At 44.0% G+C, this 72,089-nt stretch overlaps 1 protein-coding gene and 1 long non-coding RNA gene across 2 annotated transcripts; both read left to right on the top strand.

The window, feature by feature from the left end:
- The first annotated feature begins 43,209 nt into the window (after positions 1-43,209).
- Positions 43,210-60,871, top strand: LOC112563918 (zinc finger CCCH domain-containing protein 10-like). Its single transcript, XM_025238391.1, is given in 5 exon segments — positions 43,210-43,518; positions 46,658-47,225; positions 47,227-47,709; positions 47,711-48,576; positions 53,933-60,871. Coding segments are annotated over 3 exon segments (1,419 nt in total). The 5' UTR covers positions 43,210-43,518; positions 46,658-47,120; the 3' UTR covers positions 48,542-48,576; positions 53,933-60,871.
- Positions 60,872-63,193: 2,322 nt separating this feature from the next.
- On the top strand, positions 63,194-71,738 carry LOC112565262. The gene is made up of 3 exons (XR_003099378.1): positions 63,194-66,089; positions 68,121-68,283; positions 70,902-71,738. It is a non-coding gene; the product is annotated as an uncharacterized LOC112565262 (long non-coding RNA).
- Positions 71,739-72,089: the final 351 nt, after the last annotated feature.

The following is a 72,089-nucleotide window of genomic DNA, read 5'->3' as shown; positions in this document are numbered from 1 at the left end:
TGGTTCCGGATACCGGATATGCTCAACTCCGCCAGCATTTCCTCCGAACAAATCAGTGGAACACACTCCACATGCATCTTGTGTTGAGCCACAGGAAGCTCAAGGGAACAGTTCAGCCAAGAAGATTGTTATTCGATACATAGATTGAAGGTAGCCTCCGATCCGAAAAATTTTAAGCACCAGCTTTATCCGGTTGTGTTTTCCCCTCTGAGAGGTGACAGCTGCTGCTGAATACAAACGCAATCAATCTGTTCTTTTTACCCAACCGTAATCTTCTTTCTTCACGTTAGAAGCACTTTTCCAGAGCAAAGAACATTAATAAATTCTGCCTCTTAGTCGTTTTCGAGCAATATTTTATACAATTTAAATGCTAATTTTTTCTCTTTTTACGCTTTGCTCGTGTTTTCGCTTTTATTTTCCTCCTCTTTTTTTCTGACTCTCTCTTTCACACACCCATACACACTATATATATATATCTTACACAAACGCACATGCACACACCCACATCGTATTTTTACGTGTCTAGTCAAACCGTCTCTCATTCCCCACCCCCTACTACCGTTGTGCCCCCTCTTCTGACCCCATCGTAACTCACACCTCACTGTTCGCGAGATGCAAATGGTCAGACAGAGCATTTCCAGATCTCGAGTTGCCATGCAGCTTAGTCCAAATTCTTTTAAATTATTCCTGAACAAATTGCAGTTGTGGGATACTTTGGCCATTTGTCACTGGACCTTATTAGATGAGTCTGTGGGAAGACCAGGTCTTCGCTGTAGCTTTGCGAGACGATGGTACTTAGCCACAGGGCGGAGGCTGCTTGCAAGCTGGCAGAAATATTGCAACATAGCGACTCGTCGCCACCTCACAATCCAGTTGATGCTGATGAATACAGGGTTGGTGACAACTTTCCAGATGTGGCTTAGCCTTCTTCTTTCCTTTTTCGCTCGCTGAGTTTGATGCGTTCGAATTTTTCCCCGTAAAAGAGGAGAGCTTCAGACCATTGTCAGGATTCAGGGCTTTGCCTCGAGGTTAAAAATGTGCATTTTTAGTGATACAACTGATTTTAAAATTTTATATTTATTTCAATTTCTTTATGTCGTTTTTTTTTCGTATTTTTGTCTTTCATTCATTCATTCATTCATTCATTCTTTCTTTCTTTCTTTCTTTCTCAAGTCGCTACAATTGTTCATAGCTTCACAAAATTTATATGCATGCTGGATAAATTTCAATCTAAAGCAACCTAAATATTCTATACTTGCAGACTGATATATAGATAATAAGAAATGCATTCTCTTGCTCACTTGCTCAAACAATTCCAGATGATCGAAGCCTCCAGTATGTTTGCTCACACTCAGAAAATCAATGTCTGGGTTCGGTTTTTCTGTTTTCTTTGGTCTTTTTTCGTAATCAATACTTTATAATTTTTGCTATAGTCATTCTTCTCGAATAAATGCTGTTTTATATTCACTTGACTTAAGTGTCCTCCAGTGTTGTGCTGATCATCACTAAAAATAGATTTTGTAAATATGTTAAAGAATTTTTGCAAATGTGTTGTAAGAGAAAATGTAAAAAAAAATAAACAAATAAATAAAACAGGCTTTGTAAACAGTAGAAACAGATTGCTTCAAGTAATATTAATCGAAAGTTTCACTCCAATTTTCTTTTATCTGGAACAGTAAAATGAACGCTTGTGCTGGAAGTCGTAACAATTTTTCTATCTTGACGAAGCGAAGAATGACCAAAGAAAGAAGCGGAAATAAAAATAAACCCACCCACGAAATAATACTGTAAGCCTGATAGAAGGATTTGTCATTGTATTTTCGGAAGGCTGTCTTAGGGAAGCTTATAATTTTTGGTTAAATGTGATCACAGTTGAACCATTATTGACTCTTTTCTACTGTTAGTATCCAAAGCTATTGTTGGATATTTTCCTGTCTCAAAAATCAACACGACACGAAAGAGAAAGACAGAGAGAGGGAGTGAGGAAAACAGAGAGACCATAATAATCTTATTTTCACGTATAACTCAGGAAACTTTTTTCTTAAAATTTTTGTAAAAGGAAAAAGGTATCAGATAATGATATGGACTAAAACAAAGTGGATGTCGATTTGAGAGGCACTCGCGCACATATCCATCGTCCTTCATGGGCGACAGAGTTCTTCCAAACAATTAGATGATAACACGTTACTCAGTGCATTTTCTTCATGAGCCTGGCGTCAGGATCCACTAGGGACCTGGAAAAAAGTTCGATTTCAAGTTAAGCAACGAATTAATCACCTTGTTTAATCCCACTGGTAGGACAATTATACACATGATGAAGTCTCTAAAAGTTTATTCGTCTGGGTTTAGGGTTTTTAGAGTACATTTTGTCAAGTTGATGCATGGAGATTTTATTCCATTATGACTATGAATTCTTAATGCAGAAAATATAAAACCCTTCAAAACCTTTAGAACAAAACTATAAAAAAAGATTAAATTGAAATGATTGAGCCCGTTACATTGTTACGGCTGTTATACAATCGATGGTTTTCAACCCAACACGTGATGGATATTGAGGCACAGAGAGAATGATGGGTGACCTGCTCGGGTTAACCTGTGCGTAACTAATAACGGGCTATTTGTGTTGGACAATGCATCAATGCACTCACTTGTTGCCACGTCCGGCATCCCAATGTTTTCACGGAGATCTTGACAGTTGTGAGCATTGTTTTTTTTTTAAATTACTGTAACATTTCATTACACTCTTGCTTCATGTTACAATGACGTCACCTATAAAGCTAATAATAGTAATAAATAATAAATAATAAACGTGTGGTTTACATGGCGGATAATGCCACTCACTAAGGAGCTTACTCTCAGCGCTTAAATCAAGTAGGAGACATGGACAGAATACGAAGGAAGGAAGGAGAAATAACTATGCAGACAAGAAATAAAAGACAAATATAGCAAACACAAAGAGAAAGGAAACAAAACAAAAAAAAATGGAGTGGTGGCTTAAATTTTCAGCGAAAGACGAGCATATACATATACATTTGCCCAGGATGAAAGAACCAACAGTAATGACAGAGACAATGATTAAAAACGCTTATTCTCCCAAAGAGGAGGCACCTGGGGGCGCCTCCGATGCTGCTGCCTCGTTGTGACAGAGTCTTGGAGGACAGGACATGAAGATCCTCTCTCGATCGTTCTGTTGGCTCTTCCCTCGTTCATGTCCGTGTTGTCGTCGTCTCTTGGCCGACGGGCTGGAAGCATCCAATAGATTTGTTTAACACTTTGTAAGAATAGGGACTCAAGCGGAAATCAATAGTGCACTTGCGGTACGTTCCACCTCGCGTGATCCTCAAGGGCTGGATGAGCAAAATAGTGGAAACAGATTAAACGAATCGTCCTCCGGGGATAATGGAATCGCGCTGTAGCTTTTACCAAAGTATTTACCGCCCACCCCCCGAAGAAAGTCTTTTCGTACTTACTCTTAAGTGATCACGTGGCAGCTTTTGTGGCGCGTGAATGGATGAACATACAGTAAAGGGAAGTGAATACCTCGGATATATTATTCAGCTGGAAGGTCGACTTGGTCACATGGTTTATTTCTCTCCTACGTCGTTAATCTTCTTCTCTTCCCTTTTCTTCCAATTCCTTCTTTCTTTCCTTTATCGCCCTGTCCCCAACAGTTTCATCTCTTCTTGTTGTGTTTTCCTGCTTTTTTCCACATTTTCCAATAAATGCTATTTTTATATGGGTTTTTTCTTGAGCCCCCGGATCAACGCTGGGAAGTGGTTCTCAGCAGCTACTGCAGTAGGTCATCTAGAAGTGCTGTCCTGCATCGCCTGAGGAAAGTGCTTCGGTTACTCGCCGAGTCACCTGTCACAGTAAAAGCAAAATAAATAAAATTTTGTGGACCACCCACGTGCTACAATCTCTAGGCGAACTGCCGACTAAATTATTGTACTGTAAGACTTTTGGGACCCATCAATAAATACGAAATGGCTTTTGTTGTTGTTGTTGTTTTTTTCTAGAGCTCTTACTAATGATGATGATGATGAGGAGGAGGAGGAGGAGGCTTGAGACATCTTTACCGGCATGTCTTTTTAGTGTCTGATGCCTGCCTCGACAATGATGTGCCCCACCCACCACATCTTATCATCTTATCGTACAGAGAGAGAGAAGGAAAGAGCGCGATTTCGTATGTTTGCGATGGGTTTGTCCCAGTCTTTATTCAGAAAGGTCGGTCATCCCAAAGACTGATGTTGTCTCTTGATGTACTTGCTTACTATGCTAGAAGGTGCTATCTCTCTCATTATCTATTCCTCTGGTAGAGCCACGCATGTCTGGGGTGCGATGGACGTTGATAACACCTGTACATCAGACACGCTGTGTGAGTGTGCTGGAACATTACAAAATGTCGTAGTTTCTTAGTTGCAGGCATATCTTCAGGTTTATTTATTTATTTGCTCGTCAGTCAGGAGACGTAGGCTGCAGGAGATTAGATGAACTCTCCAACTCAGTAAAGAAAAGAGTTTTCTTCATAGTTAAAACGCACACGACAGTCCTGACTCCTAGGGTATGAACACACTTGACTTGTCCCTCTCTCCCCTCTTAACATATTTCCTGCACTGTATTATTCGAATATACTTATTTTCAAAAAATGTTTGTCTAAAGGGTGATGCTCATCTAAAATTAATATGCTCGATCTATGTTATTTTCCGCTCAGGCACCTCGTGGTGGGGTCGCCGAGTTTAGGTCCAAAGAAAAACCAATTTAGATAAAAGGGCTTTGTCAACAGAGCGCAGGATGGGTCACATGATATTCGATATTCTGTGAGCTGTCTTGCGTCAGTACGCTGAATTTTCATAAACAGACATTCTAGCTCATATTTGGACTCGATAATCGAAACGAGACAACGTCAGTTTGACAGAAATTTCGACCTTGTTTTCCTGGCAAACAGAACGAACAGCGGAGTTGAGGAGAGCAAACGAGCAGTGTTTGTCACGTGATGTGATCAACATGTGTAGGCCGTGACACCATTTTTAGCGACGGCATTTTCCTTTAAAAGTGAGAGAGCAAACCCAACTAATTCCATCGCTATTATGCGATCTTTGCCTTAGTTTTTCTCAAGAACGACTGTTGTGAAGGTTTGTATGACCCGGGCACGAGGGTAATTAGGTGATCAATAAGCCGTGATGAAACATTTGTTTTTGGCTCTTTGCTCCTTTTGGAACATTACACAAGAGCTTTTGGTAGACACAAACATTTCTTGCGAGTGGAACCTTATGAAACACTAACCAAGAATGACAGAAGAAAGTTGTTGTTGGTTCTTGCAGTCGTCTTTACAGACAATATTTCATGTATGCTAAACTGTGTTTCCTTTCACAAACATTTCACTCCTTTAATTAATTTTTTTTTAAATTAAGGGGTTATATATTATTTCTTGATGCTTAGTGATCATCAACATTCGTCCACCTTTGTTTTTCATTATAAAACACTTGCCCATTACCTGGACCGAATCATAACGGTGTGCTTATGCACTGGAAAATAATAATACTAACAGCCAAACTACTTGTTCATAGATATTATGTGCATTCCTAACAAATACTTTTTTTAAAATCATGATTCTGTGTTAAAAGAAGCGGTTCAAAACGTGTTGAAACAAACGATAACCTTTGAAATCTTTACAGAAAAGTTCTTAATTCTCCTCTATGGCTAGCTGCATTATGGATTCTTCGGTACTTTTCAGTCGTATCTCGATCAACTACTCTCTCAGAAACAGTTTTTTTTAATATCCAACTGATCCCTTTAATGATCTCAGGCCTCGAGCATTCCTGCTTTGAACTACTTGTCTTGAGTGGACCTGTTGCCGCGGCTTATCTCTTTTTTTTGGAAAATTGTGGAGCTGCTTTACTCGGCGAGGGGAAGACATTATGAAATTATATTGCGTAACAATCATATTTAGTAACAAAACAAAACAAAAGTTTTTAAAATTGTTAGTGTTTCAAGCCTAAAAGAGTATCTACAGAAGCGCGGAATTATCTCATCACTACATAAAAAGAAACATGGTAAAAGTGGCTGAGGTGCTGAAGACCCGATTCTACCCGTAGACTGGGACACCCAGCAGCAACACAGAGAAATTGATTTACGAAGCAAGCTTAAAAGAAATACATTTCCCAACAGACAATCCATTTTCACTTGACAGATTGATCTAATAATGCACCAAGGCTTGGGTTGTATGGCATTTTTAATTTCTTCATAGTAAATAAGAGAGATTGCGACAGGCAGGCGTATGGCACAGCTAAGTGACACAAAGGGACTGTTTTTGTTGGTGTTACAGAGTTCTAATGATCTGGCACATCCGCTTCACAGTGTCCTTGTGGTGCAAAGATAAACAAAAAATACTCTTTGCGTGATTCAGTCTTATTCAGTCTTCATTAAAATAGCCAGCTCTCAGTAAATAATGCAAAAGGGGTTTGCTCAAAATAGTTAAAAAAGCAAAATCTCCTGGACAAAATTTGCTGATAAACTATCTATATCGTCTGAAACATTACTAACATCGCTAAATAGGATGTTTTTTTTAACATTTCTTAGACCACAGAGTACTTCTAGTCCTTCTGTTATTCAATAAGACTCTGCTATACACGCGAGGTATTGAGATTCTAAATGGTCTTATGCCACAACTTCACCTTTGAATAGTTAGAAATATTTTGTAGGTATAAATTAACTTTTCATCCACAATTCCTTCGAAGCAGCGACTAGCCAACGCGTAGTCGTAATCGATGATTCGCAGTCCTCTTTACCAATCGACCAGGTCCAATGTCCAATGGACCAGTCATCATGGAGAGTCGTGACTTCTGCTTGCAGCAGCCAGCCATTTCTTTCACTGCCAAGTTCTGTGTCAAAGACATTGTCATGTTCTGTCACTCTGCCATTCGTTTTCTTCTCTTTCTATAAGCACTGTCTTACGCGCTTTCTAGTAACCTGAAAGGTCTCTGGTTTTACACCTTCCAAATCTCTTTGCTTTCTAAAGCACACATGCTGCTTTTCTGAGCATCCAGCAGGGACAGCTATATTATGCCTCATAGATCGCAGAATTGTTACTCGATTGCATCTCGTCAACGATCTCGCTATTGTTTGCTGCCGCTCTGGGAGCCCTCTTGAAATTTCCACCAGCTTCAGCAAACATCTCTTTCTCGGAATTTTCAAAGAATCTTGTCTGTTGGGAGCACGACAGAGAGACGATAGGAGAAATCCAATTAAAGGTTCCAGAATTACACGCTTTCGAAATACAGATCGATCCCCCGATAACCTTGAGAAATTCGTTTGTAGTTTTTTTCTCTCACAGTAATAGCCATGTAACACATTAGGTATTGTTGATTCAGACCAAACGGTGGGTTTCTGGGTGCTTCATATTCCTTATTTAACCTGTATATTCAAAAGGCAGACTCCCACCGATTGCGTATATACACATAGTTGCTGAGAAAAAACATCGGTGTTATTTATTAATACATTATTTAACCATATATCATACGTTACTTTCAGACCTGCACATTAATGGTGTATCATACATTAATATGTGTAATGCCATCTTCCTTTTAATATACACCACATCTGTAAAACGCTAAGGTTGCCTTTATAATTTTTGTTCTGAGAGATAAAAATCTAACCACAGCCTTTGGAATTGTCATCCGTATCCTTTCTGGTAAAAGTCATCATTGATTATTGCCTTGCACACATCTTCCACAAATTCTAGGGGAACCTAAAATAGACGAGGTTAACCCTTAGGCAATGTGACGATAGGGTCTCTGCCACACCCTCGATGCGTGGTCGTCCTCTTGTTCGGGTGCCAGAGGACCTTCAAGTAGGCTCTCAGTGCTGTCTGACGATTGGCAACCTAGTCAAGTGGCAGAACCATTAGAGTTTCTGGTGCTGAATGTGGAATGGTGTGTCCCAACCATCGCTGACTTTTGTTTTGATCATGTCCCTTCGTCATGCTTGCGGCCCATTTGAGACCTCTCATTTCACGTTTTTCTGTCCAGGTCTGGCACTAATATGCTGGTGGGTATGAATATATTATGTTGATCATCTGTGCCTTAGTCTTCGTTGGTATGGTATATTTTTTATTGGATATTTTACTTAACAAATTTCTGAAGGCCTGCCGACATCAACACAACATCAAAGAGTGTCTTTTTTTTTTTTACTCCATTAAGACGGCCGATTGAGCACAAACAATCACTAGTATATGGATCGAGGCGCTTTCTGTTGGCACCGAAGTCTGCGATTTGCCAAGGCGGCTATTTTATAAAGACGTTTGTATTAAGTTTGTGATCAAGAGCAGACGACGTTAAAGCTCTCATATTGACGGAGGTGCAAAATGTCTTCACAAATCTTTTCATCGACACCAGTATATTTCCCTTCCTTTATTTTGTGTGTCCAGTAATGATTAGAGAAGTAGAACAAAAAACGTATTTATATAGCTCACACAACTCCTCCATTTAAGCATGTATACAGTTGAATCAAAGAAATCAACAAACTATGCACCGCTTCGTTTCCTGTAACACATATCTAGTAAATGAAAGAACCGAATCACGTGCTGTCGAGCTCGATCCGGTTTTTGTGAAACTCGTTTCAGTTTGGATGGCTAGACAGAATCATGTGATCAATAATTTACACTTCCGGCTGCGCCTCCGTCTGTTGTTGTCCGAGCACGCCAGAAACTGTGAGAAACAGAGGATGCTGCGTGCCGATTCACTGGGGTTCGTCTGGTAACAGACTTAACAATTGGATGAAAGGTAATATTTTATTAATTTCATACGCTTTTTTGACCTGCAGGGGCGTGTGAGTATCATGATACAAGTGCGGTGACAGTGCACACACGACACACGACAATCTCAGTATGTACCAGCGAGTGTACGCGCGATTGCATCGACACACACGTACAGGGAGGGCGGAGCGCTATCGACAAGTCCCGAAGGTTTCCTGTTCTTGATTCTTGATTAAAGTATGCTTCTAGTAACATTGACAGGCATGATTACGTATAATTTGTTTTTTTTTTTTCTCTTGTTCAGCTACGTATGCGCCGAGCGATACACAAAGGCTACACGCCGAGGCACGCAATACAGAAGGTTTATTTTGTTTTGAAATGGAGATTGCAGGCGTAATACGTTTATGTGCAAACTTGGATAGCAAAATGCCAGCAGAAAATTTGTAAAAATATGGTAGTTTGTTTTTTTTTTTTTGCCAGTGACTTTCAAACTTTTTGGGTTGTTATGCTAGAATCTTATTCTGAAAAGGGTAGTTTGATTCAAGATTAAGATAGTTACTGGCGGTAAAATGCAATATTTTAAAATTAATATATATATAATCTACCTATTGATATGATCTTAATGACTTTATATGTTTAGTGTTGTTACTTACTGGACATTTCAGAAGGGCATCTATTAACACTATTTTTCATTTTAAACATATTTTCACATCACCCATTTATTCATGCTGCTTATTCCTTTTTATTTTGAAATGTAACTGTTCTAGCACAAGCACTCACATAGGTATATGTATTTTTATTTCCTCATGAACTTTCTTTACCTCAGTGATTTAACTAAGCTAATTAAAATGCTAGAAAAAAATTATTTAATTATTTGAAAGTTTTGCTATCCGGTAGTTGTTTCATCCAGTAGGCAATGCTTATAGTGTCTGATTTAAAGCATCTAAGTGGAATGTGTTTGCAGGAACAGAATATGAACTTGAGGCTCTTTGTATCTGTGTGTTTTGAATATTTACATGTGTTGTCTCATATTTGGAATGCTTATTTTCTGGGAGAATTTATAGACTGAGCTTACAGAATGAGAAATGTAGGAAAATGTGACATTTTGGTAACAAACTGCAAACAAGGTTAGAAGAGTAAAAAAAATTTGTGAAATGCTGTCAGATAACTAATCATAATCATAAATGCTTAAATTGTATTCATTTTTACTGCATTGATTGCACTATTTTCCATCCCTCACTGAAAACATATGCAGAACATGATTATGTTAACCAAATTTTGTGCAACAGTTATTTGTAAAATTTAGTTGTCTTTTTTTTTTTAGTAAACAGTTTGGTATGACCACAGTCAAGTAAGCACTTGAATTACAAATTTATTAGAAATGTGAAAGCTAAGTTTTGAGCTATGAATTCAAGAAAAACTCAGTGTGTCTTTGGTCCTTGCCTATAATCATTTTCAATAAGTAAATATTCTAGATAAAGGGGCTTGTTGGCAAGAGGATAGAGGAGGCAGAGAGCAATCACAGGATGAGATAGCACAGAAACCATGTAGTGAATTATTTCCCATGATTGATTAACTTCACAGATTTTCTTTGCTGGTGAAAGCAGCTGTAAGGTTTACAGTTATGCATTATTCACTGTGTTCATTCACTTTATTCCTTTTGTTTTCTTAAAGCTTGAGTTACGTTACTGACATCAAGTGAAATTATTTATAAAAAAAATAAACATCTTTGTACTAAGGCATCAGTAGACATAAAATAAGATGGTGTAAGTCTGCGGTAATTTAGTCCTGCCATAAAAAAAGTTCAAATACCATCTAAAGACAGCGTCAAATGAGGCTTCAAATCAAATCAACAAACTTTATTGTCTGTTCGAGAAGTCCAAGACAAAAATTGTTCTTTTGCTCACGAGCCCAACTACATATACAAACATAATATGAATACACACACACAACATAATGGCCAGACATACCCATACATGACATTCACCACGCACACCTACACCTTCTCTCATATATGTGAACTTCCTAAGGAGGATGCCAGGTAGTATGGCAGCTCTACAAGTCCTGCCTTTTATTTGGGATGGTGATAGCTACTGGCATGAAGGACCTCTGGTAGGCAGTTTTTCATGTATATGGGTCAACAGCTGAAATTTGGGATGGAGAGGTGTGTGATTGGTCTGAGGTGATGTTGTATGCCATCTTTCTGACTGCATGAGATACAAGTCAGAAAGTGGCAGCTATGGTGTACCAGTAATTTTATTTGCCTGATGGATGACTCTGGCCAGCCTTGCCTTGTCAATGATAAGGAGGTGACCATACTAGGAGGCAATGTTAAATTGATAATACATGTACTCTCAACAAGAGACCTGTAAACAGTCTCCAGCACTTCCAGAGCTGATTTTGAAGCTGCGGAGTTTTCTTAGAAGGTAGTCTTTGTTGTGCTTTTTTGTACACTTGGTTCACATGATCGCTAAAGGATAGCCTTCCGTCTATCACTTTACCAAGGCACTTAAAACTGGCAGTCCTTCTCCCTTCTGTCCTTTGATTTGAATTGGTGGAGAGAGAAGGGTACTGCCATCTCTTCCATCGTGTGCTCTCGCAAAGGCCATCTTCTCTGTTTTCTCAGTGTTCAGCTCCTGGAAACTACGGTCAAACCAGTCCTCCAGTTCCCCCATGCAGGCCAAGTACTGTGACAGGGACTGCTTGTCTTGTGTACATATTCAGCATATATGTCATATTTAACCTAGTCCTGTTGGTTTGTTTGGAGTTATTTTTGTTTAGTTGAATTCTGCACTGAAGAGCAGACAAGTGGTCTTTGAGGAAACCTAAAAGATTTGTATTATGTTAATTTTATATAGTGGAGTGAATGGAAAAGCAAGCATTATGGTTAAGTTGGGCTTAATGTTACGACTTTTGTGTTCTATTAACTTAAAAAGTATGTGCATTTGACTGAATGCATGTGCAAATAATTTTAAGTTAAATATATATTTTGTGCTTGCTTTTATAGAGCTTTTGGGACAATATAATCTCTGTGAAGTGCTGTGATCATGTCCAGAAATGGGTGATGAAGTACATCAGACTTTGTCCTAAGGGTGGTGACATGATCTGTGGAGGTTTTGTGATATTTTACTCACATTTTAGCACAGGCTTATTAGTCTCATCTGTCCCATATCCTTTTAATTGTGTATTACATAAAGAATAATGAGTTTGTACATATTTTGTACGTTGTAGAATCACTGACAAGCTAACTGGGTTTGAAATCCTCATTAAATTGCTGTAGCATATTTATTTTGGGTGTGTAATGTGTTTTTAAAGGTACTTGTAAAACTTATGGCTAAATGGGTGAATTCGCATTTGCCAAAACAAAATATCTAGGCATAAGAATTTTGTTTTTGTTGATTTCTTGTTGGGAGGATAAATTTTGTTGACAGGTGATGCTAATGATCATTTGATGCAGTTGCCAAACACTTGTCATAAGCATTGAGATTATGTGGAGATTTTGTGTGAGTTTTTGCAACTTTTTGCAATTAGTGAACAAGCCGTCAGGTTTTAACGGCACACTAGCTGGTTGGCTATGCGCTTGAGGGGTTTGTTAATAATAACGTATCTAAAACATCTTTGCAGCCACATGTCCTTCTCCTTGACTGTAGTCCAGCTGTCTTGCAGTTTGTGTACTACGTGCATTCATTTTCTCTTGTTCTTGTCCAGATAAATATGTACATTGCTACTACTGCTAGATAACATAAAAAGTCATGTCTGCCGCGCTAGAGTGTATGACCTTCATGATATCTGTCCTTTACCTTCCGGTTTTGTTTCTCTCCCTCTTTCCCTTAGGCGGGCGCGACATGATGTGCTCTGCCTTTTGTGCAGAAAAGTCAGTTTCTGGTTTCTCAGCATTTATGACCTGTGAACTGGTTATTGGATTTGACCCGGAGCTATTTATTGGTAGCGTTGGCAGACCTTTTCGTTTTTTTTCATGATGGTGAGGGGGTCCTGATAATTACAAAGAAAAGACGACCGTGTCACCAGGGGCGATCAACTGCTCTCATTGATTCACGATGAAAGGCCCCTAGGCCCAGTGCAAGCCTCCGCGCAGTCCAGCTGAGGCAATACAAAACATATTCAGATCGTGTGTTTGCGAAAGAAAATTCATTTCTGTTTGGCTATTGATTAAAATGGGAGTTATAGGCAAGTCTGGAGTTTGCTCTTTAACAAAAATCAACCTGTTATCTTCACATGTGTCAAAGACGTGGTACGAAAGTGTTGAATTTAAGGAAGCAGCAGAATTTTAAGGTCGAAGTGAAGCACTCTGTGTTTAACAATGGCTTTTGTAAAGAAATATCGTTCCACGGCAGTCATCAGTTCTGTGTTTCTACATTGTGTCTCATCAGGTTTCTTGTCTGTTATTAACAAGAATGATAGCAGACAAAATTACACTTGTGCTGCTTTTGACAGTTTTCTGCTTCCATTTTAAAACATCGTGGTTTTTTCATGTTTTGTTTTCCCGAAAGACTTTTATTTAGTGAGAAAGCTTTCTGGATGACAGTCGTTCTGAACACTTTGTTTTGGAAAGCCCATCGATCAACCATCCAATCTATCAGTTTCGTGCAGCGTGACGCCACATTGTTCGTTGTAATGTCAGAGAATTTGCAGGCACCGAAACACACACGGTTCTTTATTCACACAGGAAAAGCTATGTTAAAAATTATTTTGTATCGATGCTGTCTTCAAAGGTTTGGCTACCCCGTACAATGTGCCATATTACTGGTTGGGGACTCTCGCCGACTCTCTCGTTGTTTCCCTCTGTGTGTGCGAGAGAGAGAGGAAAGGATGGAGAGAAAAGCTCATCTGCCTGTGTGTTCAAGCGTGAGCAGTGATTGGCAGGTGGACATGCAATTCTGTAGCTGAAAGGAGGACCGACAAGGCCTAGGGATGTGGCCCACGATTATGTTTGAAAAGAATAAAGGGCTGGATGGAGTTGCAGGAGATCGGCACGTTAAAACGTCCTGCTGCTCTGCGTCTTCCATTCAGCGCGAGTCTTCGCTTGAAATGACACAACAGTGATCACGATGTATATTTTTCGATATCGATTTAAGACTTAAAAGACAAAGGATATTTTGTGGTGCCGTTTTTCCTTTTTCTTCCTCTCCATCTCTTGCTTTCACAGGTATGACAGAAACCAACATCGCCGATGTCTCGGTATTACTGCAGAGTTATTCCAAGATACAGTAGATGAAACTCGCTGGTAACACTGTTTGGCGAATGGCGTCTCCAGACGGAAGAATTCCTGTATCTCCTTGCTTTCTTTGCAGGACCCTTAGAAGGAATCATTTTGGTATCAGTTTGCTGTTGCTAAAAATAACATTAATCGTGATATTTGTCCTGCTAGCAAAGTCTGCTTAAATCAAATAGAGGCAAATTTACTAGGTTCCATTTTCATGGATCAATCAATCAATTGGCGTAGATTGACTACAATTGTGTGGGTTAAAAGTTGAGCAGTGTGGCTTTCCATAAATGACACTTGTCCCTGTTTCATTCGTTAGCACCAAAAAGCTCCCCGACAATCGGTAAAACGACTCCTACAGTTTCATTCAATAGTGCCACATTTGGAGTCTCATAGAAGTGTACTGAGTTCCCCACCCCAGCACCCTACTTTTCGCTGTGGGCTGTAGTAAAATTTTTGATAGCGGCCAAATAAATAAAACCGCATGTGGCACTTGTTATGCAGAGATGACTTTTGGCGCGATATGGCTTAGATACAATATCCTTCGCTCCTCGATTAAATATTAATCTACATTTTAATATCTGGGTTATTGGATTACTTATGTATTCGAAACGAGTACGTATGAGTGAACACGGTATTAAACATGTTAAAAACTTCTCATCATTGATTTTTTTTTTTCCTTTTCAGCAATGTCCGGGACACGGAATTTAGTATATTTCCAGTATCGGGATGTGGTGGGGAAAGCATTTGATAACAATGACTTCCAGCTCACTCTTGGCTGAACATAAGTCGTATCTTACTCATGTCATATTTTATGTGTTTTGTATTGTTTACAAAATATGCAAGGTTAATAGTTTTGGGTATACTTGTAGTCAATAACATCAGTTATTGTATAATACAAATTCCTCGTTTTAAAGATAATATAAACTGCAGATGTTTGGACAAAGCTTTGTGAATCGTTGGAAGATCTAATTCTGGAGCGTCTGTTTGCTGGGAAATGGAGATGGTGTAGACTGAGGTCTGCATTGTTTTACTGCTGTTAGACTTTGTGTGTTGTGCCTGCGCTGGCCCCGAAGGCAGTTGCCAAACAAACAAAAGAGCGCTGCCCAAGAATCTCACGCCGCTAAGGGATTGGCAGCGGACTTAGTCCTGATGTGGCAAGAAACTGTCCGCGCGACTTGCTGGCATGGATTTTCTCCCCCTACGTAGAAGTGATTGACCTTGTAATTGTTATCGATTCTCTTTTGTCTGAAGTGATAATGGCCGCGTGTGGAGAGGCAGAACTTCTCGTTGTCCGAGCTCTGCTGGCGTCCTCCGTAAGGTGCTGGCCTAGTGTTTGGTCTTGTGAGAGCCTGAGCAGACCCTCTCAGCTGATGATTGATGCCACGTTTTGAAGAGGACGGTTCTTTGGCAATAAGCCTCACTATATTGCTTGGAGTCCCCCCCCCCTTCTCGATCTCCCCTTCTTCCTCCCTGCCTTTCTTTCTCTCTCAACCACACTCTCTTTGTCTTTCTCGGCATATCTTGGAGTGGACTGCTACTGCCAGTTGACCGACGAATGCATATTCGCTTGTTTCGCTAGCTTATTGTATTGTGCATAACATATTCTTTCAAGCATCTCGTTTAGACGTTGAAGCATTGTTTAGGGAGTGAGAGAAGAATGATAGGAACACACAGGAACTGTAACGTTTAGTTCCTCCGTTGCCGCTGCCTCTCTCATTCAATTTTGGATTCTGAAAAATGCACGAGAAAGACTGTAATGGCCAGAGGAGAAAATAAAAGCTAATACCCTGTGACAATACAGAACGAAATGTGCTCTTGCAGGTTAGCAGAATACTCGGTATTTCCGCTCTCACGACAAAATACCTTGTGCTTAGATTCTGTACTCGGTGCATGTGTGCGGAGCCGAGAAACTTGCACACATGCGTCGATGTGAGGATTTCATTATAAATAGACCTGATGGTACTATGTATTAGTTTATTCTTTGTTATTCCTCGAGGAGCATAGGGCCGCAACAACACCTCGCCAGCAGACCCGGTTTTGGGCTCATGTGGTTCCGACGTCCTTTGCCTCTATGTACTATGTATACAACTGGTTATTGTCGAGAGGCTCCCCCACTGAAAACTGTATGTGTTTTGTGGGCTTGGCGAGAGGACGGGTTTATTCCGCAATACTGAGGTTATGGTTATTTTAAAGTTTGCAATATGCAAAGATAGTTTTTGTTTGTTTTTTTTGTTTGTTTTTTTTTTTGCCTTCAGTAAGGCATAGACGCAGATTCACGCGTTGTGTATGTGAGATGGGGAGGGGGAGTGAGCGAGATACGCGAGATTCACAAAATTATTCCAGCAGCGGTTAAAAGCCCTCACTCGTTATAAAGTCTTGACTTTTGTTTGGCCGTAAGATAAAGAAATTCGAAGGTTGGTAGGAATTATAAGAGTAAGAAGAACGGCAAAAGATAATCTTAAGATTATTGGGGGAAAATCTTAAGCTGCTGAAAAAAGTGTTTTTTCTCAAGAAAATAGCACAGCTAGAATCATTGCCAAAGCCCAAAGCAATCGATAGTGTGAATTTCTGAAGGCGTCGATAGTGCTGAGGATCACTTCCCTTCCGACCAGGCCTTTCCTTTTTTTTTTTTGCGTCATGGGAAAGAAGGAGACATCCAACGACATCAGATGAACTCAGGCCTATTGGCAGATCTGTGTTTAAGGGATTGCACTGCATGGCCGCTCTTGTCAGCAGGTGCGAGACCAAAAGACCTGTTACCAAACTGTCAGATGCTTGTTCCCTGATTGGATGATGTTCGATAGCCTTGATCATCGTTGATCCTGTAAGGCTGAGCAGCGAGAGGGAAGGTGTACTAATAAAGAGAAGGGTTAGTGCGTGTCTGTGCTTGTCGTTTAATAATTGATTTCCCGCTTGTTCTTTGTCTTGCTCCCATTACATCGTCGGAACACTTACCTCTACATATTCTCACGCGCAATTACGAAAATGACCGCAAGGAACGCCTGCAAGTAAGGGTTTTCCGTATATTATGTCCACAACGTGCGGAAGGAACTCGCTTCAGAAACAAATGGCGGCAGAGTCTGGCTTTCACAAGAACGTCCGACATTCAAGATGAGGTCTGCGTGCAGGTAGTGTCGGCAACACTCAGCACTTGCGCTTTGTGTGGCGTGAGAATCGGAGTCCGTTGGCTGGTTTGACACGTGTTATGTATATTATGCTGTTCCTCTGGACGAGTAATTTATTGTCTTCTTGTTCATTTCCCAAAGTATGCTCGTTTCAACTCTTTTTAATTTTTTAAAAGTGCTCTCCCTCACTCGTTCTTTCAGTTCCTTTTTACTTTGTCTTCGTCCTCTTCCTCCGCGCCGCTTGCACGCGACACGTGCACACAAAACCCTCTTAAAAGTTGACGGCGTTGAGGGAAGATTGTACAACTTTTCCCTTCCTCTCTTCACGCCATTTTTCTCTATCTTTTACTCCCTCACGTTCACCAAAAGGTATACCGCGCGCAAACACCTTTATTTTGTCCGAACCTTTAGTTTTTATTGGTTTTGTTTTAATCGAAGTATTGAGCGTCCTCGCTCATGTATGGCCTGGCAGCGGCAAGGGTTCGAGTTGCAATGTTTAGGAACCACTACATCAGTTCACTCTAGCCTGACCTTTCATTAAGGGCCAGGCTGCTGTCTCTGACAGGTAATTTCCTTAATAGTTGCCCTCTGTCACCGGCATCGGCCCTCTTCTTCCGTGCCGGCGATGAAGGACTAGATTAGCCCCTCTTCTTTCAGAATTTATCATGCTTACACCGCGGCCTCGAGGGAAACCTAGCGGCGGGCTGAGCCAGTGGGTTTTTCCCCCGTCTCCTTTTTTACAAGCGGAGGCCATTTCGTGTCGTTTCGTTTCCTGCAAGGCGCACGCCCCACAATCACCATCACTCTTCATCCTCCATCTCTCTCATTCTCTTTTTCTCACTCTTTCCTTCAAGCGCTTTTGTTTTCCATCGTCGGGACCTGCATTTTCTGTCGACAGCTTGCAGTGGGTGAAAAACTTTCTAATGTTAAGCTGGTTTTGTTGTTGTTGATTTTTACGCCGTTCATTAATATTGTGGAGTAACCCACACACCTCAGAAGGCCACATGAACGCCACCTGAACGCCACGCTGATACGTCTTACATGGTTTCGGATGACGTGAAGATGGGGGAATGCTGAGCAGGCGTTGGTTGGGAACGATGGAAGGGATGAGAAATCGCCATGTGTTCAGTGTCGAACCTCGTTTTATATTGCTTGTTTCTGACATCCTTTTGGCTGCGTTTGCCTTGGGTTAGGTATCTCAAGTGCGTTCAAACGGTCCTCGATTTATTTTTGTAGATCGCCTTTAGGGTTGTCATGTTGATTGATGGCCTGTCGCCACCTGAGATAGATTAAAGTTTATTGTAGCTTTCAAACGTTGATAAGTTGTTATGCATGCTGATTGTTTGTCAGAGCGTATTGAGCTTGCTGAAGGCAGGGAAATGCGATATAGAAATTCTTTTATTATTTCTCCTTGCGAGCATTGCTCATGTTTATGATTGGTGCTGTCATTATAGCTTGTCTGTTAATATTAAGAAAGTAATAAGGAAACTTGTGAGCTTGAAAACATCCCAGCGGTACCCGCATCGGCCCTATTTTAGAGGTTTTTTTAAAGTTTACATTCTAGTTCTGCCCTAGAGCACGGTTTGGTCGCCTGAAGTGTGTCAAACATTACGTAGCAGTTGGCGCATTTTGTTATTTTCTCACCTTCGTGTCTAGCCATTATTGTCATATCTCTACGAAGATGTCTTCCAGCTGTCTGTTTCGATGTGCCTTGTCTGGGTCATTGTCCGAAAAACCGAAGATAACTCGATAAAGTATCGTCGATGGGTTTCCTGTATATAATGATTTTAAAAATCCATTTTGAAGTGCTTGACCCATTCGTAAGCACTTGTTAATCAAAGTAGTGAGGTGGTGACTCCTACCAAAATGTGGGCAGAAACATCAGCACAGCTTAACTCAGGATTGAGGTGGATTGATCGAAAATACTGGGCTTTGGCTGCCGATGCCCTTCCTAGAACGGGATAGTGGTTTAGGAAATTTGTTAGGCATATGTATGGAGACAGAGCTGCCCTGCAACACACGCATCCACCCATATGCATGGTTAGCACAGATTACCATCGCAGGGTGTGTTTATGTGTGCTGAGTATCGTTGTGGTCGTAATTAAAAGATTGATTCTGAAAAAAACTAAGCGTTGAGGTTTGTATTTTCGCAAAATACCTATTTTGCTAGAAATTATTTACAGACACCAGTTGCATCATGCTGCATTGGACTGCCGTTATGCGTCTTTTAATAAGACATATTCCCACCTCTGCATTCCCTAATCTCTGCCATTTCCCTCCATCCTCCTTTCCTTCCCATCCCCATTCTCCAGCTTCCCTCTTCACAAACAAAGCTAAATTATCTTGGAATAGCCGCCAGAAATATGCGTGGCGGTCCGAATAAGAAAAATATGCTCTTCACGTGAGGCTGTTGCCCTCATGGCGGTGTTTTATGTCAAACAGCGTGTGTGGGATAAGCCGAAATAGCAAGCAGATTGCTTTGAAAGTATGATGGCAGCATATTCCGTCCGTGAGTACTGCCCTAGCGTTGTGCCATCACGCCTAGTTATAACATGGCATGCAAGGACATGCAATGCAGCACTCCCCAGCACATCCACATGCAGTCTTGCACGGAGAAGCTTCCAAGAACAGACACACAGAGGCAGGCTTAACAGAAGTCAAAAATACGACAAAAGCCGAATTAATGAAATCGAATCGAAACTAACAATGAAGAGTAATTCTAGATAAAACACACTTTATCCCTGGTGGTATAAGGCAGAACACTGTGTGCACTAAATACTTGTATTAGGTAAAGAGAAAGCATGCCAAACACAGCGTAAGATAAGTGGCCGATGAGAAAAATGTTGTTTCAAAACTCCTTTTTCATTAAAATAAAAAAATTGTAAGCAGAACAAAAAATTACATGGATTGAATGATTAAACAGATAACATCAGCAACTATGTGTGTGTACAAGTTGACTAGAGTCGATAGCTGTTGTCAGATAATGGGAGGAGGGTGTTTGTGTACAGCAAACACGCAGGCTTGCACGCACACGCAATGACAATGCATACTGCCATTTTTCATGATTTATTTTATATTGGTCAGTAACTAGGACCTAGTATCCGTGGTCTTAAACTAGAAGTCATCTGGTTTTTAAGGATTTCTTCCAGAGAAATGATTTACACTGCTATTCAGGATGCGGGTCAGATAGGTGAGAATATTGTCTGCATTCGTCTCCTATCGCTATCCGTCTTTACCGTTTCCTTTCTTTTCTTTCTGTAGATTGGCCTTTCTACGTTGTCTGTCTAGGTTTTTGAACATAAATTTCAACCGGCTGTCTCAAAGTTATAACTTTGGACTGGTATGAACGTGTAAATCACATGGATTAGGTCTAGCAAGTCGAGTGACTCAATGGAGGGGAAGGGGAATTGGAGGCGCGCAAGGCTTCCCTCGGGCTTTGTCCACACTCATCAGTCTGTTCGAAGATTATCTGCACTCTCGTTGACTGCTGACGGTCCGCTGTCGGTGTTCCTGGTATCAGTTTGCTATTATTTCTCTTTATGCGTAAAGTCAACGATGAACTAGATAATATCAGTGGCTGCTTGGTTTTTATTATTGATTAAAAGTGCCAGTTGTCGGATAGTTGGGTAGGAATTTTGTGTACAGCGAACATGCACACATGCACGGTCACGCAATGACAAAAAGAGAGAGTGAGCATAGGAGAAGGTAGATTGTTCCACACATGCTACAAGCAATTCAGCCTCATCCTTTCCAACCGTGTGTCAACAGATGCGCACACACAAGACCGTGTTACAAAGAGCCTTTAAACGGTCGGCCGACCAGCGCGAACAACCCTGTCTCACACCCCGACGCCTCAGAAAAAAGAAAATAAAAGGAAACGAGATTCATCTCGTCTCCTGGCAACGTCGAAAGGAATATTCACAGTCAGGATTATCTTGCCGATAGATTAATTAGCACTTGTTGTGGAGCCTGAACGGAGCTGAATGCGTCCTGTTGCTAGCTGCAGTGCACGTTTGATTCTCGGAGTCCGGCTTCGTTTCCGTAGATGTTGACCGCGGGGCTGTCGGACGTTCCGAGCTTGTTTCGTGGCAACTCGTGACGTTTATTATTTGAGGTCCAACACGCGGACATTTCTGACAGCAACACCAGAATGCACTGGGCTGATTGTGCTGATTAACGCCAAGTCAGCGAGGAAGACAGTATAACGCCGAGGTGTTCAGATGCCTTTTTCTGAGAGAAATTGTGTCCAAGGCGAGGTCTGAACGCACGGCCTGAGATCTTTACTGTGTTGATGACATGGGTTGTTGTTTTCTTTCTACCGCCACTGGAACCCCGCCAGTGAATAGTTACATGCAAATAGGCATATTAAGAGGGTGTAATAACGCGCTGCCCAATAAGCAATTTGTTATATAACAAACAAGTAAAGGGGTAAGCTAACAACTCGGAAACAAGGGTTAAAAATGTACGTGTCAACTAAGTAAGATCATAAAGTCGTCAAGAGCAGGTAAAACAGAAACATGAGAGAATGCGGGGGGTCGGATGCGAACAATGCAAGCAAGGCAGTCAGCAAAGTCGTGCGATGACTCGGCAGATAGTGCAACAGGAAAGAGGCAGACCACGGGTGCCAGACGTCAGGCGAGACGCCCGCCAGCCTCGTGGTACGCCGCCTTCGTCCGGCAGTCGCGTGACACCCGCTCCCGTGCGCCCGAAGGCGCCAGTGCTATGCAATGCCATCATCCACGGGTGGGAAAGTGGCTGGTAGGAGTGGGAGGTGAGCCGCACGGTACGAACCATTTCCCAACGTCGCTGCATGCAGGGAGGCAGCTAGGCAGCAGCGGTGTCGTCGTGTACCCGAGCGTTCGTACAGGCGCACAGCGTGGGGCATGGTATGAGATCAGCAAAAGCAGGCAGACGCTCTTGTTTCTTTTTGTCCGATCGGAAATGTCAGAGGGTGCACGTTCGCCCGCGCCACGGCATCGAACCGATATGGTGAGTGGCAAGCACGTGTTCACTTGTAGCATGCCACGGAGGTGTGTCGGTCGGTCTTATCGCGGCATCTAGGAGCTGGTGTATGCCACCTGCAGAGCTCTTGCGGCATTCAATCCTGATGTGGTGCATGATGCTGCGAAGGTCTTCTTCCACTTGTCTGGTTTTGGTCCCCTCCCCATTTCTCTTGTCTCTGTTGTCGCAACCTGTTGTTGTAACGGCTAACCTACATGATCTGCTATTGGTATTTTCCTCAGAGGTTATCTAAGTGCGAAATTTTTTTCAGATGAAATTTTGTAATTCATTATAAAGCATTTATTTCCAAATTCTAAACGAATATCTGCTGGTTTTGGAAAGATGTCACGTCCTCGTGTCATTCGTCGTCATGAAAGCAATCGTGCTGATTGGGCAGTGATTTATTAGCATATGTTTTGCTGCATCTCTCGCATTGGCTACTTGTGGAAGGTTGGCATTTAGGTACATCCACGTGTACTTTTCTCCTTCAAAAGTTAATTGTCCTGAAAATTTGAGCTTAATTTTATGTTTGACTCTCCAGTCCGACTATTTCACGAACTTGGGGTCATTTTTTCCTTCGCGCTTCATTATTCCGAAATGGCTGCCTTCATAAACTCTGTGGAAGGTGCGCTTTACAGATAGTAAGTCAACGGTTCTTTTTGCAGCTCAAAATTGTACGTGGGAACAAATTCAGAAAATCAGTATCAATTATTTAAGCCTAACTTTTTAGTTCAATTGTTGTTCCCTTTAATACTGCTTTACTACTCTGCGGAGTGTTTCACGTCCAAGAACACAAACAAGACAAAGACTGTGAGTAAATAGTTCACCCAAGTCTCGTGGGCACATGGTTGTTGGGCGGTCTAAAGTAAGCACCAACGAGGAGATAGATAATTCCATTCTCTACTGCCATGAAGACAACGCGGTGCTTACTGTGCTCATCACGCAGTAATGTATATTGTAAGGCCAGAGACCATAGCTTTGCCTAGTCCCCTTTTCTCTTCAGGAATGTTAAAAGGAGCCCCGATGCAAATATGGAAGCTCTAGATTGCCGATAGTTCAGTGGAATTTACGGGCGTCATTAGCTTGTCACAAAAACTCGCAGATTTATTTTAAAATGACCCTTGGATTGACCTCAACTTATTTTTTGATGTAATTGGTGTGTGTGATGGACGTAGCTAATGTAAACGTCGAAGCACATTTTACTATGGCCTTGCACTATCAGCAAATCTGATCTGGTGATGTTATAGGAACTGAGACTTTGTCTTCTCTCGGGCTATTCTACTCAAGTGCTAGAACCTCCCGTCTTGTAGTAAACTCAAGCTTGTGAAACTAATTTTCTCCACATTGAAATGGACCCGTGCGGTCACCTCATTTCTGAGTAGTACCGATTCGTCATCTGTCCTTTTGTCGCTTTCTCCCTTGTCTTTATCCCACATTTACTCACACATGCATGGACAAGACACATACAGAGGGCAGAATGTTAAAGACATTGCACACAGTGGCATGTCAGAGCGTGCCATTAGCTAGTGACCTTTAGAGGGGAAGGCGAGCTAACGCTGCGCATCTAGATCAAAGCACGCGCACTAGCCACGCCCAGTCGTCCGTGTCGCCTCTCCGCTTATTTCCGGGTCGGCGGGAAGGCCACGATAGATTGTATTCTGCTAGTCAAGAATTGTAGCGGGAATTTGTTTAGTGTCGCTGCATGTGAGTCGGCTGGCCGTGACTAACTCAGGCACTGATGCAGCACCAGTTGCACTGCATCTCGTGTGTAAGTAAAGCAACAGACACGTGCATGCGCGCACGCGCACTCATACACATAACTCACCAAAGCGACTACACTGCGAAACGCTTACTACGGACTTTTTCGAAGCTATTCTGTGTATTTATCAAACACATAAATCTGCATACGTAGTTTTGGGTGGTGCTTGATGAAACACTGCAAGTATGAAAATAAGATTATATAAGCGATCAGTAGCATTATCATTACGCAATCGATTCACATCTCTGCCCACTTTGTTTTTGTTTTGTTTTTTGTTGGGTTTTTTTTTTGTTGTTTTTTGGTATCGTTTTCCCAGAGACTGCTATGCCGACGCTTTTTTACTTGTCCTACGTGATCTGCGCTTTGTGATTTGACTTTATTGGATTCCAGTATAAATGTCGTTTAGCGGAGAAAATTGTTCCAATGAGTTTCATCGCTCTTGTACTAAATCTGATAATTTAAGGATGCAAAAATAAACACCAAAGAAACACTTGGGAAGATTAATACAGAAAGAAGTGAAAGCAAGGGCCGACCTGGAGCTTCATCACTAAATATACAGTTAACCGGCAGACATGGGGTTCTCTAGTTGATACCTTGAGTACCATCTCTATACAAAAAGGATCGAGTTGATCTATATTTTATATTCACAGTTGAACAATTGTTGTTAGCTCAGTACCTTAAAGTCTTACTTTGTACACAGTTTTCTTATAGTTAACTCCATGCTGACCACGTTCATTTACCTTTCAGTGTTAGGACAAGATATAGTACCGTTGTCCCGGTGGAACGACAAGAGAAGAAGAGCAAGACAAGCGGGAATGCTGCCATTTGTGGTAATGTCATTATGCATTGATTCCCGCATAGATATCCAGAGCTGAGACAACAGGAGCGAGACAACCCAAGCCCAGTAAAATATTGATTTGCCTTGAAGGAAGCTCTGGCACTAAGGTGGGTCTTCTCTCGTCTTCATGTATGTGTTTACGTTGGAACAGAGAACAAAGGCACGCGATGCGAGCAGGTATCGGCTTGGGTGAAGAAACTAGGCAGGTTCTTAACACCGGGACTGTAGAAGGGGCCAGGGGGTATCCGGCTTAGGTGTAAAAAAGCTAGGCATTTTCCTAACACTGTTGCGGCAGGCGGGCGTTTTGATTTTCGAAAGGGCTTATGAAGGCACACCTTCTTTAATTGCCTTATCGCCTAAGGAGTTTGTGATAAATCTCTTCGGCGCTGTTTGTGAGGTAGAGCTCCCTCTTCATCTTGTTCTCGCCTCCTTTCCTCCAGTCTGCTCCTCGGCAGACGCCATATTTTGTTGTTTTTTTTTTTTTCGTTTGCATATAGTTTTTGTTAAAGGCATTATACCTGCGTGTTGATTATTAGCCTATTTTGTATTTCCCAGGTAAGACGAATAAAGAATGATCGTATTGAAAATAGCATCGTTTTCTGTTTCTGGAGGTGACCTTCTTGTCATTTTGAAGTGTGTGTGCGCGCAATAGTACACACATATGTAGTCTGTTGGCGATTTATCTGTTCTTAATGCATTGGCCTCACAACAAATTGTGATATGTCAGTTGACGCATTAAATGTTCTGTATTTATCAAAGTAGACAGTCTGCAGCAAGCTTAGGTCTATGTACATCCTGCATTTCGTTATTAAAGTAGACCGTCTCTATTATGGGCTGCTGGCCTCGGGGCTGCCCTAAGCACCTATGACTATGACGTGGACGTCCGGAGATGTGGCTGTACATGTAATTTGATTTGATGTGGCGGTGAGATGAGCTCAGTCTCCTGCCTGCCCACTAGTCACTGCGATTTGGTGATGTCTGGCTGGCTGGTTGACGCGTACAAAATGTCTGTCATGGGCTGACGCTACTGTGATGCCCTCGTAGACAAGAGAAGTCTTCCCACTTACTGTTTAAACAAAGCAGCTTAGTACCAGACATGATGGAAGTGGTCGTAGGGTAGGGATCTTATGACGGAGCAGTACCCAGTCTTCTTTGTAAAAGAACTGAAATGGTAGGCTTGAACTGTTAATAAATGTCACTGACGTCTTAAAAGCGAGCTTGATGGACTGGATTTTGGGTCTTTTTGTCAACCATGTCGTTTTACTCGGTACAAATGACATTTAGAAGTGAAGCGTAGGCAAAAGCCTTTTCGCGAACGGTTCAAGAAGACCAGATGAAAAGTCATATATTGGGACTTTGATAAATGTTCGCAACAATCTTTCCGATGTCTTGCACACACGCCCGCAACATTCCTACCTTACAGAGAGAGATGATACGATTCCTTAATGATGTCGGCTTCTGATCTACTCTATCTCACACCGACGCACATAGAGAGAGGCAATTATTACTTTGTAAACTTGTGGTCCTGATGAGTTATATTTGATTTTGGGGAATGATGTTAATGCATTTGGTACTGTTTTACTGTGGAAAAGGCAGCAGCTAACATCAAAATATAGTTTTATGTGCCACATAGATTGGCTAGGCATGCTTGCACGCTGACACATTTGTTTAAGAGTGATTGAAAGAGCATGTTTTCCTTCTGCGTCTGCTTGCACTACGTGTAGTTTTACTGCCTGCTTTACAGTACTGTGCACTCTGCCTCCATCCGGACTCATCGATTATAAGCTCATTCCTTTTGTAGCCAAACTCTGCGTATGGAAAGTCATCCTGATGTGCCATGTTTCCGACATCATGCTTCTGCTATAAGCACATGAAAATTCCGTTTGGAGGGTGAGTGTATAAGCAAAGTACGTGACACCCGTACTTACATATTCCGTTTTGCCGTTTTACATGTAGCTTCCTGTAAAATGGCGTAAGACAAAACAACGCCTAATTATCTTTTCTTAATTTCAAGCCCTGCCCTTGAACAGCCATATTCCGATAATATACGTTTCCGTTCGCTCTAGCTTTAAGCATTGAACAATAAAAGCTGCAATGGAGGAGGCAAAACGGGTGACAAAGGCCATTAACCTACACTCGTGAAGGCAGCAGTGCATTTGGGGTTAATGGTGAACCACTGAAGTCAACATCAACATTATACATGCTTTAGCAGCATATTTCCACTTCATAAGCTCAAAAAAGTGAGGTATCTGACAAAATAACGGAAAGGTAAAACGAAAAAAAAATTTTACGATAATCAGCAAACATGACATAAAAATCCCCTGAAAAACACGACAGCAAAAATTACAAGTCAGAATACAACAATAGTTCCAACGAAAATACGATTTTAAAGGTAGTTAAAAGACAAATCTAAATGTTGCTGTTATTATTTCTGCTTCATTTTATTCTTTTACAGGCCATAAATCCCATATAAACAGGAACATTTTATTTTTAAAAAATCGTATAGGTATAGTCGTATGGTTACAAAATGTACTGTAGAACCGGAAAAGAAGTCATAAAATGCATTTTCCTATTAAAAACCACCACCCATCACTACAGTTATTTTTCCAGTTCCTCTCTTGGTTATGTACATTGCTTCATTAAAATTCCTTATTAAGTTTAGAGCATAGTATCTGAATCGTAAATAAAGTGGGTAATGCCAGTAGAAAGTAGGAAAATTCGTACTCGTAAACATGTATTTGAAGCCTGTCAATAGTATCCATCTTTTCTGACGCTTGCACGTGAGCATGCTGACATGTACAAGCACACAAACGTCTCAGATGTAGGTAAGTTATCTTTCAGCCCACTCGCACGATTTTTCCACTTTCTTGAGTTCTGGCATAGGAGGAAGTCTTCCAGATCAGCGGAAACCTGACATGTCAATAGTCTTAAGAAAACGACCGAGCAACGGAGAGAAAAAAAAGAGACTTGAAAAATAATAAAATTTATTTAAACTCCAAGTGAGAAAGGAGCTTAAAATGCATTTAATCATGCACACCTGTCATCCGCAAAGCTGTTTATGTCGCTCACGCTGCTCGCTCCAGCCCTTACGCGCCTCCCACCGCCATCCCACCCCACACTTCTTCCTAAAGGAGGGTGGAGAATATGCATGTCCCATGCGACAGTCCACAAACCGCCTGGTTTTGTCTGCATGTGTGATCAGACATGGTGTAAACGACGCGGGGTGCCTCGATCACCCAGGGAGTGGAAGCAAGCAACCCAGAGCCGGCTGTGAGGTTCTGCCTGCTTGCTCGCTAATAGGAGTGCTTCTCCTCACCCACCCCACTCGTCTTCAGAGACTCGCTCTCTTAATGAGTCCGTGCGGACTGGCCGTTGCGACGGGGAATCGTTTGATTCTCATCTTGCAGAGCACCGGTCTGGACACGACACAGCAATGCAGCATTGATGAGCAGCGAGACAGGAGGAGGAGGCGAGAGCACCAGTGAGTGGCTCACTGTATACAAGACTGCGGGGGAGAACCAGGTCTGGCTCGCACTCTGCAAGAGTTAAAGGCGTTAGACATCTGAAGAATGATGTGTTGTAGCTTTGTGAGTGGGGAACGGTGGGCTGGTTGGCGAGATCTTCCGAAGAATAACTTCGTGTAGTAAACCAGTTTATTATTCCAGTGCGCTATCATTTTTTTACCGCGTAGAAGGACTAATTTCGGACAGGTAAACAGCTGCTCATTATCTTACTACTATGTATTTTCGGTCTTTCATATTGTTTATTTCTCTTTCCGGACACTTTCCCTTGCTCACTTCAGAGGAAAATATCGCGCGTTCAAAGCTCGCCTTAGCACGGGGCTTGGAAGTCCCGTTAAAATTCGATAGGGATGCTAACACTCGGCGGAAAGAGAGGGTTGAACTCTTCCACATGCCATACCCTGGAAACGGTTTGGTGCTCAAGAGTTCACTGCACCTACGGTCACTTCACTAGGGTACCCTTTTACCTTTTTATTGGCCCTAGTAAACTGTGTCTTGTCTGCGCATGCACGAGCTTTTGTGCGTTCATTGTGTGTATTTGTGCAGGCCCTATTGATTTATGGAATATTGAGTGTAGAAGGATTTTGGTTCCGTATGCCAGCGGTTGTCTTTGACAACACGCATGAATCGATTAAAACAGCCGTGGAGATAGGAAGATGAGAGCGGTGTGGGGCGCATTTTAATAATGTTTTTCCTTGCTTCCAGACGTTTTTATCTTTTCTTTAAGCTGCTACACGAAAATACAATCTTGACACTAATGGCTTTCTGCTAACTTCAACAAAAAGTTCTATTCTGTCTTACAAAAGGAAGCTTGGATAGATTTTTCTTACTGTCCTCATCAATGTAACAGTTTGAGATGGGGAAAAAAGTTTAAATTAAACAGAAATCATGCATTAGCTAAGTCTTTGTGCGCTTAAGTCCTTTAGAATAAACTAGGATACATTCTCCTCGGGCAAACAGTAGGAAGTTCCTTGCTAAGAATACAGACACCCCTGCGGGTAGTAAGTAAAGTAAACACAGTTGTCTTTACTGCTGGAGTGAAGATTATGGATTCAAAGAGATGATGACAGAAGGCACTTGTCGATAAGATAAAATAGACGGATTGATAGTAGCCTAAGCCAACTGGAGCGCACCATTATTTTTTGGAGGCACAATATTTATCAGATTCCGCTGGGGTCATTGTTGTGATTTGCTGACTGTGTTGCTGGCAGGAATTGTTTTTATTGCTTGGTACTTGAGTGAGGCTGGTGCGGCTTATCTGGCCGCGCTGCAGATTTCTGTCTGCACCTGTTTTCCCACCCTGAGCTAATTGAACGTCTTTGATAACCCAGAAACTACGGAGCAGGACAAGCATAGTGAGAACTGCAGTCTCATCAGCCCGAGATTGGAGATGATTGATCGTTAGACAGTCTTAGCAACGCCGAAAGTTTGTCACCTGAGCTTGTATTCATGAACATTTCCCATGAGTAGAACTGCCCTTACTTGGATCGGGAGCGCGGAAAGTGTACAGGTAAAACGACAAACATTAAAAACGAAAATCGACAAGAAGCTATGGAAAGTCAGATTTATTCACTCTGACCATATAATTCAGCAATTGTTAGAAGGAATAGTAGTTTATAAACAAATGGTACCATTTGTTATAGCGTCTGTTACTTTCGTGTTATGAATTTATTTTAGCTAGACGGTATGAGTCAAAATACGATTACGATTTTGCAGTTGTTAAATTTGAACAAAAGTTGTGTTCGCTTCTGTTGAAAAATTGTCGAAAATGGCCCCCTCCAGAAAATTACCTGCGATTTGGATCTACCCATGCGATTTTAATCAATGGATAGAACATTTACCCAGCTTGGGTAGAAAAAAGGAGACCCTGAATTTTGTTGGCTCTCGGTGACGTAATCAGGTGTACATTACCAACAGCGCTGTTTGCTGCAGTCGCTGGGTTGTGTGGTGAATGACACTTGACTTCAGTGAAGCAGCAGACAGACAACGCAGCCGTCGCTGCCCTTGTTTTGCCTCTCGGGTGTAGAAGTGTCACGCACTGCTGCCTGAGCCTTGACCGCTCTCTGTTGTCTTCCGTGTTCCGTCGCTCAACCCGCTTGTGACTGTCGCGTGCGGGCCGTGCTTGATGAAGTGAATTGTTTGTTGTTATGCATCTGGCTTTCATCACGATTAATGGCTCATGGCGAGGGGAGAGCACTGTGACTGGAGGGGGTATAGTTATGACCAAAGCGTCATAAATCGCAGAGAGGCGTGGGACAGACAATCCATGGGTCATTAAAATTAAGACCGACTGTCAGCAGATGGTCCCAGTTGCGAGGGGATTGCATAATGCCAAACGCAGTTATGGGAGCTCCATGAAAATGAGCCTCCCAAAGCGAGCTTTAGGCAGATGAGTCTAACGAAGCCAGTGGTCCATGGTATACCCTCGATAGACGGGGCGGGGCTTAGTTTACGTTAGTCAATCCCAGAGAACACTTTACAAATTCCCAATCGTCAGGCTTTAGTGGTGAGAATGGAAAAGGGTGGGTGAAGGTGAGGGTCGAAGAATGAAATACGAAAATTTCGAAATAGCGCTGAGAACTGTTGTGTGAAATTTGACTTGAGAGACTTGACTCTTGCCCCAAAATTGCGTACTAGCTGTCAGGTTGGTCAGTGCAACACGCGCAGCTTGGTAAGATAATTTCTCGTTTATTCAGTGACTTTCACTGGAAATTTAGGGATCAACATTGATGTTTGTTTGCATCCATTTCATGGAATTATGTAATGCGCTGTATGTTTGTTTATCTATATGTCCAACGCATAAACAAATTAATAACAAAAGTTCGAAAAATTTTATATTGGTATTGCCATTGTCAGTAATATACTCTACTCCACCCAGTTATTGGATAGATTCGTTTTTGGTAAAAGGGAAACTGATTGAAACCAAAAAAGGCAAGTTCTGCACACGTCACTAGTAATCTACGGATACAAGACCTTCACAAAACGATGGAACTAGTGTGCTTAAAGCTCAGACCTGTTACTACACATAATTTTTTAAAAGCAGTTCGCTTTGCATGCATTCTAACTTGAAGAAAGGCAGCTGGCTATAAAAGGGTTTAGAAGCCGACATGTCTTGAGCTCCGTTGTGTTTGTTAGTCCCATCTCTGTCATTTGATCACAAATCTTCCCCCAAACACACGACAGGGCGTGTCGTAAATGCCATTAAGTTCAATTTTACGCATTTGTTTGATTAATGCTATTTATATATATATGGGTGCATGCGTGTACTTTTTGGATGTGGGTGTGGACCAGTTAAACTATGTACCGTAAATAAAATAAACTATTTTTGATGGCGAAAATGTGTGTGTGTGTGACAGAGAGAGAGAAAGCTGTCCGTTTCAGTTCTCTGTGAATTCTAGTAGTTTTTAAATTGATGATCAAGGAGACAGAAAGGGATTTGGTGGTCTTTGCGGGGGATTTCTCTTTTCCACTAGCGGCTGACGATAACATGCCCCAGGTGTAGGACAGTGTCGTCCTCATCGGCCCGATAACCGCCATTAAGCTGCCACTTGGTGCAGTTCATGAACTTCGGTGCGAGCGCGTAACGATGAATCCAACTTCATCGCAAACCCTACGCAAATCAAATCAGTTTTCCAGAGGTTCAAAAAAGAGAGAACAGACCTGAAGAAGAAAGGCGTTCCCCCCCGGTGTCTCTTTCTGATGTTCGTGTAACGCATGTATGAAGCTGCCTGGCCTTAACAAATTATGGTTTTATCAGCGTGGGCTGTAATCTGGTATTTTCCGTTGTTGATTAGTTTAATTGGCATGTTGTGCATCTCTAGCCAGCAGAGCAACGGTCATTTGTGGCTCTTTAGTTCTATATATCACCCTGTTGCTATGTCTCCATCTCTCCCCGCCTTTTGTTGTTGTTATTATTATTATTGTCGTGACACTTACCTACACGTGAGTTTTAGGGCAGCGACGCATCTTATGATAGACATCGCGTGCATTTCTCACCACTTTGCATACACAAGAAAGCTGCTAAAAGTACTGGCATCTCTAGGCAACGGTGAGTAGCGTGACGCCTCTGCTGCCGTTGCCATCTTGTCGCGAGGCCCGAGTGCACGTCGACGAGGTCCAGCTATAAACCGTGGCGATGCGTGATCAGAAGGAAAGGGAAATGGGGGTTGTTCTGGCGACCTCGGAGTGATCGATTGTAAAGGGGAAAGAGTAAGAGAGGAGTGGAGGAGGGCTAAGTATCCCTCGGCGTTAAGCGGGTACTGGAAGTAGCTCTGAATATTTTATGGATTTTTCTTTTTATTTATTTTTTTTTTTTTTGGGGGGGGGGGGTAGAGGAGGGGTGAGATGATCACAAGACAAAACGCGATGTAGTGAGTCTTTTTTTCTTTGCGGCCGCTCTAGTCCACGAGGACGATTTTTATTTTTTCTTTGCTTAAATGGGCCACAGAGGAATGTGGCTTCATGATCTGTGTCGCAACAGAATAGATGCGCTTGTGTACCTACATTTACCGTGACACGTACATACACCATTGAGAGCGCATAGTTAAAAAGTTTGAAAAAGTGAAAAGGTTGCCTTATTCATATATCGTCTTAGACAAGTGTGGCTTTTTATTCCTTTGATATGACTGGCTCTGGTAGTGCTGCAGAACCTTTCTAGATCACGGATGTAATAACGATCATTAGCGGCGAGGATGCAAGTACCGCAAGGCCTGTAAAAGATACCGAGGATTCTTTCTTGCACGAGAGGTAAAAGAAGGATTTTTGCATAAAAGACCCTCACCCCGCCTTTAAAAAAAAACCCAAACAATATGATGAAGACTTCACTGGCTGTGACGTTCAGCTGGCAGCACGACATCAGGAAGTCTGGTGATTAACAGTTCCCCAGGAGTTGCGTGACGCACTGAGGGACAAGGCCCATCGTGCCGGCGGGCACCGTCGGTCCTCTGACAAACACCAGCACGCTGACTCTTCTGCTTTCCGGACTACAGAAGACTATGGATGGGTAAAATCTCTTCCCCTTCCGGCCTCCTTGCTCTGTGCCTCTGAAAACTTCTTGTACAAAATGTTTCTCTCCATGCCTGAACACAATAACTATAGAACGTAAGTAATTGTGGAGATGATTATGGTGGAGGTAGTAGCGGCGGTGGTGGATCTGTGTGAGTGAAAGAGAGAAAGATTGCGTGTGTAAACCAGCTAAAAGAAGAGCGTACACCGAACTACCCTTGAAGTACACTCAGCGGTAAACACAAGGGAGAAGCGCTTGCCCTGGCGTTTTCGGTGTCTAGCACTAAACCCAGCAACTCTGCGCACTGTCGCGTCCTCTTGTTTGCTGGCCGCCGCTCTCCGCCTCCCTAGACATTGGTCGCATAACGCACAACTGGCTGGCGACTGTGCCAGCCTTGCCCTCCATCTCGGTTATATCACATCAAACACACTCCAGACGGCTGCTGTCAGAGAAAACAAGGCTGTAAAGCCGGCACTCTACATTAATTGATCCGGACTCATCAGCGGATTGGCGGCCTTGCGCTGCGCCACACACTCGGGCCTCCAGTTACCGATGTGTCCTTTAGCCGATAGTCTCGGCGTCGTCCCCAAACCCTCTCATTCGTCATCCAGCTCTTTGGCAACGGCCTGAACGGGAGACTGCCACGGCAACGATGACGACCTTGCCATCACAATTGGTCGCGATACTTTGTAAATCATGTTTCTTGAGTTTACCTCGATTTTGAGAGAATCTGGTACCGATAATCTTGACATTTCTTTTGTGTCTTTCAGACAATTGACTCCCCCCTCCTCTCCTCCACACACACACACACAGAAATAGATGGTCAACACTGGCCTCAAGAGAAGTGCGCTCTAACACTACCCATCGACCGAAAGATCAGAGTACCATATTTACATTTAAGCACCAATGTCTGCGGCAAGCAATATCTCAACTGCTCTAATTATCAACAGCCGGCTTTCAAAAGACGCTGGGCAAACGACGACCGTTCGCCGGACATTTGGTTCTGATAAAGAAGGGCTCGTGCTGGGGTGTTTTGGTTAAATTAGTTTACGGTGTCTCGCCGCTCATGACGAAAAACATTCTTTGAAGTCTGCAAAATATTGGCGAGGACAGCACACATCGACGGTTACAGAAATCCCAGCTACCTGGGGGCGAATGGGAGGAATACTTAGATCAATTGTAACCTGACCCGTGTAATCCCCGCATGACCTTCCTCGGCTAACAGAAACTATAAGCGTATGCTAATTTATCAATAAGGATTAAATACAAGGCCAAAAATGAGGGAAAAGCCGCGGACAAAACGGTGAGGTGGTAGGCGCGTGGCGCGAGAGTGAGAAAAGGAGGAAAACCTACGTGTCGGCATCAGATGAAGTAAGAGCGCTGCGCTCCCCGCGCGCGGCCAGGCCTCGTGACGATGCTGAGCGGCTACAGCCACGTCTTCTTGTTTGATGAGCTCACAGGCAGCATGTAGATGTTCACTGAACACGTGCTAGTTAGTGGTGGCGTGGCACGCGCGTTCAAGAGGTACACAGACATCCTCAAGCTGGGGACACACCAGTCAGGTACGATTTGTCGTTGTTTTTAAGTATTCTGTCGATTTTGATCAAATAAATGAAATGTCAGCAAATAGGATCAAGAGTGGAGCAGATGTTGGCATTTAACGAGTATGTATGCTGACAACTACGGCTGTTAAACTAGACAAGCTTGTCACACGGCGATGGTCCGTGTTCATTGTTATCTGGACTCACAGTTGCGTAGTCTTGCACATTACTCTTCAAGCTGTTCGAGTTCTTTAAGCGATCTCTAGCTGCGTATGTGTTTGGGCGTCAGAGAACGATTTGTATGGTAGCATATCAATCTTTTGGTCTCTGTAATGTTTTGGCAAAGTTAAAAGGAATGTTTTGTTCCATTATTTACCCTTTCAGCAGCAAGGCCAAAAGAAGTAGACATTCTTGAGAATGCATTTTTTTCCTCCCAGCGCTCAAAAGCTCAAGCGCTTGCAGGCGCAGCCAGACGCGGTGGCATTTCTTCAACCACATTTACTGTCTTTTCCTGGCAAAGTCAGAGACGCCGTGACCTGAAGGCTGGTTCCCTTCATGTCTGAGCAGAAGATTATGGGATCCCTTCATTTTACCCTTCCTGGCAATCTCACTGCGGATTGGTCGTTCTCCGTCGACCACGTCTTGGTGTAGTGTAGCTGTGACGCCTTTTGAGACGATCCCACTGTTCGACAATCCTGTGTGAAGTGGGCAGGAAGGTGGTTTATTCCTCGTGAGAAAACTCACTTGTTTTCGTTCGCTGGCTTTCCCTTCCGACCCTTGCTTTCCAGCACACATTCCTGCGCCTTTTGATCCTCGACAGAGACATCCGCCTGGCAGCCACGTTCTGCAAGATGCGTAATGTGCCAACAGCAACTTCACCAGTGATCCGATGAACTGTGTTGGCTTTTGGAGAATGCTTGACAGAATGCGGTGCCTGCCCCGCAGGAGGATGTTTGAAATTAGTTCTCCTGTCCCCGTTTTTTAAATAATTTCTTTTGGCCATATTTTATTCACGTCTAGATGCTGGGTCATCCTCGTGCACTCCTCGTATGCACTCTCTCGGGGGCTGAAAACCATGTAGGGACAGAAAAGAACAGCGTGACCGAGACGAGAGCTGAACCCAGGACAGCCAAACCCCGTTGTATTTGTGACAGGCGCTAACCTTTGCACCACCGAGCCGCACATAACTTTTAAGAGACCAACAGGGATGGTACAGAACTATAGGGAGCGCCAGGTAGTGTAGGGGTTAAAACACTCATTTGTCACCACTGCAGTGATCGGTTCAGATCTCGTCTCGGGACACTCTTTTTATGTGACACTTTTCCGCAGGGCTGGGCGTCGGGGGTTTTCTCCGGGTACTCCGGTTTACTCCCCACTCGCTCCCCCCCCCCCCCAAAATAATGCGAAATCACCTGACGATGGAAGCATTTTCCTGCTACACCTATGCATAAGGTAGACGGTAAGAAATGGACGAAGCCTTGTTTTAAAAAAAAGTGTCATCGTTGTCTCACTTCTGCCTGCTTTTGTTCTCTGTGCGTCTTTCTCTTTCGTCCCTCGATGGCTGTTTGAAGAAGTGTTGCGTGTGGAACTTTCATAAGGTGAGGCTGATGGGCGGCGCACCGCGCTGCCAGCGATGCAGTTGTGGAGCGATCGCTGATATTGCTTGAAGATAATTGACAGAAGTGGGCCTCAGGTGCGCTATTGATCAGCTTTCACTAAAGTGCTGTCGGTCTGGCTACGCGCCTTCGCTTTTGACACATCTGAAGTTTTCAGTTCTGTGCTGGATTCAGCAAGATGACGAAGTCGCATTTTGAGCGAGATTCGATAAGGTTGATGAATTTTCTTTTCGAACACGTTCATGTGCGTTGTTGTACAATCCAAAATAAGGAGAAAGACTTTGTGAGAGAGGGGAGGTCTTGATCTTAGTGTGCCAACAATTACAGGTTTTCTGGTTCAGCGTGCGCATTTCGGTGATGGTTTCAAGTTTCTTTTAAACCGAAGTTACTTGACCCTAAAGGTAATTTGGCCTACTCGTAGGGCTAGGTCTGTGACATTGCGCGACCTGTGACCTTTTCGTGTGCTCGCGGCCTGAAGCACCTCGGGCCTTGTTGACTTGCATGTCGGGGACAGGGTAGTGGGAGCAGGAGCGCGTGCCTTCCCATGCACGTCAATTAACTCGCCCTCTTGCCAAAGCTCCAGTGAGTCGTGATGTTTGAAAAGCAACATGTTAAAACAAGAATCCTCTTTCGTGTTTGACTGTTTCCTCCTGTAGGAATGCACAGGTAAAACATTTCATTCTCTGTTAACGAACAACAGCTCAGTTCTGTGTAGGAGCCGTGTAAGGTATATAGCATTGCTTAAACACACAAGCCTTTACAGTCTTTCCTTACAAAGATGTAATATATCCATTTACATACATTCACGCAAACGTGTGTGTTTGTACAGAAAGGACATCACTAATAACAGTAAACAGGGAAAGAGAAAAAACAACAGATGTCATGTGGCTCATAAAAAGCGTAGAAATGGTCGATTAGTACAGGAAATTGTATCTGTCTCTGTAAGTCCAGAAACGAAGAAAGTATGTCTGATGGCTGTTTAATCATAGAAGACAAATATATTTTAACGGAGGGTGAATCAATAATGAGTTCTGATTTCATTCGACAGAGTACTGATGATGACGATGATGGTGTCACCATAAAGACAAAAAAAAAAAAAAAGTGTCAAAGCAGGTTGTTTGATGTTTTCGTGCAGACTTTAGGGAAGCATGCTTTCATCAGCACTTGCGCGGGTTTCGCAATGAGCACTCGTCTCTCGGAGACCATTGACCCCTTCTGTGGCTTCCAGTACAGTACATCTGTTGAGGAGGAAATCGAGGTTGAGCGATCGAACTTACTCTCTGTTTTCTGGGTCTGGACGAATTCCACAATGTCAGGATTTTTTTTTTTTTTTTTGTAGACGTATTTTTATTGAAAAGAAAAGTGTTTTCCAGACATGAGCTCAGTATGTAGTTTCTCTCGTGATCTAGTATCAGCGAGATACGCAGGTTTGATGTATGTTATAAAAAAAAATGTTTGTTGCGTTTTCTAGTCGGTTATGCGAGGAGTTGTCAGGTGTGTAGGTAGACGTGCAGTGAGAGCAGTCGCACTACCACATGTATCAACGCGATGCATAAAAAGACTTGCGCATGCGCAGCTGACTGGCTTACTCACGGCTTAGTCTCAGCCTGGCTTGATGGCGTGGGGCGGGGGTGGTCCTGGTGTTGGTGTGCTCACGCGCTGCTCAGACTGCAGTCTGCACTCACATTAGAAGCTACTGCTGGGATTTTGAGTTCATTGTGCACGCGATGTGTAAAACATTTTCACACATGCTGAACACCGCCTTGCTTTTAGCTACAGAACGCACGCGGGTATGGTACACAGCTTAACCTGCAGTCCTACGGAAAAGATCACATGCTGCAGTGTTGTAGTTGGTTCCTTGCACAGTCAATGCAAAATTAACACATAGTGTTTAGTACATCTTGTGACGAAAATGTCATTCTGGGTAGACCCAATGTTCGTTGTCAGAGTTTTTGATTTAAGTTATTTTTGTTTGTTTTTCTCACTATCCGGTAAATTAGCACCGAAGGTGACAAGAGCAGACAATTTGTATCGAATACCAGACATCGCTTGCCTTTCTGTACGGCAGCCTCGATCGCTTCTTATGGAGCCTTTCTTATAATGTCGCAGAAATGTCTCCGCGAAGAAGGAATCTATTTCTGAGCAGTTGGTAATGCGACACCCTTCACTTTCTTCTTGTGCCCTTGCTGTCCGCCTAGCGACTTTCCAACGATCAGTCGAGAATCGGCGATCATCGTCGGAGCCGCTGGGAACGGTGTCCTCGCTGCCGGTAAGGACGTCTTGTGTTTCTCTCGGCAAATGCCAGCAGCATCGTCGGGAGCGTGTGGCTGCAGTCACTAGACTGCCTGCTCCCGTTGGCGGAACTGGCGGCGAGCCAAGAGCATGTGAGTCGTGAGACATAAAAACAAGCCGATAGAATTGAGTCGAAGTTTCTCTGTCTTTAAAAAGCATTCTGCTGCCTGCTGATGAGGTTGAAATTTTGTCTACAAATCTTCCTCATGGATCACTGCTGGATAAAATTCAGGCTGCATAAGCGTTTCTTTTTTTCAATTATCTTTACATCTTTCTAAACTTTGCTGACACGGCGTAAAACTCAACTTCTTTGGAAACTTAGTTCACAGAGAAAAGAAACAAGTCTGCTGGCGAAGCTGAGAGCTTATGGCTAATACAAATGACCGCTGGATTTCGAGGGGAGGTTTGTTTTCAATATTTCCTCAGCCGTAATGTTTTCGTCGCCACGCTGTTTTTTGCTTCTCGTAGACTTTGTTGTAGGATAGACAAGGTCTTTTTATTGATATGGTTTTCTGGTATCTTTGCAGTCTTTGCTCAATGAGATTAGTGTCCTGGCATTTGCTTCTTTTCTCAAACCTTAAAACTTCAGCTGTTGAAAGATTTATGTATTCGTCGTTGATGTCTGGTGATAGTAACCGGTAAGACATTCTAAGAATATCTCGTGATCTTCATAAAATTAGCACGGGATCATAAATTATTTTCAAACATAGCTTCATTGGTATTTTTTCCCCTTCCCGCTTCATCCTCAAGTTTTGTTTAAGAGTTTTCCTTGCTACGGACGTCATGCATAGAAGCCAACAAAACTTCTTTGACCTTTCGGAACGTGTGTTTCTATAGCAAGTACTATTCTGTGAGTATACCGTGACCTGGTCGTCTGTGTGGATTCATCTCTTGACTGAGTGCTCTGTAACATATGTACATCTGGCTGCAGTGTGCACATTCGTCCACTTATACCCATCCCTGCCTGTCGCCGTGGGGCAGTCTTTCGCATTATATTTTGGTAAGATCGTGCTGTACATAGTTCTTTCCTCAGAATACTTCGATTTCCATGAGTGAGGCTGTCGGAATTCTAGATATAGGTCATATTGAGCGTTTGGTCTGTATATTATACAACATTAAGAGAATATCAAGCGCGGGTGGAGAAAACTGGTGAATGAATAGTTACTGGACTCACAGGCGTAGAATGACATTGGACAACACGCACGCACGCCTGCGCGCACATATACAAAACAACTCTGTGTAAATGAGTTCGCTTGTGCACTATTTAAAGGTATTAGATGCTGTCTTGGGCATAACTCTTATTGATATTAGCTTAGAGAAAATAATAATGTTTAAGTTCCCATCCGTAAACAGCTTGTAGCTTAATTGTTTCACGCTTTGTGTCTTTACGATTGTGAACGTATGTATCCTCTTGGCATGTTTGGTGACAGGATTTGAATCAGAGGTGGAGTAGAGGAATTGTTTTGTCTTTTCTGGCGGTGATGATTATTATTGGTTGTGTTGGTTATAAGTAGTTTAGCTGGTCAGACAACAGAAACATTTTATTAGTGACTGCTGATCGAAAGAAAACCCATCTGAATATTTTTCTTATAAAAAGAAAACGAAAGTAATTAAATGAAGGGTGTTTGGTGTTTGTGTTAAACCCTATGAAGTGATTTCTGTTGCTGAAACTCATATTTCTGATTACATTAATGTCAGCTGGTTCAGTTTTTCCTTACGTTTTCATTTAGTATTTTTAAATGAGCAAAAGAGATAGAAGGGAAATAGTATCGGAGCGTTTGTGGACCGGTGATCTTGTTTTTTAGTATCTAGTCCGCAACCCAAAATGAACCCACCTCTAAGGCGATTGGTTGTACAAGAATGAGCACAAAATCTTGTGAGTGTTTCTTTCCATGGTTTGCCAGCATGTAAAAGCAAATGGTCTCACGTGTTTGTCTTTCAGAAAGAACGCAACAGCACAAGCTAAAGACACATTGACATCACCTTACCAAAGCGCCCGCTCACCTTCTTCCTCTCTCCTCCATTCCTCCCTCCCTACAGCTTCCTGCTGCTTCCTTCCTCCGTGCCCGCCACTCTTTCCGACTTGTGTCCGTGACATTTGGCTGAGACTTGTGGTTTTTTGAGTGGCTGACGTCGTAAGCCGACGTTGAGAGGGTTGGCGCACATATCCAGCTCAGACTGTACAAAGTCGCTGGCAGGAGGTAGTAACAAGCGAGTGATTGCTGATGTAGGAAGTGAAATAAAATAATGCTCTTGTTTTTTCCTCAGGAGCTGGCCAAGGTAAGGTAGCACCAACGCTGGGACCGTGGGATGGAGGGATGAAAATGTGAGCCTGAACATTGGTGCAACGTCAGTTTAATTTTGCGCGCGTTTCCTCTGTGTCTCCTGCGAGATGGAGTGAGTGCGCTGGGACAGGATGAATAGGAAAAGAGAGCATTGTTAACATAGGAGAGGGTTGGAGGATTGGGGAAAGAACCGGGAAGAAAAGAAGTGGGAGGAGGGAGTAAACTTTGTCAAAACATTTGCACTGTGGAGGGAAGGAGCCAGTTAACGTGTCAAGCATAAGCGCATGTTTTGCCGCTTGCGAAGAAAACCTAACGCTGTTAGAGGCCTTGGTTTCGTAAGAATGAGTTAAGGGGATTTGGCGGAAAGGGGAGAAGGGAGGTAAGAGAAGGTAAGGTGCAGGATGAGCAGCATCCCAATAAAAGCCTGCTGCAAAAAGAGAGACAAAATCCATTTCGCTAAAAATTTTTTAGCTGAATTTTCTGTTTCTCTTATAAAGTTAGCATTGGGTGCGACATAATCGTTGCTGTGCTATCAGTCCCCAGAACGAGAAATCGTAAATCATTTTTCAAGCGTATTAAAAGAAATGAAAGTAAAGACACACACACACACGCTGAGAGAGTGGGGGGGAATATAAGAAAGAAGGAAACCTTAATCTGAGACCTAAATCTTACATCGAAATCAATGCCATTGTATTGTGATCATAACACCATGGAACGTCATGGAGCCACCACCATACAAACATCTCTGAGATTTAAAATGAAGTATGTTGCCACTGCTTTATGTGTAGACACAACTTCATCTCTACCTAGTCTTCTTTAACATCAGTACAGGTCTGGGTGCTTCCCGTAATATAGCCTGAGATGTATGGTTCTGCGTAATACACCGATCTACCTCCCCCGTCCCCTTCTCTAACATCACATGCTGTACTTCACTGAAGCATATTCACTGTGGTTCGCTGTGTGGAGGGATCGCCATGGTTATATATATCTATATAACTGTAACTCCAAGCCGTTCGCGGCGTATTGTCGTGGGTGAGTGCATTTGTGCACCGTGTATCAGTAAAATTTGTGGATTTCTCCCCCTTTTCCCTGCAGAAGCAAGGGTTCTGATAGTAGTTTGCCATATGAGCTTCATCATTCATCCCTTAACTGGTGCTAGCTGATTACTGATGATGCTGTCTTGCTGGTACCGGTCGTTCGGAGATCCTTGCTGGACACAGCAGTTGACAAGGCTTGGCACTTCGGTCAGTCTTGTGTTCGGGAATTAACAAACCTTGCATCAGTCAGTCCATTCCTTCATAGTTCTAATCCAGTTGTTTGTGCGTGTGTGTGTGGATCCTTCGTTTGTGTGTGAGAGATCGAGGATGTGTCAGAACAGAATCGGCTTCATGGCTCGTTTACATTGGACGGCTTTGACTGCGACGTTGGCTTTAAGCATACGCCTGTCACCTAATTATTTGTTGTGGTATCCACGTGTCAATTTAGACACCAGAAAGTAGTCTCAAATTACTGTTGTTTCCCCACTCGTGAAGGGCATAATGAGGAAAGAAAGAATCAGGCCAAGAATCGCTGAGCGGCTTCGGAGAACGCTCGTCTTTTTTCGTTGTTTGACGGAGCGACGCTAGCCCTGATGATGGAGAGTTCTCTCCCTTCCTGTGCTGTGCACAGCGCCTGAGAGAGCATCAGCCAACAAGAGATGACGAGCTGGCTGGCGTGTGGGGCAGGCCGGCAGATCGGGCAGAAAGTATTCGATGTTCGATGATGATAACCTGGCGATATGATTCGATTAGGCCGCCAGCCGCCTGCTTAGGGCTCAGCATCAGCTGCTCGTCGATGGGCGAAAGAAAGGGCTGGCCTGCTACAACGCGATCACGCGCACGCACGCACTCTCTCGCGCGCGCGCGCGCGCGTGTGTCGCACGTGGTGCCATCGCTGGTGGTGGTGGCGGCGGCGGTTGCTTCGGCAGTGCACGTTGTATAGCCGAAGATGGTGTATTTATGGTGTGGGATGCGTTCGCCCCTTCTGCTTTCCATAAGGTTGGGCCCGAGCTTGCGTTTTGATTGGCAATCTTTTGTCCTGCCTAGCGTCCACCTATAGCATCGAGAGGAGGGGACAGAAAGATGAAGTAAGGATAGCACGTGCGTGTGTCTGTGTGTGAGAGAGAGAAAAAATTGGTCCTGACCCTACGAGTTTCACCCCGGCCCCGCATCATGTCTTATTTATGGCTTGTCGTCTGGATTAAGGTAGTCGTCTTGAGGGGGAAGGCCCAGATTGTCTGCGCATTCTCACTTTCGTGTTCACACCTGGGGAAGGGGGGGGGAGGCGGTGTGGTGGTTGATTCGTGCGCGTGTGGGCATCGCGAAGTGGTGTGTGTATGTGACTGTGTGTGTGTGCGTGGAACTGCGCTGAGCGCGCTGGTGGACTGACTGAGTGCCTGCCGCCCGACTCCCGCCGCCTGGCCTCCTGTGCTACGTGCGTGGCGCGCCGCCCAGTCTGTGGTAATCTCAGCGCCTAGCTGGTCGTGCCTGCCGGGCTCTCACGGACACGTCTTGCAAGGTACAGTCTCCTGCTTTCTCTCTCCTAGTCGTCGTCTTGCCGTTGTTAGCAGTCCTTTAAACCCTTGTCTCTGTCTCCAGCTCATCCTCCTGGTTGTTCTCTCATATTAAGCAGATTTGTTTTCCCTTTGACAGCAGAACCCCTGATTTTTACATGAGTCGTGTTACGACCCTTTATCCCTCTCGCTATAAAAGAGGGAGAATGTAAGCTGTCGTCGGACAGGCTTTTCGGGCAGCTGAACGAGTAAAGTACGCTTGTTGTTCACGGGGTAAGTGGCAGCGGTGTAAAGGGGTGGAGTGGGGTGGGGGTGGGCCAAATGAATGAGGTTGTTACTGAGCGGGAGTGAAAACAAGGCTGTACTTTTCGGGGCACAAGGAGTTATGTTTATGGAGTAATTTGCGTTGCTTGCCCGCGTGTTGCTGTCTGTGATCCGTGATGTACCACGTGCCGTGCGTGTTTGGTTTAAGAATATGCCCCCCGCCCTCCCGCTCTGTTTTCTTCAGCATTGTTGATGCTTTTTCCCACAGGCTGACGACTAACACTTGGAAGCTCTTTTCTCAGAATCACGTGCAAAGCTCGTCTTAGCAATATTTTGGGGCTGGCTGGGTGGGTGCGGGTACTTGCGAGAAAGAGTATTCCGTTCCTGCTATATTTTTTTCCCCCCAACGAAAATTACAGGATTGTGTTACTTCTACAGTTCGCTTCTTTATCGCTGTAAAAAAAACTTTCTTTCATCGCCATCCAGTGTAATATTCGTCTCCCCTAACCTCCCTGAAAAAAAGTTATCAGAGTGATTGGTAGCCACTGTACAGTGTAATCACAATTTTACAAAGAATATATATCCTTTAGGGAGAAAGCATCACTCGCATATAAACTGCGGAAAGTGGGTTGTCCTTTTCGCTAACGAAATTGTCTGGAAGGTCTGGTGATATCGGTTTCAAATTCGTCTAAAAGCCGTCGACAAGGAGGCAAACGGGATGAAACATGAGGCAACACGCCTGCTAGGCTTGCTGGCCAGTGCTACAGCTGGTCCCTAGTCTGGTAAATGTGGGTCATTAGGAGTATGTAGGTAGCTTTGCTTTGATGATAGTAGAGTCACAGGTTTGCACCCACCATTCATGATCCAGAAGGAACAGAAACATGGGAGGTGAGGGGAAGACTTTCGAAAAGAACTAAGCATGATAAAAGCGTGTGTGAAAAAAAAAAAAAATTGATTCACCCCTCTTTGTTGGTAATTTTACACCATCCAAACCATACTTTATATATCGATTTACATACGTGTGAGCAAGCAGTCATCTGAATGTGTTCATTCTTTATATATTTATTTTTGTGACAATTCTCTGCACCCTTACTTCTCGGGTTTGAGTTTTGTTAATGAGCAAAAATTGACAAGTTTTACGAAGTGTACAAAAACAAGCTTATCGGGAAAGCAGACATGTTCACAGTAAGTTAACTTTTGTTTCCCTATGGTTTCTGTCACCAGTATCGCTGTGGTGAAATTGTTTCACACTTTTTCAGTAAGTGAAATAAACCAGGCGTGTTGACGTACATGCTTTTTAGGTTTAAAGTATTTTGTTTTCAATTGAAGCAACATTATGGCTGCTCTTTAATGCGCGCGCCGCTGTGCGATTGCGTTTTGCGCATGCGTGGAGAGAATGGCGCGGGAGGCAGTGATGTATGGTAGCCTCTGCCAGATAGATGAATTTCCAGCTATTATTCACCTTGTCCAGCCCGCACCACGGCTACCATATTGTGTTTTTGTGCGATGCGCGCTTTGTGTCGAGCGCTGCTCATCACCCCGCCATCTGCCTTCCCAACCACCCCCCTGCCTGGCCCTATTGATTACAGTAGCAACATCAGGGCACTTTGCATGCGAGCACCTCTCCGTGCGCTGATGGTCTCATCTTCCACGTGCCGACGCAGTCTGTTAGTCACTATGCGTTATGTAACCGATATGCTGGGAGTATTACTAAAAAGCGTTTTGTTTTTGTTGTTGCTGCTGGGTTTTTTTTTTTTTAATGTGTGGGGATAGTTTTGGGGTTCTAGTCTTCAATGCTAAATATTCGTGAGGTTCATTCAGCAGGTAATGAAGTTTCTTTCCATTATTCTCTGTACTTTTGTTTTAAAAAAAAAGCCTAGGTAAAACATTTGTTTGCTCGAGTGTGCTATGTTGGGTGTTGTACTTTTGCGCTGCGCTGCTGCATTTATTGTGGTTTGTGTTTACGCTGTGCTGCGCATCTACGCCTGCTCCCGATTGACCGCATCATGTAAAAGAATGTGTATAATGTCTTACCCCTACACCCCCATTATTGCAACTCCTTCATCCCCACCCAGCGCCACCTTACCTACCCTCCGCCAGGTGGGAAACTGCATGCCGGGAAGTCTCCGTTACATGGGAGGAAGTTCTGCCTTTCGACTGCTAACGTTTACCTAAGTATTCTGACAACCGGGAGTAGCAACCGTAGTAAATTGCTTTACCTGACAAGGTTAACTGCGGGTGCCGTGTGTTAGTCCTTAAAACTTCTATCGCCGTGTGGGTGATAAGCGTCGCGCACAGGGAGTGTAGCCTTTCTGTCACCTTTAGCACAGATTTTGCTTGAGGTGACAAACGTGACTGGACTCGAATATACCGGTCCAGCTATGTCACGGTCTAATTATTGTTTCTGAATCTTGTTTCTTGTTTTTTGTTATCGTTTCGACGACACTTTACGAAAGCTTTTGATCTGCTTCTCCTCTTCCTTATCCTGTTTTCCTGTCCTGCTGCGCGTGCTTTCTCTCAGGCTATGCTCAGCTTTTTATTATAATATTTTGTTTAAGGCTGAAGAAAAGGTTTTGGACTTACAACTATCCGTTTAATTCCACATCACGTGTATTTACCGCCGCATCTGAAAGTAGCTGTAAATCAAGCTTCTGGAGTTTGGCGCCTGGCCGATAATTCTTATTTAAACAGAACCTCTAAAAAGTGCAGAGTTAGATTAAATAGTGAGAGAGTCCTTTGTTTGCCAGGTGGATGGGTAGGGGGGAGAATGGACTAGGATGGTAGAGCATAAAATTATCCTGGTGTATGTGTTTGAATGAGTCGTCTCTGTATACGTTGCGTGGGTGCGTCCTCACTAACGCGGCGCTTGTTTTGTTGCAGAGGGTGAATACCTACCCCTTGCCCGTGGAATTCCTGGTCAAGACTTCCGTAGGTTGTTCAGTCTACGCATGCCCCACTAGCGACAATCACCTGACTTTTTGTGTTAAGCTGCCACCGACAAGCAATAAGGCTGTTCTCTGTGTTTATATATGTGTGGGTTTTTTTTCTGTGCTGCTACTAACTGTAAGACTGCGCTGCTTCTGAGCGTTGCAGCGCCGCGGCGGCGGCGTCATGGTAACTGTGCGCAGCCCGCGACGCAGCTGGTGTTGTCTTGAGTGTGTGCGTTAGGAAAGATACGCATCGCTGAATCGCGCAGGCTCGCCTCTCGCTGTCGTTGGGTCGTCGGGCGTTCTTAAGCCCTTTGGCCCCCCAGTTCTCCCTCCCCAACCCACTTTGACTGTGTACCACCACACACTCTGAACCTGGCGGCCCGTCCCGTACGACCCTGCCCAGCGAGCGTATCATGTCAGTAAACAGTGACTCTGGCAGCGATGATGTGAGACAAACGACTATTGCCAACGGCGACGAGGATGTGTGTCGGGATTTTCTAAGGAACGTGTGCCGTCGAGGGAAAGCGTTGCAAGTACCGACATCCTAGCGGCGAGAGCGGCATCGACATGGGCGCCACTTCTAAACCTGAGCCCACCTTCTGCCACGATTTCCAGAACACGGGCTGCCACCGGCCTACCTGTAAGTTCCTGCATTGCACCAGAGAGGAGGAGGAGCACTACCACCAGACTGGTCAGCTGCCGCAGCGCCTACAGCAGCAGCAACAACAACAGCAGCCCGCACAGCCGGGAATGGGCGGCGCCAACTGCGGCGGCCATAATACCGGCCACTCTGAGATCCCCGTGTGTCGGGACTACATGAAAGGGGAGTGCAAGCGAGGGGTCAAGTGTAAATACCGACATCTCGGTAACAACGACTACGACTGCGACGTGTCGCGCGCCGACAGCCACCAGCCTCCCCCTCCGCACCGCTCCGACATGAGGCAGCACCCATCTGACCTACGCAACAACCACAACCATAACTACAACAGCTACGACGATGGCTTACGACAAGTTCGAGCGGTACGAGTATGGGCAGGGGCACGGGCCATGTCACGATGGACCCCCCGGGGCCCTCAAGCGGCGGAGAATGGACATGGACGGATACGGAGGAGGAGGGGGAGGAGGAGCATACGAGAGTCGGTTTGGCCCTGGTCTAGGCGGGGCGCGGCCCGTCAGCTACCAATATCAGGTACTAGAAGAGGAGAATGCGGCCCTGCGGCGGAGGGTGGAGGAGTTGAAGAAGCAGGTGGCAGACCTGACTGCCACCAACGAAGTGCTACTTGAGCAGAACGCGCGCTTGCGCGTGTCAAAGACAACGACCGTAAACACTGTGCAGGTGCCGGTCAGCCAGACGCTATCCCCGGCCGTGACGCTGGGACTGACGGGGATGGGACAGGCCGCGGCCCTGCAGGCTCAGGCGGCCACCCTGGGGGCGCATCTCAACTCCAGCCTCACTCAGCAGATCGCCCTCAACAGCGACATGGCCACGCAGCACGCCTTGCAGTCCGCCGCGCAGCGCATGGCGCGCGAGATCCATCAGCAGCAGCAGCAGCAGGTGGCCGCTGCCGCTGCCGCCGTCGCCGCCACCACCCCTTCCCGACCTCAGCCCGGCGCCCCGCCTAACTTGGGCGCCCCGACCATGAATCCGCCGCTTGCGTCGCTGTCGCTGCCGCAGAACAACATGGTGACCGTCTCGCTTCCCTCGCTCGTGTCACAGGTGCCTGGGGCCAGCATGTCGCAGAACCTGGGTACCCCTAGCAACCCGCTCGTGTCCTACCCCATCATGTCGCAGGACATGCGCTGTGCCGTGGTCCCCAGCAGCATGGCGCACTAGCTTCCGGCGCATCGTGTGCTCCCGCGTTTGTACACGTAAGTATGATAAGTATTACTGTTGACTGGCTGACTGCAACCGCCTGCGCTATCCTTCTAGCTCCCAATTTCTGGTATACGTCAGAGGTGACCCAGCTCCCTTGGTGAGCCAAAAATATGCACATTTTCTTTCAGCACAAATGATGTCTGTAAACTTTTTCTAAAGATGAGAACATTTATTTACACCTAAAATTGTTTAAACATAAAACCTGCACCGTAATCTGTGACCTCGTGACAATCGAAACTTCTAGCTAGAGCCTACGCGACATCAAGACAGTAGACAGCTATACACCCACGAATGCTATTCTCTGGTCCAAAGAAGGTAGACAACTATCCCGCGATTACGATGCTCTGGTCTAAACAGCAATATTTAAATAGTTTTCAAACATTTGAATGAGCGTAGAGAGGGTGGAAAAGATCACTGCTGTGTTATAAAATTGCCTCAACAGTACATTTTAAAAAGGCAGGACAAAAGTTAATATGATCTGCTTTCCTGATGTCTATATAGGTAAAGAGAAAGCAATAAATAAGATATCCTTTTCGTTACAGTTTGACGAACGACTTTTCTACGCTCTCCCAAACAACCAAGCGCGAGAGAGGGAAGAATTTCCCTGGTATTAGACGAGCCTGTCCCCATATCATCTAAGTACATAAAATATATATTGTGCTCAACACACTGAAATAATCGTTGTTGCTTTAAGCCTGCTATTAAAAGCCCGTTTAATTATTAAATTAGGCTTATAGTTGTGCTGATCAGTAAATATGCTGCTCATGTTTCTGTGCATCTTTGGTTGAAATGAGTGAAAACGACGCTTCATCCCTTCTGTCTGGTGCTCTTTAGTCATGAAGGAAGGTGTTGTAGTAGCAGCCGACAAATGTTCTCTCCGCCAGTCCACTGCTAACGGTGGAAGAGTCAGACAGGTAGACCGTGCTGGACTTTTTCATGCAGACTAAGTCACCCTTCGCTTTCATGGGTTCGCTTTGTGTTCTCTACTCAATAGCTAAAATTACTACTTCGGCAACTGGGTACTCTGGGCAACCGTAAACTTCTATTTTATTTAAATGGTTCTTTCTCTATGTTAATGAAGCTGAAATCGTGACGCTCCTAGAAGTCACCCACAGTGACGGACCGATACAAACCAGGTCACGCATACATGATCATCCCCCGACTTCCGACTAGCGCTCCGCAGTAAGAAAGCTGCTAAAAGCTGATTGGGTGTTGCCCTAGGTCACCGACCTTGATGAAGTACCTTCATCGAAACTAAGCTGGATGCTAAAAAATACTTTTTCGTGAATAAACCCAGATACTTCTTATGTCTTCCACCAGCACAACTTCGCCCCATCTTTAGTCTTAAGCATGTTTTGTGTGCGTTGGCTAGTTGCTTGGTGGTGTTAGGAAGTGCGGCACCCGACTACCCGTCAAGCGTCTCTCACGTGTGGCATTTCGTGACGAGGGAGACGACGACATAAGTTAGCGAGGTAGTCGCTTGGTGTCGCCTTACACTCGCCTCCATGGATGCATGCAAGTCAAGAAAGATTCCGTTTCCTCGGTTAATTCCTTGAGTTATTTTGAGGCGCGCATTGCTAGCGAAACCTAAGCAAGAAAGTGTCAGTATGGAACGAGACGCTTATGTTGCCTTTCGTTCGTAAACATCTCGAAATTAACAGTGCGTTTACCTCCATCCAATCACTTCATCCCCCTTACTCCTAACCCGAAAAAATTATATAACTGCTGACTGACGTCGAACGGAGATGTTTACAAAATCCGCATATTGCATGTGAGCACTTGTTGTTATAAAACAGCAGCAGTGTTTTCCTGCAGAAAAGAGGCCAGTGCTGTGCATGCGAAATACATCTGCCGGGCGTCTGTGTGATAAAATAGTGAAGAGCTTTTCAGACACACAAGTGAATAAAATGTGTGGCTTGCTGCGTAGGTTGGTTTGTTTTTGCCTTTCTTTTAAAAAGTTTGCATGCGCCGTGCCATTGTCCACTTCATGAAGACGTATACGAGTGATGGTGTGTGTGTGCGCACGGATGTGGAGATTCGTGCATGCTTCGTGTGAAATGTGGTCAGAATGTGATGCAAAGGGGGGTTTTCGCTGTGACTGTCCCGTAACTTGCACACAGTTGCTCACTTTTACTGGTTAAAGTAAATACGCATTTTGCTGCACGACACTGGGAGCTGTGTGGGATGGTGTAGGGAATTGGTGTTTTACGCGGCGCCAACAACTAAGACTATATCACGGTAAAACAGCCAGCCCTGTAAACAGATGCCACATGCAGAGGAAGAACAGCGTGCCCGAGACGAGATTGAATTCAGGACAGCCAGTCCTCACTGTATTGGAGACGGACGCAAACCTTTTCGCCACCAAACCGCTGGACACACCTCGTCAGCAACAACAAAGTTTTCTTCTGTGATGTCAAAACGCAGACTTAAAAATAAAAGTCTGCTCGACCCACCTTTCTATGTGCGGTGCTGGAACAGCATACCTACCTCACCGCGGAAACGAGGAGTCGTTAGCGTATATATATATAGACTGAGCGTCGTCAAAGAGGATTTTGCTGTAATCAGACCAAGGGGTCTGACTAAGCACTCGGCAAATGCAGGATTGCTTGTTCGCACGTGTTCCGGGACCGGCATGGCGTGCACAGTTGACATTCAGAGCCCCTCCCGCCGTCGGTTTGTGTGTCTGGTGCTTGGGGACAAAAGGTAAAATCTTGCTGGCCGCTGCAGAGAACCTTGATTCGAGCGGCTCTTCCACTTCCTGTACCTTGATCGTCCTTGTCCCTCGTTTCACCCCATGCTGAGGTACGCAGAGTTATTCGACAGTAACTCATCCGCACTGCAAAATATTCTTTCAAGTTGCTGAGTTCACGCAGGCTTGATGGGGGATGGGGGATGAGCACGTCTGTAGCTTGCTATTCGCAACCGTTGGTATAGGACTGTTGAAAACATGAGATTTATCATGAACATCATTCACAAGAAGTGGGTCTTGTAATCTGCTCCCCCCCCCCGCCCATTTGCCTTTTATTTCCTTACGTGTGCGCTTGAAATACACAAGAGCTACATATTTCGGGCTTTACAGAAATGAAAATAAAAAATTAATGAATATAATCCATAAAACGATCGTTAGCAGTAAAGGCAAAAAAAAGAAAAAAGGGTGAATATCAAAGCAGATGTAAACTCTTTTGACGCCATTTCAACAAGAAGGAAACATTGCACAACTGAGTCCATGACACCCCGTTGGGACCAGAGAAAGATTCTTTTGTTCATGTGAATGCTTCCCAGAAAAAAAATATATAGCATCTATTTAAATTTTATCACTCTATAATGGCGATTGAAAGAGTGAAAGGATTGGGTAGACCCAGTAGTATGCCTGAATCAAAACTTAAAAGAAGCTTTGCGAGGCTAATAATAAAAATTATTACTCTGTCCATCGGAAAAGCGCTTGCAGAATTCTTGGATTTATTCAGTGTAGTCTGGCACTAGCTGGTAAGCAGCTTCGTCAGCCAGGTTGCAGTATCTTAGATTACCCAGACTAGTGCGTCAATGGTCTCCCCGATTTGTCTGCTGAAATAAACGAAGCACCGTTATCTCAGCCTGCTTGTGATTTCTTCATCTTCCGCCAGGACGTATATTACCTCGGGTACCCGTTATCCACACTAACATCTGAGCACAGACTGTCGACATATATATGAGGTTTGTAGCCGTGAATCAAGCCACTTGTACACTAAGGTGCCTTTAACCACTGCATTAGGTGGTACCCTGAATTTACTTGCAGGGTGCTCTACTGTACAGATTGCGTGCTGTAAACAGCACCTGCATTTAGAACACGACCTTCGTAAGACGATTTGGGCTTATCACGGTAAGCTTTTTTTTGGCGGCCATGTTTGACACCGTCTTATCCCGGGATGACTCAGCCAATGGCAGCAGCTTGCTACTAAGGAAGCTCTCAATGGGCGCCTTGTGTTTTACGACGTTTGAGGCGAGACATTAGGGAATAGGGCAATGTGAACAAGCCATGCTCCTTGTACCAGAGCCTCAGAGCGTCTAGAGCTCTAGATAATCTGTTACAGTCTGGTTACGGTGAAGTGAGCCGCTGCCTCGCCCAAAGTATGTACATCTGCAAGCTACCCCACTGTCTAGCTATCTCAAGTTTGCCACAAAACGCTCATTTCTAGGGTCTAGAAAGTTTGAGACTCCCCTTCCGCCACTTCATTATTGTTCCCACGTGTTACGGTTTTGCATGAATACTGTAGACCACGATGCGTCTACTGGGGGTATGGTGCAGTCTTGTGTAATGCTCGCCCCCAGCGGACTGGACGCTTTCTGTGCAAACGTCCACCCCGTGAAGGGCAGGTGACCATGGAAAGGAGGCCGCTGTTGTCATTATTATGCCATATCCGTGTATTGATTTAGCGTGGCTTCACGTCATTGACAGTGTTATGGAGACCTGTACTGTTCCATTATGTGCTCTCGCCGGCATTTCATGAACTAATCTGCTGTAATGCGCACCCTGCCTCGCTTTAGCAGCACGCATTGTTGGGAGACATCATTCTCTCTTCTTTGCGGCAGAGAGTAATAGGATGGCGCTGTACAGTGTTGCGGCCCACAAAGTCATAACCGTAAGTCCTCGGTATTCTTTGTACTTTCAGCACCAAAGCAGCTTAGCCGTCAGGCCAACTTGGGAATTATTACCATAGAAAGGTGGAGGGTTAGAGGAGGTGGGGGCTAGGCGAGCTCAAATCATCGTTAGCGTTAATCACAGTTTGTTGTAGCCATGGCTTTTGTATTGGGAACGCAGTAATCATTTGTAGGTTGGCACTCACTTCGCCAGGTAAGAGCGGGTTACACCTCGCAAAAGAGCAGTTTGAAAGGTTGCGGTGAGCTGCCTGCGGGCCCATTGTCGTCTGGTTACAGGCTCCAGCAGCGCAGTGAGGCAGGAATCCCAGGCTGGTTACCTCATACAGAGAGGCTTACACTGATCTGACTTGCTCCGCCCTCACGTTTTATTTCATGTTCACTTTCGTGCTGAAACAGGTTTTTAAAAAAGTAATGGGATGTTAGCGTGATGGAAAATGCGGAAGTGAAATAGCATGGAGACGTAAACCAGTGTTACAGGATACAGAATTCGCAGAGGATTTGAAAGAGTGCAAATACTGTAATAGAGCGGAAATGATGATTTGCCATTATCAGATTGAGTAAGTCAGAACACAAGAAAGCAAAAAGTGTTTGAAAATGGGAAATAAAAATGCATCAACTAGTATTTTGTTTTTTAGAGATTTTTTAATAACTTTATGTACTTTGTCCTTTCTTTCTTGGCTAAGATTGACAATGGTGTGTTGTGGTTTTCAGATGGTGTACAGACACGAACTGACCCTTGTGCGGCAGGAGATGGCACGTTCTGTACAAACCAGGAGGCAGGCAAGGCCACAATACCAACGAGAGACTGCATCACAGCCAGGCTTGTCCAGGTTGTCCTCGACTTTTTGTGTGCTGTTAACGCGGCACAAGATGTCATGTAAGAGACAGAAACACTGCACACGATGTTACTTTAGAGACAGAGCTGTTCGTGTGCATGCTGAAGGCAGCTGGGAGAAGAGAACATTGCAAATTCTCCCAAAGACCACAGTGCTGACGTTGTCTCCGGTGACTGAGATTCGAGAACGAATGCTTGGTCAGTTAGGGTCGAGTGTGACAATCCCAGTCGTGGAAGAAGAAGCCGTCCGGTGGAATGTAAAATTTGTAAAAGTGGTCCGGGACTCGCAGATGTTGCGAGCAAGTGTTCAAAACAGCTTTTGTGCAAGCTGAACCACGACGTTGCTTTTGGTAAAGCAGGAACGTGTGAAAGTTTGATGGATAGTCTTGTGCCAGCTGAGTTGCAGGTAAACTGCTTTCAGAAATGCCAAACTCAGAAGTCTATGCTCACTCTGATCTGCTGGATCGTGTGTTCTTGAGGTGTGGCGCTCCCAAATGGTCGCCGGTGGCAAAGTTGGAGGATGTTACTGAAGGTTACGGTGGATTTTCCAGAAGTAAACACTGACTCCCCTTCCCACCTATGTTGACAGTGCGGTAGAAAGCCTACCTGATGCAGACAGTGTGATGACATACGCACGCATCAGTTAAAACCTATGAGAATCCAATCTTTGCTATCGGGCAGCTCTTAAGTCTGCCTCAGTAATATGTAAAGAGAGTCGACGATTAGAACTATTTTCAGCAAGTCGCCTTCAGCATACTGCGCTACATTTTCCCCCTCTCTTTTTCTTTTTTGTCAGAAATAACATTTTCCTTGGGATTTCTTTCGGTCATACTCAAATCACGAAGCGATTGAATGAGACAAATCTTGTCTTGTTTGTACAGAGAAGTGCAGACCTCAGTGTAATTCCCTAGCAGAAAACAGAAACCAATCACAGAGGAAGCCAGCTTCTTTGCCCGAGACCACAACCTCGTTTAGACCAAGAGCGAAGACCAGCGAAACACTATACGTCCAATGTGTCTCTCTCTCTTGCCAGTGATGATGAAGAAAGCTTTTAATTAAAGGCCTGCGAGTGGAGCGACAAGCTCGGGGCGGCGATATTTTACCGTGACGCTGGCAGGGATGCGTAACAACTCATTTGCCTGCGCCCAGACCTGAGACATCTCGCCATCTTTCCGTCTGGTAGGCCGACAGCGCCAGGTCATTTCTTAGACAGGGGTTTGTTTAACGTGCCAAGGAAAGGCACAGATCCACTGGGCTGTTATATCGTCATTCAAGCGTGCGTTTTCATTCGTTGTAGTCTTAAGTTTTCCACCTTTATCAACGGGTTTTTATTATAATTGCTGATAACCGTGAGCTTTAGCGTAGCTACCGCTCCTTGATCAGATGTTGGTTTTCGTGCCTGTGTATCCCCCTGCCAGACACAGCCGCTGCTTAGAAGAGGAAAGCCCCGGCTGTTTTGACCAGGGCCGTTTACAGACTATTTTCTTGTGCTTGCTTTGTTTGGTTTTTTTGTTTTGTTTTGTTTTGGCCGAGGGGGTGGGGGGAGTTGTTTTGGGGTTTTTTGGGTTTGTTTTTCGCACAGACTTGGGCGACTGACCTATTCTACACACGCGGTAACAGCCTGAGGCCCTAACGCTTAAGAAACCCTGATGTTAATCGCTTTTTTTTTTCTTTTTTTTTTTTTTTGCTCAGTTATAATAAAGTCCTACACCAAAACCCTAACCCTAGGCATAAAGCTGTCTTTGTTATAAAGTTCGAGTTAACAAGTCAAAGCACATACACACAAGCTCTTAAAAAAACGATAAAGATCCATCATTAAACGAACCAGAAGGGTTGTACTGAAAGCCATTTGCATTACCAGCTACGTTATAGCAGCTTCGATAAAAGCAATCATTCAGTAGCTATTTGAAGCAATCGGACAGTCACAGAAGTAGGTACAGAAGTCGCTCATTAAACTGTCGGTCACGTGACCGATGTATGCCACTGTGCACGAGGCAAAAGCTGCACGTACAATAGGCCTAATCCTTCTAGCCAGTCACTATGGCACAGTCGTACAGTTGCTTACAAGTACTTGAGGGGTGTGTAGGGTCTGAGGTTTGTTACTGTTTAATTGTTTCATTTGTGGCATTTGTTGTTATCTAGCCTATTGTCTGTTTCTCAGACGTTGACTTATGTATCGTCCATCGATTTCTGATGCATACAACAAGTGTTGTCTTATCATTGTTGTTATTATTTGACCAGCAAACCGACCTGTCCCACAATGTTGATATGTCTGAGCGCCTTGAGCTGATTAATTGCTATACGCATTGCATGCAAAAACTAACGGCATTTTCTGATGTTTGGCTTTGAATTTTAGCCTGTGTATGTGTGTGGATGCACGCGCTTGTCGGACCTAGCAATGTAATTCTCCAGCCTAAATCTGAAATTTCTTACCAAAGAAGAGGCCAACGCCACACGCCTGTTCACCTGGTAAATCCCATCCGTCATGGCGGACCTGCAGAGCCGTGAGATGAACTTAATGATTAAAAAAATACGGTCACGCATTTTTGACTTATTTTTAAGGCGACACAAAGTGAAAAGTTCAAGCGGAAATAAACATAATATATGTACACTCACACTTGCCGTAAACTGTGGAAATATCGTATATTCAGAGAGCAACGGGGGTCGTGTGAAGATCGTCAGGTCCCCAAAGACTCATATGGTACCAAGGTTCTGGCTCCTGTCAGGCGACAAGGCGTGATTGCGGTTCGAACATTCTGTCGCGTTTTCTTTTCTTTTTTTTTTTTTTTTTTTTGCCGTCGAGCACAGACCATCACATAGCTCGTAACAGGCCCAAGTGTCTCGTCTCCAAAAGATGTGGGATGAAATATCGTTTGGAGCTCTTTTCTGGGACCCTGTGCAAAATATATGTGTCTGGGTATTGATCCACAGGAGAGGCCAAAGCGTGGTGCCAGCAAGGGCTCTTTGGCAGCAGACAAGACAGCATACAGCGGGACAACTTCTGGCGCTGTGTTTACATCCACGCGTTGCTGGCGTTTCAACAAACAGGATTGTGCTTGTGATTTTATCAACAGGCCAGCAACTGTCTCGCAGCACCTGCGCCTGCTTTATTTAGCCTTGCGCACACACAGCTTTTACCTGTCTCTCCACATCGGCCATTAGCATGTCATTTTTCGACTTTATACGGACGATGAAGGCAGCATCATTAGAAATATACAGTACCAGAGCCATTTACTGCTGCACTCTCACGCAAGTGATTTCTTGGGTCAAGACAAGGCTTCGTTAGTGCCAGCGTTCAGTATTTGTCAGTTTGCGCGAGTGTGAGAGAGAGGAAAAAAATTACATAACTAGTTGCCGTTTCGGCTGGTTGTGACGAGTAAATTATGAACAGCATGTCAACGAATCACGTTTGCTGTGTTACAAATGGTTTGACATATATTCTCTGTGCCGAGTTCTGCAAAGCACCATGTTTTCTTGGTTTTCATTAAACATGAAAAGATAGGCAGAAAGCAACCAAAGAAAGGCTTGGCTGTATATTATTGGACGCGAGCGAGAAAGAGATACAAATCCTGCCACCTTTTACAGTCATAAACAATCACGTGAATGCTGTTTTTATTTGTAGTCAGCAAACTTGTATTTGTGAACTAAACCCTTAACCCTGCAGCATTTGTCTTTAAATTCCCTTTAAACATGAAATGTCTGTGTGTGATGGGTTAGCATATTCAAGACAGTCAAAGCTTGATGAAAACCCTCGTCAGCACGAAAAGAAAGAAGAAAAAAAAGTCGCACCATTCTGTTTGACTTTTACTGCACCCAGTCACGTGACCGAAACAGTTTCGCAGGCGGACTGCATGATTCAAACGTTAAACGTTGTGAACAGCGTTGTTGCCTGTTATTTGACACCTGCGAGCTGCGTGTGTGAGAGAGAGAGAACGAGTGATGTGTTCTGTACGGGGAACATGCGTGTGTCTGTGTGTGTCGGTGAGAGAGAGAACGAGTGATGTATTCTGTACGGTGAACATGCGCGTTCTGTGAAAGTGCTGTGGCAGCGTGTGACCTAACGATGTGCATGACCTTTTTGTGATTTCGAGGGTGGATCCTTCAAGTGTGCGTTTATTGTGTGACTGATGCATTCGGTTATAAAGTAGGGTTATTGTCATTGTAATGCCCCAGTCGCTTTCCAGACCAAACATTTGAAGTTCACTGGAAAGTAATCGGTCAAAAAGTCGGTTATTCCACGATCTATCGAAGTACCTGCTTTCGCGTAACTTGCCCACAGCCGTATCGTTTATTACTCTCTCAATACCGGTTTGACGAAATAGTTTCAGCTGCTGACATCATAAAGTACAACCAGCTCACTTTTAAAGGGGAAGGGGTGGGATGGGAGGGGCGGAATTCGTATATTTACAACGAGGCAGCAATGAGGGTATATGACGGCAGTGCAGCTGGCTCTGTCAACAGATGTCACATACAGAAAGGTACAGTGGACCTAAGACGAGATTAAAGCGCAGTACTCCTGAACCTGAATACGTTGACGGATTTTTTGCTGGGAGGCAGCGTGTGTTGAGGGAGGGTGTAATCAAAAAGAGAAGCCGGAAAGTCTCGGCCATCTGATGGGATATTTTAGTGGCAGCACTTTGAGTAACGGATTGGCTGTAACATGTAACATGGTTTACATACCGCTGCTAACCCCCAAAAATTGATTTAACTTTACCGTTGATCGCGCTGTGTCAATACTTTAAAGGTGGGTCCGTGCGCAAACCTGATACGGGATAAGGTGGAGGGAGAAATCGCAAAGCACCCCAGACGTAAGGGGCAGTGCGACCGGCTAGGAGTCGTTGACCCTGTGCTCCCTGCAGAGGGCGTTACGGTCCGGATGAAGTTGGAGAACAGGAGGTCCACTTTTCCCTTCCACCGGCCGCCGGATTCTCGCCCTGTAGATACTGGGTTTAGAGCGCGATCCAGTCAAATGCACGGCCGGAATAAAAACAACACACCTGGTACGTGCCGCGAAGACTAAGGTACGTTGGCCAGGGTCATGAGGGCGCTAGCCGTTAGCGAGGGTTGGGGTGGGGTGAACCTGGTGGCTAAAACTTTACCCCGCAGGGTTTTTACGAAAAGAATCTGTTTGGATGCACCTCCCAGTTCTGCGTCATTTCCCGGCCTTCTTCATCTCCATCCACGCTTTCCAAAGCCGCCTTTTCGTAGTGGAGACGGCCAGAGGGGATTTGAGCCAGATATCCTCCTGCTGCAGGTGAGCGGGGCCAAGATCAAGCGCTTAAATATTCTTTGGTATCTGAGAAGATTGAGGGACCGAGTGTTTCTCTCGAAGGCATTTCCTTCCGCACGAAAAGCAAGCACGAAGTGAGTTCCATACCTCTACACGCGGACAGCTTACCACACCGTTCTTACTGTGTCACTTGTTTTTGTCCTACCTGTAAGATATGTGCAGGGCAGCGAGGATGTCATGCGGAAACTGTCCACTAATGCGGATGTCGGCTCATTCTTTTTCTGATTGTCATCCTCCCCTCTCCTCTTTTTTTCTTGTTTATCTATTTGTGTGTACATGTGATTTCCCCACCCATCTCTCTCTCTCCACATAGGGAATTACCTAATGCAGGCAGGAATGGAAATGTCAGTCTAATCGTTACAACATTAACAATAATGACTGAGCCAGTCAATCGTTTATTTATGCTTTTGCTTGTGCATGTCTCCCCGGCAGCTCGTGCAGTGAGAAAATTGTCATTTGTTGGCTTTCTTCTCGCTCAAGATAGAAGTAATTCTGTGATATATATGCCATCTATACCTTAGTGATTTCTCGCTATAGAAAACCTGTTGACTGCTCGTTGAACTCTGTCCGACTCGCATGATGTAATTCCTATGGTTTCAGCCTTTCATTAAACAAAACACACAGAGTAAATAGGTGAATACATAGACATTCCTATACCATTAACTAATAGTATTTGTTAAAACTGAAGAATACATGTACATGTGACTGACTATATATATATACTCTTGAGAGGTTAAAATTTCAACAGCCCTGTCAATACTTTGGAAGAAGTTCCAGGATAAATGACACCAGCAAGTGTTCAGTGTTTTCATTTAGAAAGTTGAAATTTACGCACATGCGCAATAATCTTGCGGCTACGAATAGAAGGAAATCTCATCGGAACTGTTGAAATCTTAATCTCTCAAGTTCTCGTTCAGAGGTCGTAGTTATGAAGCAAGTGCAAGTGCTACCCAGGGTAGCATGAGGGACGCCATGTCTGCGTAGTTACAAAGCGATGTCCAGACCCTGCGGCCACTACTTCATGTTTCTATGTCCCAGAGCACCTTCGCAACCAGATTTATAACTGCGGCTCTCAGAGCAGAACAACAACTGCGGGGTCTGGACATCGCTTTCTAATTTTGGAGGCAAGACGATTGTTCTTGAGCTTTGCATCTTGCCCCAGGACAAAGGCTTGCCCTCGCTTCGTGACTACCGCCCCAGAGGGTTTGCTTTCTCAAGTGCTGCATCGTTTGAGCGAGTTGAGTTGGAGCGTGCAGTGCGTTATACTGGGCGAAGATGCTTGTGGAGATACCCGTTTGTACCCTTTTTTCGTTTGTATTTCATGATCGCTCCCCCATCCCACCCTTAGTCGTTATATCTCCTCTCTTACTATTTTGTCTGCCTGTCCAAGCACAACACGTGGGACCTAATTTAGGCCCCTACAACAACACGGCAAATGTGTCATGCAGTTTATCAAGTTTGTGGATATCTGCACTGAATTTATATAATAAAGGGTGGATGATTCTATTAAAGTATGGAACTGTTACTGTCGTGTGTTGGCTATCTGTGTGAGAGTGTAGACTGAGGGTAGAGGGAGGATAAATCTGAGTGTGACTACAGAGTGATGTAGGAGGCCGATGCCGTGCGTGCCATACGAGCCCTGTGAGTTCCTTGCTCCAGCTGTCGGCGAGTTTGCATTGTTCTCCCCCTCCCCTTCTTTACCTCACAAAGAAGGCTGGCTGTTGGGAGGTGGATGGTGTTGGAGGGACATGCAAGGTGAATTAAAAAATAGGAAGGATGCTATTATGCAATGGTTCGTGTGACAATATACAGGCCAGACAAACAACACTAGCGATAAAGAGGGGGAAGGAGGGTGGGAATGGGTGTTTCACCGCGAGCCGGCAGCTGACTATATCACGGCTAGGCAGCCAGCCCTGTAAACAGATACCACATGCAGAGAAAGAACAGCGTGCTCGAGACGAGAGCTGAACCCAGGACAACCAGCCCTCACTGTGTCAGTGATAGGCGCTAATCTAGAGCGATAAGAATAGATGCAAAGTAATAAGAGAATTGGTGGAGAGGAGGTGGGTCGTGGGATGGCGATGATGCTGTGATGTGTGGTAAAGTGATGATATTACCCACGTAAACCTACACAACTGTATGAACACGAGACAACCTTTTCAGAGCAAGTGTTTGTGAATGTCACCCTCCCCTTCTTTCTCTTGTGTCTGTTGAAAGAGAAAGAGTCGAATGGAAGCACGAGAATCCATGGCAACCTCTCTGGGAGGACTATAAAGTTCCCCCACCTGTCTTACTTTCCATTCACTTTTTGTCCATACTCCTCCCGATTCCGTTCCCGCTAAACATTGTAAGTGTTGTTCCCTCTTATTTATTTTTTTTTTTAAGTGACGCAGTCCAGTTTTCTTGCTCCTCCACAGGGTGCACTGTCAGAATAGCTTGTGAGCCCCCATCTCCACGCCCACTGTTTGGCACGTCCTCAACCGTTTTTATCTTCAACACAAACCAGTGAAGTCGGTGTCAAGCATAAATATGATAAAACGGAACCTGTCTAGACAAACGCACTCTGTTACCACACACACTGGACATCAGCTGAGTATAATTGTAGTCATTGCTTCAGAAGTCGATGTAACGGCTTTGCTGACCTCTGAAGCGTGCAGTGGGGGGCACTTCCTGCACCTAGAGATCAGAAAGAGAGAGTTACCTCTGAGGTATCTGTGGACCAGAAGCAATGCGCATCATACCTCAGAGGTCCCCATACTACGCAGAGATCCCGCTCTGTCTTGTTGTTGGCGAAGGTTTAGGGAAATTTTATGGTAAGGTGCTGTAATGGTCAGATACAAGTCTTGCCACCATGACGGTCACCAGCTGCCTGCTGTGTCAAGAGTGTATACAAATATTAAACTTTTATTTCCAAAAATATCTGAGCATTACTTCAAACAATAATATCACATTAAAGAAATAAATTATTTTACAAATCTCATCTACCTTTGAGGATATTCTGATTTACCGTGATGAAACGGAAAAACCCAATCCGTCCATCCATCGAACCTGTTTCCTTGTCCGCGACCTTGTGTACATGATCAAAGTGTGGTCACGCTTCATTGCCACTGGTACACATTATATTAGTAGCCGACAATAAAGTCTTTTTTTTTTTACAACAAAAAGAAGGAGGAATGCAAGCACAAGAAAAACACTTAAGCTGCACACGTCTGACAAATTGTATTGAGCGATGTCCCACATTTGAAGGATGGGAAGTGCCTGGTCCTGGAAGACTGCAGTGCGTCATTTGCTGGCAACTCGGTTTGACAGGACCTGTGATGGCAGAGATACAGCGAGAGAGAGAGAAGGGGGAGAGAGAGAGAGGTGTAAGACAGACAGACACACAGAGCTTGCCTATGTTGAGTATGACATGAACGAGGCCAAGTCGATACCCGCACAAAGCACCGCGGCAGCTTGCTCGTACCCGTACCTGCAGCAGCGTGCATGGAATGAGCAAGTCCCCTGCAAGAGCAAACATTGATCAGCCATTCGTGTATATAATGAACTATTGACGAGCCACTTTGCATATGTCGAAACTGCTCTTTTTTGTCCTCGTGAGAACAACAGATGTCACGATTCAGTCTCTCGTCTTGCATTTACGGGATTAGTTGAGTGGCACCGCCTGGGACTGCGGCGCGAAAACATTCGATGTAATGTTGTTACCGAGGGAAGCACGCATCTCGTCTGTTTGCCTGCAGAATAACTTGTAATTGAGCACTTATCCAGATTTACACATCCTACCTAGTCATGTGGGAAAATACACACAACTTATTTCCAAAGACATAATATACAACATATAAACTTACCATGAAAAAATATTTAATCAATTATTTGTTTCCTAGCAGAAAACAACAACGGGACTGCTTGAAACAGGCTAACAGTAATATCACAGTGGCTGAATCATGTTGGTGTGAAGCGGAACCGCCGTTATCCATAATAAAAGCGATGTAATGGATGTGTGTCCGGAAGGAAAAATGCAGATGCAATCGATCAGTTAAATTTAATTCAAAGGATATTATTCAAAAGCGCCTGCCATGGTCTGAGACGCAGCAACTGTGTAACTGCAATTTGTGGAAAATAAAGTCGTCAATAGTCACTCTATGCAGCTGGTCATGATTGCATTTCTTTGATGTTTAAAATGCTTCTCTCGTAACATATTAAAGTAGAATCTACAACGATAATTCCTTTTATTATTTCTGAAGGCGAATAGAGTTCAAGTCACAAATACTCAACATACATGTTTTTCTGGGTTTTTCCCCCCTAATGACTCAGTGAAAGATATTCCCCTAAATGTGGTTCATTATCTACTTTCGTTTTTGAAACACACGTGCACAAACATCACCATGCTCACAAAGAGGGTAAATATAAGGTCACTTTTGTACACAGAGATGTCTAATGATGTGTACCAGCCCTCCCATTGGCTAAGACCTCAACAACGTCAGCGTATACAGGTAAGTTCTGACGTCCATGTTGTTGACATCTTCCTGTGAATTTATTTCCTACTGAGAAAAAAAAAAACACAGAAAAGAAGAAATGATGGGGAAACAAAAACTAGTGGGGAAGTCGGAATAACCCTCGCTAAACCTCTCTGTATGTCTCTCTGTCTTTGTCTCACATACGCACCCGAGCATCTATGAGACTGATGTGATGTCTACTCACACCCGTGCATCAGCACACCCAGATACCCCGCGTCGCCACAGATGCACAAACCTCGTTGCATTTTGCTGGGGCCGGCGAACACACCTTCATCGTTGGGGGGATAATGACTGAAGCTAACGACGATCGAGTGTCGTCTATTCCGAGATCAAAAGAGTTTGTCACTTGCTCAGCAGGAGCTAAGCGCCACGACAACCCCACAGCACAGCGTGAAAACGCCGAGGTCAGAGATGAAAGAGTTCAACAGGGTCATGCCTGTCACCTTCTCCATTTGCCACTTAAGTGTGCATATGTAAACACAGTCGACAAGCCGACGTGTATTTGTGTGTGCGGGAGAGCGAGAGAACAAAAGTGAACAGAAATCTTGACTGGAGATATAAAGAGATTGCACCCACTTGTTGTCTCTACCACCACCATGTAAAGCTCTTGTTTGCAAAAAAAAAAAAAAAAAAAGTCCAAACAAACAAAAATTAAAGAGGTGCAATTTGGAAGGAAGGACTTGGCAGTAGTTTGCCCATTTGGCTGGCGGCTGCAGGCTGTCGCAGTGGTTAAGGATTTACACGGAGGGATGGGGAGGGAAAGATACCGGAGAAAGTGTTTTTACCTGGTGTTTGTCTCGTTGTTTTCTCGGCAACTTTGACACCAGCAGCAGGGTGAGAGGCAAGCCCGCGTTGTTTACCGAGGTTGCGGCGATAAGGGGGATAACCCCTTTGTTTGCGGCGCTGCGTTTGTTGGAGGGCGTGACGCTGACTTGACACGCTTAATTGCGCGCGCGGCCAGAGGACGTCCCTCATCTTGTCGCCAGCAAAGTCGCGCAACGGCTGAATGTGCACCTTAATTACTGAGGTATGGGAGGGGGAACCACCTTTTAAAGTCACTCGCACACATACATACTCTCACACACACATACACATACATTCTCTCTCACACGCACTCACACAATTTCGCGTGTGCTTAAAAAGGAATGAAGGAGATTTTTCAAAGCTTGGCACACCTTGAAAACCTCAATGGCGATGGATAAACGCCCAGTGCTGTCAAAGGTGAGGCTTTTTAATGTGCCTCGTTTCTTACGCAGACACCCACAAATTTTGGAGAAAGATAGCGGTATTACAGGGAAGATAAATGCATCCCTGAACCTTCCACAACCCCAGCTCAAAAAAAAAAAAAAAAAAAAAAAAAGCACGTAATATCTAAACAGTCTGAAGTGGCTGTGAATGAAGTGAGTCGACCCTGAAGAGACAGCTTGACAAAAAGTCTTTAGACCAGAGATAAAAACATAAACAGATGAAGTGTGGGATTAAAAATAGGTCTTCGCTGCTCCTCCACGCAGGTGGTACGTGTACTCTAGCCAACAACAGTGCAGGATGGTGTGATTGTTGGGTAGACGATATCAGAGCCATCCATCGGAACTGGTATGTATGATGGAGGTAGGTATGTATGTATGATAGAGGCAGGTAAGTAGAAGTAAAAACGCGTTTGTGCTTGTCTCAAGAGTTCTACTATAATAATAGTTATTATTGTTTGTGTAAGATAGATGAGTGTGAGACAGACAGAGAGAGACTAACCCTTAGACGTTGGCAAAGGAGGAGAATGTAGAAGAAAGCTTTCTTGTGTGTGGTTGGATGACACATACTCGACTGTGCTAACTCAGCTATTTTGTGCATTATTTGTTAGTGCTCATTGTTTGCTACCAATTGAGACAAAATCTTCAACTGTTTCTGACGGTTGTGACAATGGGAGTTAAATGCAATCAAACCTTTTGCCTTCATGGTTTGTGTTGACACTTGACTCCGGCAATGATGACAGAATGACCTAATGTAGTCTGGGACCTACTGGGACCATCTATGACCTACCAAAGATACTAAAAGCAATATCAAATATTTCAATTTTGTTGGTCTGTTTTTTCAGGACAGAAGACACTTCTTGATGTGGAACCAGCCATGCGCGAGTCGGCCGTCAGTCGTTTCCTGTACGTCGCGAGGTCACGTCGCTCCCTCATCACGTGGCGCGAGAAAACGTGTGAGACGTCAAACAAAGGTCGTGACCTGGTGTGTGGCCAACATGACTGTCTTGAGATTCCCGACCGGTGCATGTGCTTTACCGCATTTCTCATATCCATCACATGTGTTGGCCTTCTGTAGAAATCCTCCAGTGAGCAGTGCAGTGGGTGCAGCTTTAACCAGTCTTCTCCTTCTTCTGCAGCTCCTTCTCTTTCACATCTTTGTTGCCTTCGCGTCCAACTCCCCAAAAGCCATCCTAGTTACAAAGGTTTCTATCTAACTGGCCGTGCAGAGTCTGTAGGATTCCACAACATTCCTCGTGTTAGCCCAGCTGTGGGCTGTTCGCAGACGATCCAAAAAAAGGTAATCCGTTACAAACTTCTGTCGTGCCGCTGTCGTGTAGGCGGGGATTTGGCCACATCGCTACCTGGCTTCTTGCCCTTTATTTGTTGCTGCATGTGGAGATCAGTTACGAGAAGGCGAAAAAAAATTCGCAAGTTCTTCTTAAAAGAAAAATGTTAGCCAACCAACCTCTTCACCTCCCAAGCAGCTTAAGGAGCTGAAAGAGCGTCAGGTCGACTTTGCCGGTGTGTGTTCCTTCACGTTGTTTACGATCGATGGCACGTGAACTCAGTGCTGTAAACAACGTAGAAATGTTTCTCGAACATTTGATGTATGTTGACAAATCATAAAAATGTTTTACATGCGTTTCCTTTCCATAAATAACAAAGAAATGTTTTAAATGCACTTGCGTTGTGTTGCCATAAATGTCGCACGAAGTGCGTGAACCGAGAGGTTGCACTGCGAAATTGCTGCACGTGACCTGATTCAACAGTTCTTTAAAAGTCCATCAATGTTTGTGTTCTCAAGTCTTTATTTTTATTGCAATAGAGCTGGAAAGAACAAACTCCTACTTTCATTCTATCTCGAGGTGAGTAGTTTCCAGCTAGAACCAGGCGCAGCATAAGAATTGTTGTTATTATAACGGGATCGGAGGAAGGTCTGTAATGAGCAACTTAGAACCGGAAACTCTAGGGAAAAAAGTTCAAACGCCATACAAAATAAGGAGTCGCAGCATCAAGATAATGACTTTTGCATTTCTTCATTTCTGATGCCGCTCGCGCACAAACATCGAAGGGGTGTGTGCAGGGAGGAGGGGTAGGAAGTAAGGGTGCTGCTTCATAATCAAGTCAAGAGCATCTGCAATGCTGCTAGCGTACACTACTGGGCTTTTCTTTTCCTTTCCTTTTTTTTTTCTTTTTTTTTTTACTGGACGGGCAAAGGTGATCGAAAGAACGATTTCGAAAGAACGACGCACGAGCAGTGCGGGCTGTCCGAATGCAAACATCTCCAGGACCAGAGGGCACGCCCCTTCCTTCTTCCCCTTCCTTGCTGGTTAAATGATAGGCATATACTGCGGAGCCGGTTAAATGATAGGCATATGGTGCGGAGCCGTGATCGATGTTCCCGCCAGCTATTGGAGATCGTTATCCTCACTCAGGGTCGTGCGCGCAGCTGTGTGCAGTGCAGCTGTCAGTGGGTGCAGCTGTGCATAACCTTGCAGCCACTGCGCGTAGGAATGCGTGCGTGAGTGTGTGCGGGCATGAACAAGTCTTTGCCCTGCATAGATAAATACACCCAAAGAACAGGTAGAGGACATGTAGAGAAATCTGCTTCAGACAACAACGGTGGTTATGCAAATAATGGTTTTACATTTATTTATCCATAATTACAAAGTAACCGTTGCTGTGATACCAGAATACAATCTTTGAGTATCCCATGGCAGACGTTCCTGTCGTTTTGCAAATAATATCTAAGTAAATAAATAGTTTCCTGGTAAATAATTGTATCTGGGTGTCTAGCGAAAACGATAAAACGCCTGTTGACGACAGGCTGGCAACAGTACGCCACTGATAAATGAGGAGGACTCTGACCTTTGACCTAGATTAGCAAACAGACACACATACACACACTACTCGCTGTTAGACATACAGACGGGACACCGCAGGACCTGCAGCTCTGGCGATGGAAAGAAAAAGCGATTTATCAAGCTGAGGCTAATGAATCGATTGTGCTCAGGGTCTCCCACAGTTGCCCACAGCGCCGACTGCTTGCTGCTGAGACGGTGGCAGAGGCATGATGTCAGCAGCCATGGGACAACCTGCAGCAAGTTGCCAGCAACCCTAACATTTTCCATCCAGGAAGAGCCACATTGCTGTCTTTTCTATTTCTGAGACTTGAGGTGAAGACAGAAATTACACTAAGGTCCTGCACTTTCCTCATCTTGTCGAAAATAAAACAAACAAACAAAAAACTCTCATATTTTAACCATTCAAAAATCGTCGTATTCGCACCAATGTTCTTGTGTCAAGAACTAATCAGGAATGCGGTTTTTTTTTTCATTTTCTTTCTATTTTGGTATACTGAAGTTATTCCCTCGAGAACCAGTCAAAAAAATGACAAGTGAGAGGGAGGGAGAGTGTGATCGCAGTTGTCCAGGAACAATCTTTTTTGCTCGGTGACGTCAAGCTTTTGTGTGGTGTTGAGAGTTCAGAGGTCAGAGGTTCACAAGCTCAAAGCAAGCTAGCCTGTCTTTCTTTTAAATCGACCATGGTTAGCAAGTCTGGTCATCTCATTTCTGATGAACATCATGCTTTGAACATACTGCTATTACCGCTCTCAGTCAGCAAACGTATTACTTATGCATCTAACCGATTGTAGTGGTCAAACTTTGGGTGACTTTGAAGAGGTTTGGATTATCAAGATGCCGAAGCTGAATGTTTTTCTGGTCGACAACTTGTAATTTTGTTTGTTTCGGTCTGAGGCGTACTATCGGTTGGTTCTTGTTGAAATTGTTTGCTGTCCGTATCATTGTGACAGTAGCTAGAGTGTTGGCAAGAATATGGAGAGAGGAAATGGACAGACTGTACTTGATTGTGCACTGTTGGTCTTTGGAACACTTCTCTTAAGTTAAGGGGTGTTTTACCATTGTGTTATTGTGTAAAGTGGGTAGATGAGGGTTGGCTGATAAGGACAGTATGGCAGACATTATATATAGGTGAAGCTGACCGTTCTGTAGCATAGAGAGTGATGTACCATTGGCATCATGTTAGTTTAAGCCATTCCACTGCATGCAGTCTGACATATGCAGACAAAAATTAATAAAGTATTACAACAGGAACAATAACAACAAAAAAACATTTCCAGTTTATTGCATTCTGTGCTTTACTCACAAATGATACAAAAACAGCAGCTTTAATGCTATTTATGGAATAAACCAACACATCACATGGGTCACAAATTGTCAGATAAATCTGTGTACACAGGACAGTTTTATGCAAATAGCACACAGGGGATCCCAGTGAAAGAAAAACAAACTATGTCAATATAAGTATGCCTACAGCACACATGGAAACATTCCAATGCATGTGATGTAACTGTCTCACACACACACACAAACAAGAAGCCAGAAACAGGATACATGCGTTGCCATACAGTATGTGCGCGCGTACGAGGAATAAAGATCGCTGTCACGTTGCCAGTCAGTGTCATTTTGTCATCACAAGGCCTGTGAGTATAGTAGCGACACAATGGTCCTAGTCTGACAACAATCAGTTCCTTCTGCTTCTGTCACTCAGAATTATTGACAGACTGGAACAATCATTGTCCTGCTCGCTGAATATATTGGTGAATATATCTTCTGGTATTGTTTCCTGAAACACACTTCACAACTGACTGTGAGAAGTGTGTCTGCGTCTCCTACATCTTCACCCAGACTGCGCATGTCTGACTTGTTCCGACGCGTCTTGCACATTCCGGCACGATGCACCCCGGATTCCATGTGGTACAGATTCCTGTACGTGGCACCAGTCCTGACATTGCCTCATTCTTTCAACATACCGTATATTCCAACATGTCATCAGGACTAAACCTCATGGCGTCTGTCTTGTTCAGCCATGACTTTATAAGTACACGATAAGAAAGCTTGAGGGATTCATGTCCCGACATTTGCTAAGTCAGTCTTTGTTAAGACTCTGTTAAGATTTTTTTCTTTGAAGCCGTTCCATGACTGGTTCAAACAGTCATGTCTGGCGAATTCCCGTTGGTTGTAGTTTCGATCTGAAATCAGTTATTTTAGTTTTTATTTTATTTATTTATTTTATTTTATTTTATTTTTTTTTTGTCTTGACCAACTCACAACGAAAATCTTCGAGGCCAGGTGTTGAAAGTCCGTTTGGTGAGAGCGGTTCTTTATTAATGATCGAAGTGGGTTTTGCCTTTCAACCACTTTTAGTATTCTTTTCTCCACTCACCTGGGGCAATGTTTGCTCCCCCATTGTACCTGCGTGACCTCAACATCCAACGGATATATGTACGGGGGTGCATGTGTATGTAAGAGATAGAGAGACGGGGCATTGGCTTTGACCATGCAAACCTGTCAAAGAAAGTTCGTGGACATACACTCACAAACACACGCGCTGACAAATTTCACAATTATTCTATGAGTAGAATATCTATTTAATAAAGGAATACGAGTGCTCTTTTTTCTTTCTTCGATTGTCTTTATTCTTGTCTGCTGTTACTGTCAAGACTAAGTTGTTTTCTGCTGCAGACTGTAATTTTGCGGCGGAAAAGTGGAAATTGCTATGTTACTTACTTTCTGCAGGAAAAGTCCTTTTCTCGTCTTTCTTCTAACTGCGTCTTGCTCTCTTTCGCTCTCTCCTGTGCTTCCTGCATTTTGTCCTTTTTTTTTTTTTTTTTCGTTAAGAGAATTAGTCTAAAATGAATCATTCTCGTGCATTTTACGATTTGCCAATGTCTTAGTTTTTCCCAAGTGCTGTCATTCTTTCGTCTTCTTAGGAAACCCCCCACGGACATCCCTGGAGAGAGGAAACTAAGTGGCCGCCGGCAAACGCATCGCCAGCGAGACAAGCGAGCGGAACAACTCTGGTGTTGTGGCATCCTTGGCTTTGGGCTCCTTAGACAGAGTTACCATCCTTGGCAGCTGGGCTTTGTGTTGTCAAGGTGTGTTAGCCTCACCCGCACCTCGGCTGTGTTTATTGTCCAGGTGTTAAGAGATAGTCTCTCCTGTTGACTTACTATCCTTCTTTTGAAGCCGGCCTTGGTGCGTGCGTGTGTTAAAGGATTAGTGGTTTGGAATTTTTCTCTAATGATTGGGTAAAACTGAGTGCAAGATACTGTTTCCCTACTGAATACGTCCTTCCGTTCTCGAGATACACACCTCTAACATTCGTCTGCATAGAAAGAAGTCACCAAGACTGAAGTCAGGATTGTACATGGATACCTTTAGGTTCTCAAAGCCTTGGTCAGTGGTGAAGTTGGGACCAAAACGGGATGCTGCTATGCATAAATGGGACTTGACAGTTCTGACCTCTTTCTTTTCATGGCTTCTTACCAGACACATATTGTGACTATGGCGAACTTTCACATGTCGATCACATTAAAGAATATTGCCACATTTTGTCATCTATTTATCAACGTGTTTACAGTTCTTTAATATTTCTTTTGAATATCTTTCTGTTCAAAATTATCTCTGCAGATGTAATAGCTTTCTGTATGAAAGAGAGAAAAAAGATAACAAATAATAAGCAAGTTCATACATTTGAAATATGACCTTACTATGTACTTAGTCTCTGAGTCTTGTACCTCAGACTATTCTACTAATCCTCATGGAGTAGTTCAGGAATTAATTTTTACCTGTTCCTATGAAGAATCATGTTTTAGCCAACGATTGCATAAATATTCAGCAATATTTTACACGTGTGTGCATGTGTGTGTGTGCGTTTGCTTACGTTCGTGCGTTTGCATATATTACGCTGAGTGCACTCGCACACAAGCTCAAAAAAGTAAGAGACAGTATACAGGCCTTGCCATACTGTGTGGTAAAGATAACTCAAGTTAATTTTCCATTTACTTTCTCATCTGGGTTTGTTTATTTATTTTGAAGGAAGAATAAACCCAAAATTTAAGTGTGATATATTTCACGAGACAAAGTTTTACTTTCTGGAGGATTCTGCAAATAAATAT

The sequence above is a fragment of the Pomacea canaliculata genome, linkage group LG5 (genome assembly GCF_003073045.1).
Source record: "Pomacea canaliculata isolate SZHN2017 linkage group LG5, ASM307304v1, whole genome shotgun sequence".
Taxonomy (NCBI): Eukaryota; Metazoa; Mollusca; class Gastropoda; order Architaenioglossa; family Ampullariidae; genus Pomacea; species Pomacea canaliculata.
The sequence above is the reverse complement of the archived record's forward strand: the minus strand, read 5'-3'. Positions and strand labels throughout refer to the sequence as shown.